Source organism: Pelophylax lessonae (genome assembly GCF_965119305.1).
Source record: "Pelophylax lessonae genome assembly, chromosome: 6".
NCBI lineage: Eukaryota > Metazoa > Chordata > Amphibia > Anura > Ranidae > Pelophylax > Pelophylax lessonae.
The window spans coordinates 189315242-189387330 of record NC_138773.1 but is presented as its reverse complement, the minus strand read 5'-3'; the positions used below and the strand labels follow the sequence as shown (position 1 = coordinate 189387330).

At 41.7% G+C, this 72089-nt stretch overlaps 1 protein-coding gene across 1 annotated transcript; it reads right to left on the bottom strand.

Annotated features, from left to right (window-relative positions):
• Nucleotides 1-41457: 41457 nt before the first annotated feature.
• Nucleotides 41458-71042, bottom strand: LOC309558693 (CASP8 and FADD-like apoptosis regulator; the record flags this gene model as incomplete). The annotated part of the gene is made up of 11 exons (XM_082261751.1): nt 41458-41766; nt 46567-47080; nt 52176-52260; nt 58590-58640; nt 59986-60023; nt 61377-61407; nt 61748-61857; nt 64740-64875; nt 66851-66953; nt 68365-68723; nt 70953-71042. The coding sequence occupies 11 exons, from the start codon at nt 71040-71042 to the stop codon at nt 41643-41645; spliced, it is 1641 nt and encodes a 546-aa protein (XP_082117877.1). The 3' UTR covers nt 41458-41642.
• Nucleotides 71043-72089: the final 1047 nt, after the last annotated feature.

Here is a 72089-nt window from a genome sequence, read left to right as displayed (position 1 = left end):
GGCAGCAAAGGCACCCCCCCCCCCTCCTGTTGCTGTAATAACTAAGTAAAAATCAGGCAATCCCCTGGCTTGCATAATACTAAATGTCCTCTAAGTGTACTTTATTTAAAAAAAGACGCTCTATACCTGATTTAATAGCGCCGCTCGGCGGTCACGTGACTGGCCAGCTCTTTCCTCTCCTCCTCCTGAATGACATCAGTGGGGGAGTCTCGGCCCCTCCCACTGTAGCTGTCAGATCGGGAGAGAGGAGAGCCGGACAGTCACGTGAGCACCGAGCGGCGCTATTAAATCAGAGATATAGAACAGCTTTTTTTTATAAAGCACACATACAGGACACTTAGTATTATGAAAGCCACGGGATTACCTGATTTTTACTAAGTGGATTTACATTAAACCACTTTATTAAAAAAAATTCTCTGCAAGGCAATGCATTGCATACTAGCACATTATGAAATATTTACCTTAGAATTAAGCCTTCAGCCATGCGCTGTCACCGCTGATGGGGCTTCCATCTTTATCTGATCTTCATTCCGGCTTCGCTGGTCCTGTGAATGGCCGAGCCACGATGACGTAATTCTTGCGCAATTGCGTAATTCTTGTGCATGCACACTGTACTTACAGTTTATGGCACGAGCCCTGAAGTGGTGGCACAAGTATGTCATCCCTTCAGAGTCCATGCCCCGGTGACCTCACTGGCTGCATGCAGTGTGAATATCTGGAATACACCGCAAGTTTAGGATATATTCACTGTACCTACAGTAGGTAGGTAAGTCTTTTTATGGGCTTACCTGTAGGTACAAGTTCAAAAGCTGAGTTTACTAGCACTTTAAGATCATGGCTGTTAGCTTGCTTACAGCCTCTTACTGCCCCACTGTATTAGTTACAACAGTGTCAGTATAAACCACAAGTGACAGATCAGCTATGTTATCTATCAGAACATAAATAAATGTTTGTATGCATTGTCACTTCATATAATCCTTTTACTGTAGCTGAACACACACCTACAGTGGGTACGGAAAGTATTCAGACCCCCTTAAATTTTTCACTCTTTGTTATATTGCAGCCATTTGCTAAAATCATTTAGGTTCATTCTTCTTCCTCATGAATGTACACATAGCACCCCATACTGACAGAAAAACACAGAATTGTTGACATTGTTGCAGATTTATTGAAAAACTGAAATATCACATGGTCCTAAGTATTCAGACACTTTGCTCAGTATTTAGTAGAAGCCCCCTTTTGATCTAATACAGCCAGGAGTCTTTTTGGGAAAGATGCAACAAGTCTTTCACACCTGGATTTGGGGATCCTCTGCCATTCCTCCTTGCAGATCCTCTCCAGTTCTGTCAGGTTGGATGGTAAACGTTGGTGGACAGCCATTTTTAGGTCTCTCCAGAGATGCTCAATTGGGTTTAAGTCAGGGCTCTGGCTGGGCCATTCAAGAACAGTCACGGAGTTGTTGTGAAGCCACTCCTTCGTTATTTTAGCTGTGTGCTCAGGGTCATTGTCTTGTTGGAAGGTAAACCTTCGGCCCAGTCTGAGGTCCAGAGCACTCTGGAGAAGGTTTTTGTCCAGGATATCCCTGTACTTGGCCACATTCATCTTTCCCTCGATTGCAACCAGTCGTCCTGTCCCTGCAGCTGAAAAACACCCCCACAGCATGATGCTGCCACCACCATGCTTCACTGTTGGGACTGTATTGGAAAGGTGATGAGCAGTGCTTGTTTTTCTCCACACATACCGCTTAGAATTAAGGCCAAAAAGTTCTATTTTGGTCTCATCAGACCAGAGAATCTTATTTCTCACCATCTTGGAGTCCTTCAGGTGTTTTTTAGCAAACTCCATGCGGGCTTTCATGTGTCTTACACTGAGGAGAGGCTTCCGTCGGGCCACTCTGCCATAAAGCCCCGACTGGTGGAGGGCTGCAGTGATGGTTGACTTTCTACAACTTTCTCCCATCTCCTGACTGCATCTCTGGAGCTCAGCCACAGTGATCTTTGGGTTCTTCTTTACCTCTCTCACCAAGGCTCTTCTCCCCCGATAGCTCAGTTTGGCCGGACGGCCAGCTCTAGGAAGGGTTCTGGTCGTCCCAAACGTCTTCCATTTGAGGATTATGGAGGCCACTGTGCTCTTAGGAACCTTAAGTGCAGCAGAAATCTTTTTGTAACCTTGGCCAGATCTGTGCCTTGCCACAATTCTGTCTCTGAGCTCTTCAGGCAGTTTCTTTGACCTCATGATTCTCATTTGCTCTGACATGCATTGTGATCTGGAAGGTCTTATATAGACAGGCGTGTGGCTTTCCTAATCAAATCCAATCAGTATAATCAAACACAGCTGGACTCAAATGAAGGTGTAGAACCATCTCAAGGATGATCAGAAGAAATGGAGCACCTGAGTTAAATATATGAGTGTCACAGCAAAGGGTCTGAATACTTAGGACCATGTGATATTTCAGTTTTTCTTTTTTAATAAATCTGCAACAATGTCAACAATTCTGTGTTTTTCTGTCAGTATGGGGTGCTATGTGTACATTCAAGAGGAAGAAGATTGAACCTAAATGATTTTAGCAAATGGCTGCAATATAACAAAGAGTAAAAAATTTAAGGGGGTCTGAATACTTTTCGTACCCACTGTATATGTTCATGAGCTTCTAAGTGCTTTCCGTCTGGCTGCATTTACACAAAATATATATATTCCTCAATAATCACAAGGAATATTACCCACTTTATGTGCACCAAATGCCTTTGCAAATCCAGGTATTACCAGAGATGTATAGTAACTAAGTAGAACTACTTCAGTACTGTACTTAAGTACCGAAAGGCGGTATCTGTACTTTCCTAGAGTAGAATTTTTTTCTTCTACTTCCACTTTTACTTCACTACATTTTTTCGATGATTTCAATACTTCTCCTCCGATATTTTTTTTTTTGTGCTGTATAGTTACTCGTTACAATTATAAAAATTACCACTGCCAGAACAGTAGATGGCAGGTTTCATGAAGCTCAAAAAAATGTGTATAATGTCATGTGGACTTTTGACTTTTGACTTCTTTCTTTAATAACTTTAACTTTAATACCTTTAACTTTAACTTTAATAAACTTTTGACTTCTTTCTTTAATAACTACATAACACAGTACTTGTACTTGTACTTTTACTTTCATTACTTGAGTAGCAATTTTTTTTTAAAAACTACTGGTACTTTTACTTTCAGTACTTGAGTAGCAAAAGTTTTAAAAAAACTACTTGCAATACTTAAGTACAAAAAATGTTGAATACTTTAGTACTTCTACTCAAGTCACTTTTTGATCGAGCACTTCCACTTCTACTCAAGTCACTTTTTGATCGAGCACTTGTACTTTTACTCAAGTATGGGTTTCAAGTACTTTATACAACTCTGGGTATTACCATATAAAAGTAGCAGTGACATTATTACTGTGCTTTTATATCCTGTGCAGAGAACAGAGCTGTGGGAGTGGCCAACGGGTCCAGCCACTTACATTCTGCCTGCAGAAAGCTACAGCAGATATATGCCAAGTCACTATTCACAGGTAGAGAGAGTAGTAGCGACTAGGGTTGAGCGAACACCTAGATGTCCGTGTTCGACGGGTTCGGCCGAACTTTAAAAAAAAGTCCAGGTCCGTGTCCCGGACTTTTACCGAACTTTTCCCGGACACCGAACCCCATTGAAGTCAATGGGGACCCGAACTTTAAGGCACTAAAATGGCTCTAAAACACCAAAGGAAAGGGCTAGAGTGCTGCAAATGGCAGCAAAACGTAATTAAGAGCATGGCAAGTGCTCTGCAAACAAATGTGGATAGGGAAATAACTTAAAACAACAAAAAAAAACAGAAAAATAAAACAATGTTCTTCTTCATCTCTGAAGGACGAGGCCCATATGGAGTAGGAGGGAGGTTGAGGTGGTGGTGGATGTGGCGGTGACTAGACATATGCCGGTTTTCGGTAATTCGATATATCGCGGTATTGCATAGCCACGGTATTGTTATTGTGGCATTTTTAAAATACCGAGTTTCTCTGTCAAGTCTGCCTGACTTGTGAATTGATACATTTCAGTGAGCTGGATGACTCATTCACTCACTCAGCTAACACCTTTCAGCATTAAGTCTCCTAACTATAAACAAAAATGATTACATTTGTATCTTTTCCTTCCCTCTGCCAGGGAGAAAGGAAGTTTAACCTCTTAAAGACTGGATCTTTTTCTGACACTTGCTGCTTGCAAGTTAAAATCAGTTTTTTTTTTGCTAGAAAAGTACTTAGAACCCCCAAACATTTTATATATTTTTTTAGCAGAGACCCTACAGAATAAAATGGCGATTGTTGTAATATTTTATGTCACACTGTATTTGCGCAGCAGTCTTTCAAACGCAATGATTAGACTTTAATGAATAAAAAAAAAAAAAAAAACGTAACAGTAAAGTTATCCCAATTTTTTTTTTTTTTGTTACACAGAGAATCGTGAGAGAATCGTGATCTTTATTCCAAGCTAAAAAATCGTGATTCTCATTTTGGCCAGAATCGTGCAGCTCTAATAAATATATATATACACACACACACGCCTAGCAGCCCACATTACATTATTATATAGCCATCAAGCAGTGTCTGGCCTACCTGGTGATGACTGGTCCTGGCGCTCTGATCCGATGGCCTGGTCTTTAAAGGGGCAAATCCTTGCGATCCAGAAGTGGTTAAACCTGCAGGAGGACCGGTGTTTTTATCTATTAATGACTTTACTATTGCTTTAGGCCTGGTTCACATGTATGCGGGTTGGTGGTTCACATGTATGCGGGTTGGCGGTTCACATGTATGCGGGTTGGCGGCCCACATTTGCACAGGCATAGCAGCCCATTGATTTGAACGGGCTGCTATGCCCTCATTTTCCGCAGAAAAAAGGTGCATGCAGCATTTTTTTTAAATTCAGTGGCCTTGAAATCCATCCTGCTTTTGCACCATGCGACTAACCTGCAGTTCCTGCTCTGGCAAGCTTTCTGCATTTTTTGTATACGTGGGCACGGCATTTAAAAATAAACAGTTTGCGTGTGCAGCAACGGCAGGTAAGTCGCATGGTGCAAAAGAAGGATGGATTTCATGGCCACTGCATTTTTTTAAATTCTGCATGCACCTTTTTTCAGCTGAAAACGCAGGCATAGCAGCTCAAGCCCATTCACATCAATGGGCTGCTATGCCTGTGCAAATGTGGGCCCCCAACCCGCATACATGTGAACCAGGCCTAAAGCAATAGTAAAGTCATTAATAGATAAAAACACCGGTCCTCCTGCAGGTTTAACCAATTAATGACTTTACTATTGCTTTAGGCCTGGTTCACATGTATGCGGGTTGGGGGCCCACATTTGCACAGGCATAGCAGCCCATTGATGTGAATGGGCTTGAGCTGCTATGCCTGCGTTTTCAGCTGAAAAAAGGTGCATGCAGAATTTAAAAAAATGCAGTGGCCATGAAATCCATCCTTCTTTTGCACCATGCGACTTACCTGCCGTTGCTGCACACGCAAACTGTTTATTTTTAAATGCCGTGCCCACGTATACAAAAAATGCAGAAAGCTTGCCAGAGCAGGAACTGCAGGTTAGTCGCATGGTGCAAAAGCAGGATGGATTTCAAGGCCACTGAATTTTAAAAAAATGCTGCATGCACCTTTTTTCTGCGGAAAATGAGGGCATAGCAGCCCATTCAAATCAATGGGCTGCTATGCCTGTGCAAATGTGAACCACCAACCCGCATACATGTGAACCAGGCCTAAAGCAATAGTAAAGTAATTTATAAACAACACCTCCTTCAGGTTTAACCACTTCTTGACCACAAGGATTTGCCCTCTTAATGACCAGGCCATCGGATCGGAGCCGAGCGCCAGAACCAGTTATCACCAGTTAGGCCAGACACTGCTTGATGACCTATTTTAGGCCTGGTTCACAGAGTCTGTACTGACTGACTATATAATAATGTGCATAAGTGAACCAAAGCCCCTAAATTCAGCAATGAAATTGAAGTGAGGTGGAAATTTAATAATTTAAATTTAATAATAGAATACCGTGATAATACCGTATACCGTGGCAAAACCTTAATCAATTAATCGCAGCATGAAAATCTGATACCGTCACAAGCCTAGCGGTGACATAGGCGTGCGCACAGGGTGTGCTGGGTGTGCCTGGGCACACCCTAATCACCTAGGGCACATAGCATTGCCAGTGAGGAGATGGGAAAGATCTCCCTGGGACCTGCTCTGCTCTATTTCTCCTTGCCTACAGGTACATGGCCCCGATACATTACTCTCCCTGCTGGCAAACACATGCATGTGTATTTCAACTTTGGGGTGCACACCTTAATGCAATAGGCTGCGCACACCTATGGGCGGTGTAGGTGGAAGCGGCGGTGGAGGAGGACCAGGGCCGGATTAACAGCATCATGGGCTTGGTGCTGAGGATTTTGAAGGGCCTTAAGGGCCGTGCCTTGCCATGCACCCAGAGGAGGAAGGGTGCAGCCATGCATGCCTAATTCAACATGGGATGCTGTCTCTGAAGCCCATAAACACATCCATGCATCGCCAACTGTCCCTCCTTGTCCGGCCTTCACGCTGTGTGGGGAGGTTCTGAGGGTGCTGCCTGGGGAAGCGAGCATAGAAGCCAGACTTCTGTGTTTACAAGTGACAGAAGAGCGGTAACAGTGAATATGGCCAACCCGGGGCCTATATAAAAGGTAGGGGCCTGGAGCTGCAGCTCCAATAGCCCCTACATTAATCTGGCCCTGAGGAGGAGGACGAGGTAGCCAACACTGCTTCTTTTCAAAAATTTTAAATGAGGGTACACCCCAAAAGAGTGAGAAAGAGCAAAAATGGAACAATGGGTGGGTAAGGTCGGTATCCATTGCTATTCTGCATAAGGTACGGAAAAGTCCCGTGGGATCCATGCCTGGTTCATTTTAATGAACGTGAGCTTGTCCACATTGTCTCTGGACAGGCGGCTGCGCTTGTCTGTTATAACGCCCCCAGCCGTGCTAAATACCCGTTCAGATAATACACTGGCTGCAGGGCACGCCAGCACCTCCAAGGCGTAAAGGGCAAGCTCAAGCCATGTGCCCAATTTGGAGACCCAGAAGTTGAAGGGGGCAGACCCGTCATTCACTACATGTAGGCGTGTGCACACATACTGCTCCACCATGTTGGTAAAATGCTGCCTCCTGCTAAGACGTTCCATCTGAGCTGCTGGTGCTGCTGTTTGTTGTGGCGTGCTGACAAAGCTTTTCCACATTTCGGCCATGCTAACCCTGCCTTCTGAGGTGCTGGCGGTGCCCTGGTTGCGTTGGCGACCTCCTCCTCCTCCTCCTCTGCCTTGTGCTTCCACTGTGGCCCCGCTGTCAGATGGGAATGCCAGCAGCATGGCGTCTACCAGCGTGCGCTTGTACTCGCGCATCTTGCGATCGCGCTCCAGTGAGTGAATTAAGGACGGTACGTTGTCCTTGTAACGGGGATCCAGCAGCGTGGCCACCCAGTAATCAGCACAAGTTAGAATGTGGGCAACTCGGCGGTCGTTGTGGAGACACTGCAGCATGTAATCGCTCATGTGTGCCAGGCTGCCCAGAGGCAACGAAAGGCTGTCCTCTGTGGGAGGTGTATCGTCCGTGTCCTCTGTATCCCCCCAGCCACGCACCAGTGATGGCCATGAGCTGGCCTGGGTGCCACCCTGCTGTGAACATGGTTCCATCTCCTCCTCCAGCTCCTCCTCCTCCTCATCCTCCTCATCCTCCAGAACTGTGCCCCTGCTGGACAATTGCGTCCCTGGCGTTTGCGTGTGCAGGAACCCACCCTCGGAGCCCCTTGCGAATGACTGCCCTGAAAGCCTTGGAAATGTTACCTCTTCATCCTCCTCCTCCTCCTCATCCTGTGCCACATCCTCTTCCATCATCGCCCGAATTGTTTTTTCAAGGAGGCATGGAAGTGGGATAGTTAAGCTGAGAACGGCGTCATTGCCACTGGCCATGTTGGTGGAGTACTCAAAACAGCGCAACAAGGCACACAGGTCTCGCATGGAGGCCCAGTTAAATTAAATAGCGGAATAGAAAATATGATCCAAAAAAAGTGTATGTATATCACACGTACACAACCACACTGGGCCCCAATTACTATTGTTTGTACCCCTAAAAGGCTAGATGAGGAGTAGGGGGAGTATGGAACAGGCAGCACCCTCAAACCTTCAGAAGTATGAGATGAACCCCAACAACTTGGAAAGGTGGATCTCTCTCACACGTACCGACACAGACTATCCCGCAATTCAATTGATCCTCAAAGGTTTTTATTGAATAGCGGAGTAGGAAATATGATCAAAAAAAGTGTATGTATCTCGCACGTACACAACCACACTAGGCCCCAATTACTATTGTTTGTACCCCTAAAAGGCTAGATGAGGAGTAGGGGGGGTATGGAACAGGCAGCACCCTCAAACCTTCAGAAGTATGAGATGAACCCCAACAACTTGGAAAGGTGGATCTCTCTCACACGTACCGACACAGACTATCCCCCAATTTAACTGATCCCCAAAGGTTTTTGATTAAATAGCGGAATAGAAAATATGATCCCAAAAAAGTGTATGTATATCACACGTACACAACCACACTGGGCCCCAATTACTATTGTTTGTACCCCTAAAAGGCTAGATGAGGAGTAGGGGGAGTATGGAACAGGCAGCACCCTCAAACCTTCAGAAGTATGAGATGAACCCCAACAACTTGGAAAGGTGGATCTCTCTCACACGTACCAACACAGACTATCCCCCAATTTAACTGATCCCCAAAGGTTTTTGATTAAATAGCGGAATAGAAAATATGATCCAAAAAAAGTGTATGTATATCACACGTACACAACCACACTAGGCCCCAATTACTATTGTTTGTACCCCTAAAAGGCTAGATGAGGAGTAGGGGGAGTATGGAACAGGCAGCACCCTCAAACCTTCAGAAGTATGAGATGAACCCCAACAACTTGGAAAGGTGGATCTCTCTCACACGTACCGACACAGACTATCCCGCAATTCAATTGATCCTCAAAGGTTTTTATTGAATAGCGGAGTAGGAAATATGATCAAAAAAAGTGTATGTATCTCGCACGTACACAACCACACTAGGCCCCAATTACTATTGTTTGTACCCCTAAAAGGCTAGATGAGGAGTAGGGGGGGTATGGAACAGGCAGCACCCTCAAACCTTCAGAAGTATGAGATGAACCCCAACAACTTGGAAAGGTGGATCTCTCTCACACGTACCGACACAGACTATCCCCCAATTTAACTGATCCCCAAAGGTTTTTGATTAAATAGCGGAATAGAAAATATGATCCCAAAAAAGTGTATGTATATCACACGTACACAACCACACTGGGCCCCAATTACTATTGTTTGTACCCCTAAAAGGCTAGATGAGGAGTAGGGGGAGTATGGAACAGGCAGCACCCTCAAACCTTCAGAAGTATGAGATGAACCCCAACAACTTGGAAAGGTGGATCTCTCTCACACGTACCAACACAGACTATCCCCCAATTTAACTGATCCCCAAAGGTTTTTGATTAAATAGCGGAATAGAAAATATGATCCAAAAAAAGTGTATGTATATCACACGTACACAACCACACTAGGCCCCAATTACTATTGTTTGTACCCCTAAAAGGCTAGATGAGGAGTAGGGGGAGTATGGAACAGGCAGCACCCTCAAACCTTCAGAAGTATGAGATGAACCCCAACAACTTGGAAAGGTGGATCTCTCTCACACGTACCGACACAGACTATCCCCCAATTTAACTGATCCCCAAAGGTTTTTGATTAAATAGCGGAATAGAAAATATGATCCCAAAAAAGTGTATGTATATCACACGTACACAACCACACTAGGCCCCAATTACTATTGTTTGTACCCCTAAAAGGCTAGGAGTAGGGGGAGTATGGAACAGGCAGCACCCTCAAACCTTCAGAAGTATGAGATGAACCCCAACAACTTGGAAAGGTGGATCTCTCTCACACGTACCAACACAGACTATCCCCCAATTTAACTGATCCCCAAAGGTTTTTGATTAAATAGCGGAATAGAAAATATGATCCAAAAAAAGTGTATGTATATCACACGTACACAACCACACTAGGCCCCAATTACTATTGTTTGTACCCCTAAAAGGCTAGGAGTAGGGGGAGTATGGAACAGGCAGCACCCTCAAACCTTCAGAAGTATGAGATGAACCCCAACAACTTGGAAAGGTGGATCTCTCTCACACGTACCAACACAGACTATCCCCCAATTTAACTGATCCCCAAAGGTTTTTGATTAAATAGCGGAATAGAAAATATGATCCCAAAAAAGTGTATGTATATCACACGTACACAACCACACTAGGCCCCAATTACTATTGTTTGTACCCCTAAAAGGCTAGGAGTAGGGGGAGTATGGAACAGGCAGCACCCTCAAACCTTCAGAAGTATGAGATGAACCCCAACAACTTGGAAAGGTGGATCTCTCTCACACGTACCAACACAGACTATCCCCCAATTTAACTGATCCCCAGAGGTTTTTGATTAAATAGCGGAATAGAAAATATGATCCCAAAAAAGTGTATGTATATCACACGTACACAACCACACTAGGCCCCAATTACTATTGTTTGTACCCCTAAAAGGCTAGGAGTAGGGGGAGTATGGAACAGGCAGCACCCTCAAACCTTCAGAAGTATGAGATGAACCTCAACAACTTGGAAAGGTGGATCTCTCTCACACGTACCAACACAGACTATCCCCCAATTTAACTGATCCCCAAAGGTTTTTGATTAAATAGCGGAATAGAAAATATGATCCCAAAAAAGTGTATGTATATCACACGTACACAACCACACTAGGCCCCAATTACTATTGTTTGTACCCCTAAAAGGCTAGGAGTAGGGGGAGTATGGAACAGGCAGCACCCTCAAACCTTCAGAAGTATGAGATGAACCCCAACAACTTGGAAAGGTGGATCTCTCTCACACGTACCAACACAGACTATCCCCCAATTTAACTGATCCCCAAAGGTTTTTGATTAAATAGCGGAATAGAAAATATGATCCCAAAAAAGTGTATGTATATCACACGTACACAACCACACTAGGCCCCAATTACTATTGTTTGTACCCCTAAAAGGCTAGATGAGGAGTAGGGGGAGTATGGAACAGGCAGCACCCTCAAACCTTCAGTATGAGATTGTGTTCACTGTACCCCACAAAGATTGAGTTCACTGCACCCCACAATGATTGTGTTCACTGCACCCCACAAAGATTGTGTTCACTGCACCTCACAAAGATTGTGTTCACTGTACCCCCCAAAGATTGTGTTCACTGCACCCCACAAAGATTCTGTTCACTGTACCCCACAAAGATTGTGTTCACTGCACCCCAAAAAGATTGTGTTCACTGCACCCCAAAAAGGATGTTGTTCACTGCACCCCAAAAAGGATGTTGTTCACTCCACCCCAAAAAGATTGTGTTCACTGCACCCCACAAAGATTGTGTTCACTGCACCCCAAAAAGATTGTGTTCACTGCACCCCAAAAATGATTTTGTTCACTGCACCCCAAAAAGGATTTTGTTCACTGCACCCCAAAAAGGATGTTGTTCACTCCACCCCAAAAAGATTGTGTTCACTGCACCCCAAAAAGATTGTGTTCACTGCACCCCACAAAGGATTTTGTTCACTGCACCCCAAAAAGATTGTGTTCACTGCACCCCAAAAAGGATGTTGTTCACTGCACCCCAAAAAGGATTTTGTTCACTGCACCCCAAAAAGATTGTGTTCACTGCACCCCACAAAGGATTTTGTTCACTGCACCCCACAAAGATTGTGTTCACTGCACACCAAAAAGGATTGTGTTCACTGCACCCCAAAAAGATTTTGTTCACTGCACCCCAAAAAGATTGTGTTCACTGCAGCCCAAAAAGATTGTGTTCACTGCAGCCCAAAAAGATTGTGTTCACTGCAGCCCAAAAAGATTGTGTTCACTGCAGCCCAAAAAGATTGTGTTCACTGCAGCCCAAAAAGATTGTGTTCACTGCAGCTCACACACAGAAAAATGGATGTGGATCACTGACACCTGCCTATCTCCAATCCCACACCACACAGCAATATCGATTGTAGTTTGTAGAACACAGTTTCCCTAAAATTCAGCAGACTCTGTCCCTAACAGGATTGAGAAGAGATCGTAGATCAGGATTGAGTGCAGACCCCACCCCCCACACAGCAATATCGATTGTAGTTTGTAGAAGACACTGACCCTATATAATTCAGCAGACTCTATCCCTAAAATGCCTACAACTCGCCCTGCCTAAACACTCCGACCTGTCCCTCAATTCTATCCGGACACAAATGGTTTTTTCCTGCCTATCTTTCCCTAATCAGCAGCCAGCACGTTGATGTGTGCTCTGTCCCTGAATCTAAGCAGCATAATGACGCCGCTGCGGCTGCCTCGAACTTATAAAGACTTGGTCACATGCTTCAGACGGCCAATCACAGCTACTGAGACATTTGCAGGCATGGCTGGGATGGCTTAAGGCACACCAGTTAAACGATTGTTGATTGGCTGTTGAAACCCCGCCATGAAAAGAGCGCCAAAGCATGCAAAACCCGGAAATAAAACGACCGAACACGGATTTTTACCCGAACATACAGTAAAGTGTCCGTGTCCGTGTTCGGGTACAAAAAATCCAATTATTCGGTACGAACACGAATAATACAGTCCGTGTTCGCTCAACACTAGTAGCGACCTCTCTTTATTTCTGAAAGCTCCTGTACAGAGGCAATTTTTAATACTGTATAACTGCATAGATCTGAAATCAAATATACACAGACCACCAAGATTTACTAGGAATACACATCTAATGTATTTACAGAATATTTACTTCTTCCAGAGTTTAAGTGAAACTAAAGGCAAACATTTTTAAGTAGAATAAAAACAATGCAGGAAATGCATTAAGGTAAAAAAAAAAAAAAAAAAAATGTTTGATTTTAGAAAGTCTATATTCTGTAAGCACATACATTAAAGTTACTATTACAGTATTTACCTACCTAATATTCTATGTGACTTTTGTGCACATAATTGTCTTCTGCTCTACTGTGTTACATGTGTAGTTTGTAGATTAGCCACTAGAGGGAGCGCTGTACTACGGTCACTTCCTAAAAGAAAATTAAAAGATATTCGCTACACAGCAATAACATGAATACCTCCCAACTTTTTGAGATGGGAATGAGGGACACCTTTTAGCAAAAAAATTAGTTAAACCCACAAATGTTTTTTTTCCCACTACTATTCCTTTATACTGGCTTTTGAAATTTACAAATGCAGCAATTTAGACATTGGATGAAAGGTTTAGCACTGTGAAACACTTCTATAAAGATAAATAAGATAAATAATGCATTTTATATACTAGTATATAGATCAGAACAAATTGGGGGACAAATGAGGAGGAAAGAGGGAACAAAGTCCCTCTTTGTTCCAAATCAGGGACAGTTGAGAGCTATGCAATAAGGTTGTTTTCATTGAATCTGATTTAAAGTGCTACTAAACCCAGGACCCTGCATTCACTATATCTGGTCTCCCACAGTACACAGAACATGGAAATGCAATTGTTTTAGTAAATATAAATGGATAAATACCTTTTCACATCAGCAGTATATAGCAGCTTTGTGACTTGTATCAGTTCCCAGTAAAGCTTGTAGAAGAAGTTTTTATTTTCTCCTGATCCCCTGTCTGGACATGTCTGGACAGTGCTGATTGGCCCTGTGGTGATCACATGCACTCTCCCAAGAAAACAAAAACACACCAAACTGAGCATGTGCAGCCTGTCCCCTGGCTCTGTAAATATCAGGATATCTTTGGAGACCATGAAAGAAGAGGAGGATCAGAGAGACAAGCCTCCGTTATACACAATGCAAAGGATTAACCCCTTAGGTTCCACAGTGAGTATAACAAGCATGCTTTACTGCATATACAGATTGATTTTACTGTTGTGGGTTTAGTAACACTTTAATGAAAGACCCTTTACCTGGATGGCAAATGTCAATTGCCCAAATCATGAACTGAAAGCACAAAAGCACAACCATTGTGTACAATTAAAATAAAATCAGTAAGCAGAACCCGCTGGTGTAATGACAATATGTTTTGCCCCATATCCATAGAAAATGACAAACTACATAGATAAATTCTCCAAGGTTGAAGGTTGTACCATTTGCCTTATCAAGGTTTGAATTGGAGAGCACTACACTACTAGTGCTCATGTTGTCTCAGACATTTTCTTAATATACATGTAGGAGATACATCAGTTATTTTTTAATGGTATTGAAAAGGTGTTTATGCCATGAATGGGGATAAGACCTGAGATGTTGGCTTTATGAATTTTGACATTGTAGATAAGGGCCCCCTTGCCTTTGGACTCAGTCAAAGATTAGATTTTTGGAGTGAATGGGTAGGGGTACAATGTACCCCTTGCTCATTTACATAGTGGGTGGCCGGGATCAGGGGGCCCCTTTTTAAAGAGGGCTTCCAAATTTTGATAAGTCCCCGCCCGCAGACCTCCACAACCACTGCCCAGGGTTGTCAGGAAGAGGCCCTTGTCCCCATCAACATGGGGACGAGGTGCTTTGGGGTGGGGGGCCCCAAACCACCCAACCCCCTATGTTGAGGGTGGGCGGCCTGGTACTGTCCAGGAGGGGGGTGCTCGCTTGTCGCCCCCCCATTTCCTGACTTTACGAGCTGCATGCTCAGATTCTAAAGGTAAAAGTAAACCTATGCGCTACCAAAAGGAGAAAAGGAAACGGATAACCAGGAGGAGGTGAGAAAAACCGGAATAGAGACCTACAGCCAATAATGTAGTGTCACCACATACAATAAAGACAATGATAAAAGAAGTAAAATCAGCGCAGGTACTCTACAGTTGGTGAACCATCACGTCCAAAGGAAGTCTATTGATTGCTGCCTCCTGACGCTGTGTGAAGCTGGGGAGAGGAGGACAGTCAGATGTGTGCCTCCCGACGCTGTGTGAGCATGGGAGAAGACCTCCTGGAGCAATGTGCGCTGAGGAGGGTAAGAAGTGTGAAGACCTCCTGGAGCGATGTGCGCTGGGGAGGGTAAAAAGTGTGAAGACTTCTCAAGGTGAGAAAATTAACTATTTCTATGTGGAAGAAATAAAGGAATGTTTGCTATGTGAAGAGACAAGCAAAGGGACATGTTCAATGTGAAGAGGAAAAGGGACATGTTCAATGGACATTTGTTGTGTGAAGAAAAAACATGGACTATGGAGTGTCTGCTGTAGGATCAGCAAAGTTTGCCCAATAGTAGGTTGGAGACAGACTTCATTAGATAGGTTCCTGTGTGTGAGAAGGTAGCCGCCCACAGTGGCAAGGATTTATTTTGTATTTTATTTTATTTTGGATGTTTTTTCTGCATGCACTTGTTTGAAGAAAGTTGCATGAATAAACCAAACTCTTGTTTGCAACCACTTCTCGGCTATCTCCCTGTATAACCAATTCCCCCCTAGGGGTCATCCACGCCCGCCACCGAGCTAATTCCCCACAATATACACAGTTTTTTCTTCACTATCTATCTACTTTCTCTTTTCATTTTTCTGACACTATTTATTTCCAGTCATCACTTGTGTCACTGAACTTTTTTTCACCGTCTATGAAGAGGTATGGTGGTTTACTCTTCATGGGGCACTGTATTTAATTTTTTTGACCAAAAACATTTTTTGGTTAATTCGTATTTCTCACTACACATTTATTATAGACACTGCTCTTGTGTCTTTCCAGTCATTTTTGAGCACCTCTGAAAGATATTCTTATCAATTTTTTTGAAGAATTCACCATTTCCTTTTTTTTTTCTACAATCATCATTGTGATTCTTCTTTTCTACCCCACTACCTAGTTTGGGTTCACTGATTTCAGATCATCACGCTTATTACTGAACTTCATTTTTTCCTTCACATTTTTTATTTATTTATAAACTCGGCACATTTTATTACTGCACAGACTGATCATCATATATTGTGATATCTAGTTTTTATGCATTATTAAGTGAGTTGCTTATAGTGATGGTTCACCAACAGTAGAGTACCTGCGCTGATTTTACTTCTTTTATCAATGCTCAGATTATAGCATTGATTTTGGCAGGAACCCACGCTGTTTTTTTTATTTTTAGTTTAGGGGTTCCCCTCAAAATCCATACCAGACAGAAGGGTCTGGTATGGGCTTGGGGGGAACCCACGGCATGTTTTTATTTTGGTGTGAGGTTTCCTTTCAAGATCCATACCAGACTCAAAGGGACTGGTATGGATCTTGGGGGGACCCCAAGTCATTTTTTTTTTTTAATTTTGGCGTGGGTTTCCCCTTCAAGATCCTCAGAGCACAAGTCGCACCACAAGTCGGATTATCATGATCGGACTTGGATTCGACTTCCATTTCAATTAATGGGCTCTCATAGGGAACTATTGATTTTGACATGTCAAAAAAAAAAAAAACGCTTGCACCCTGCATCCAGCGTTAAGCCGCATTTAGCAGCCTTTAGCAGCGAGAGATGTTTTTAAAGCTGTACTGCCGGTCCTCAGAATGCGCTGGCTCTTGGTTTTTTTTGGCAGCTTGAAAACACCCATGCTACTTAAAGCTCCTAAAAGCCGGGGTGTGCGTAAGCCCATAGAATAACATTGAAAGGTGTTTTTAAGCTGCAAAAAAAAATTCTGACGCTGGTAAATGCAGCTGTAAAAATGCCCTGTGTGCATGTGGCCTTAGTGTTACATGTGTGTTTGACATTCTGCTTTATTTATTATGTTGTAACAACTGTAACGTGGTTTAGGCCCCTTTCACACGTTCAGACTGCTTTGGTCCGACTGTCCGTTTTTCAGTTGGATCTGTTCGGGCCACCCATTCTCTTCTATGGGGAGGCAGATGTCAGTAGACATGTGTCCGCTGACGCCCGTCTGTCATCCAATCCGACAAGATTCCCTGAAAACAGACGGATGGCGAACAGACATGCTGTCCATTTTCATGCGATCTCCCATAGAGGAGAGCGGGACTCTGACAGGTCCACCTCAGCACAGTGAGCAGAGACGGACCTGTCATCCGCTTGCTCAGCAGGCATCAGCAAATCGATCCCCGCTGAGCTAGCGGAGCCCGCCAAGCGGATCTGCCCCGTGGGAAAGGAGCCTAATTGTTGGGTATTGACGGGCTGTCAATACAGTGTAATATGTTTGTAACATTTTAATCTTGGAATGGTTTTTATATACTTGTTCGTAATAACTTAAGTTGTCATTCCACTAAGGCTCCATGTACACGGGACGTTGTAACCGGACCCCCTCCCTATGTGAATGGATACATAGGTTGGATAGTATGATACCTAAAGGATTGAACGTGGAACTAGACATCAATTGTTTTATCAATGATTTTTAATATTTAATATTCAATACACACATATTTATATTTTTATATATTTTTAATACTTTTAACATGTAATTATTTAAACTTGGAACTAACTTATTTATTGCTATATAAATTGTACCCTAAACTCCTATTGTATGTTAGAATATAGCAGCTTTGTAGTTTTTTGCATATTGTAAATTTTTTTGCATATGGAATTGGAACATGATTTTAACGTGTATGGTATACGCATAAGCCTTTCCCATAGATGTAGCATTTATGGAAGACCACTAGGGGTCAGTGTATTTCCATTACATTTAATAGCAGCCGCATTAGTTATATATAGCGGCTGAAATTAGCATTGCCTAAATACAGATTTGTATGTGTTTTTATAATGGAGTAATTGCCTCAATAGCTATCCATCATTTATTTAAAATTTTCGGCATATTGGAATCAAATTAGCCAGCGATCGTAGCCGATCGGAACAAGGATAGAAAGAAGGAGTGGCTTAAGTGTATAAAAAAGTCCCCAGTACGCTCAGTACGTTAGCTACAGATGACGCTGTGATTGACAGCGAAACGCGTCTAGCAATTGGCTGAGTGGACTGCCACCTCACATCCGACCGGTGGAGCGCACGAACCACCGTGCCATGTCTTACATGCCTGTTTGTTTATTATGTTTGTGAGTATATTTCTGGATTGTTCTACACACCAGCACACACCAGCACCTTATTACAAATTATTTGGATTTGGACTTTATCATTTTATGGTTTATTATTAATGTTGATTGATTTATCACTACACATTGAATGGACTATTATTTTTAAGTTATTTTTGAAGTGATTTATTTTGATGTTTATTTATTAATTGTATCCACTGTGAATTTTTAGCACATATTTTTAAATTTCCACTAGGGATTAGCAAGCGCTAGAGGTATCACTATTGTGAATACTTTTTCTTCCAAAACTGGTTAAATGTACTTCACTATGGATGGTTCTTTTTTCTCCATGAGGAAACTCTGAGACACTCTACCATCAGAGGCGTACCTAGGGTCTCCAGCGCCCTTGGCGAGGAGCTGTATCGGCACCCCCCTTCCCCCGAAAGAGAGAGAGAGAGGGGGGGTTTGACAGAGAGAGTGGGGGGGTGAGAGAGAAGCAGAGAGAGAGAGAGGGGAGGTGAGCGAGAGAGGGGGGGTGACAGCGAGAGAGGGGGTGGCAGAGAGAGAGAGGGGGTGACAGAGAGAGAGAGGGGGGGTGACAGAAAGAGAGAGAGGGGGTGGCAGAGAGAGAGGGAGGTGACAGAGAGAGAGGGGGACGACAGAGAGAGGGGGGGGGGCGACAGAGAGAGAGGGGGTGTCAGAGAGAGAGAGGGGGTGACAGAGAGAGGGGGGGTGACAGAGAGAGAGGGGGTGACATAGAGAGAGTGGGAGGACATAGAGAGAGTGGTAGGACAGAGAGAGAGAGGGGGTGACAGAGAGAGAGGGGGGTGACAGAGAGAGAGGGGGGTGACAGAGAGAGGGGGTGACAGAGCGAGAGAGGGGATGACAGGAGAGAGAGAGAGAGAGGGGTGAGAGAGGGGGGTGACAGAGAGAGAGAGAGGGGGTGAGAGAGAGAGAGGGGGTGAGAGAGAGAGAGAGGGGGGGTGACAGAGAGAGAGAAAGGGGGGTGACAGAGAGAGAGGGGGGTCCCCCAGTCAGCTTTGCCTGGGAGTGGAGAGGAGGTTGAAGGAGTCTCACCGTGCTGAGCAGCGGTATGGGCTCCTTTGACAGCCCCAGTGCAGTCCCCATCCCCAGCCTGCCGCCGAGCTGGAGTCGATTGATGATGTCACAGTCATATGACTGCTGACCGGCCGCATGTGTTGGCGGACAGAGCTCCGGAGAGCCCGCACTGCCACCTGGAGTGGACACAAGGCTCCAGAATTGGAGCTTCACACTGCCTGGGGGCCCCGGGGGTGCAGGCTGAGCGGAGGGCACAAAAATCACTGCTAAACACTGCCAATTTTTTTGCGCCCCCCCTCAGCCTGCGCCCCTGGCGGGCGCCAATCTGGCCAACCCCTTGGTACGCCCCTGTCTACCATCAAGGATCGTTCCAGTGATATTAACAGATTATAAGACCATGAGGATTATATTATTACATGCTTCTTTACAAGCGCATTGTGGTAAGTAGAAAACCACAGGGGGGTCATCCCCATTTTGCACAAAGAAAGCACAGAAGCACTTTAATTTGCACCCAAATGGACTTTTATGGACTCTAAGTTTATTTATTTTTGTATGAATTTGAAGTTCTATACATCATATTTATATGATTTTGTGATATTTTGCACGGTATATTTAGCACTTTGATACATTGTTGCCAGTAGATTATATTTTATGAATTGTTTAAGCAGCGCTGCAGCACTGAGTTTACATGGGGTACACTGTACCCCTACCCATTCACCCCATAAAAGGCAGTGTATGTAAATAACGACAGGAGACGTTTTGGAAAGTTTATTAAAAATCTTCATCCGGTCTTCTCCCCCTCCGCTCTTCTGCTCTTCTCCCCCTCCGCTCTTCTGGTCTTCTGCTCTTTTGCTGTCTGCTCTTCTGCTCTTTTGCCCTCTGCTCTTCTTCTTCCTCCGGTCCTCCTCAGACGATATATCCGGTGATTATGCCGGTCTCCGGTCTCTGCAGCTTGTTATATAGCCATTGTGGGCGTGGCCCACCGGTGACATCATCAGGAGACCCCCGCCCCCTCATGTCACAGATGACGTCACAGATGACAGATGCTGAAGTGGTGAAATTGTGCACGCTTGTGCCACAGTGACAAACTACGTAAAGTTTAAGCACTTACGGGTTACCACTTTAAATTTAAAGTGGAGGTCTGGTGCTAGAATGACTGCCCATGATCTGATGTTCACGGTGATATCGCTGTTTGCGTTCTTACGGGACCAAAGCACGCGTTCACCCTTGCGCACACGCACTGGAGGACGGGGGCACTTTAAATTTTTTTTTATTTTTTTTTTTTTTTTTACAATTTTTTCTTATTTTGACACCATTGCTTTAATTTTTTTGATCACCTTTATTGCTGTCATAAGAAATGTTAACATCCTTGTGACAGCAATAGGCATATGACATGTCCTCTCTATGGGAAAATCTGGGGTCTATAAGGCCCCAAATCCCTCCTCTGCACTTAAAAGCATTCAAAACACCAAGACTGATGTTTCTGAATGCTTTAGATTTTCAAAATATCAGATGGTCTCCGAGTAAACCAGAAGTGATGCCATGTCATCGCTTCTGGGTTACTATTATGAACAGCCAATCAAAGGCCATTCCAGCTTTGCTTGGCTGTCTGGTCAGCCAGAAGATGCGCCGGCTGGTTGCTCAGGTCTCCTGATGGGGAGGCCCATCCCACTGCTTGTAATAGCAATTGAGTGGCTTGTGAGACGCTCCGATTTCTATTACAAGACAGACGACCGCCGACTCTAACATGCAGGCATCATCCTGGTATGACCACCAAAAGTCCAATGACGTACGGATAAGTCGCTGGACAGGAAGTGGTTAAAGAGGATCTTTACCCTATGTAGCACTGCCCCCTAGAGGACTGCTGAGAATTGCACTTTCTGGATTTCCCTGGGTTACCCATAGCAACAGTCTGTGGAAACGTATAACTTTAGATGCTTGGCTCAGACAATGAACAGTCCATGGGATTTGGTTTTTGTGTTTTATTTAGAACTGGGATAGGAGAAGGGATGAGTGGGATACTCCATCTATGAACTATGCACAAATCTGAGGACAACTAGCTGTAGTGTGCGGCAAGGCTGCTGCTTCACCTTGCTACTGAAGTGAAGATAAAGAAGGTGATCCTGATTTAGTTTCTCTTCAGGGTCCTAACTTGGGACCCGCTTTCTCACTTGCTCTGCGTGCTAGCTCCTGTCCACTGACTTGTCACTGGAGTGGTCCCCTTCCTGGGCAGACCCCTGGTGAGCTTCAAGGGCACGGTTTTTCCCAAGATTGCTCTGCCTTCAACTCCACTTGTCAGCATCCACCGGACCTCCTGGCTCAGCACCACACTTCTGGCTCACTAGGCCGGCCGCCTGTGACCACCTTCCATACAGACAGGAGGAGAGACTCCTCCACCCTCCTCCTGGGACCTGGCTTCCCGCCCAAAGACACCCTGTCACATGTGGCTTTTATAACATATCCCAAGATGCACCACGGTTTATGCCAACCCACTGGGATAGCTACAAAAGCCTGTGTGTCACTGGCTGGGTTTCCTCCACTGTCCAACAGGCTCCCCTATTGGATACAGTGGGGACAATCCCTCAGCCTAGATGAATCACACATGGACACATGCAACAGGCCTAACTACTGATCAGGCTCCCCTGATAAGCAGATGGAGCAGACTATGGTGTACCTGCTGCTCTCCTGTTAAGCAGGCAGAGCAAACTTATCCTCCCTAACTAGCACCTATTTAGGAGGATGCTACACCTAGAAAAAAAAAAAAACCTCATACTCAGCAGCTACAGATACTGTAATTATAGGACACTTACTTGCCCAGGGGTCCAGCGCTGTCCTCACCCCGGTCGTCGCTAGTCTTCGGGTCCCCCAGCATGTTTAGTGTGAAGCCAGCTGAGACTCCTTGCAGCTTCACAGCTGGCCATCCACTGTGCATGTGAGAGCCATGCTGCACTTTGTTTTTGGGCTTTCGGCCTTCTGGGATCTTTGACTTGACCCAGAAGGCTGCGGGCAATGGGGGGGTTTCAAACTTCCACTTGGAGTGTTTAAACCATCTGGGCAGGCAGAAGTGGGAATGAGTACATGTCAAATCCAGGTACCCACTCTCCCCCCCCCCCCCCAAAACAAAAAAATAAATAAATAAAGTGCCGAACAATAACCTAGTGATCTTGCTAGTGCATAGTAGTTCCTTGTTCAGAGTGGCACTCATCACGGCAGTTAGCAGGAAGTGGGAGGGAACATTTTTAAGGCTATTCAGTGTTGGGCAGGAATTCTACTTTAACCACTTTACCACTGGAGGATTTTGCTGTCTTCCGTCCAGGCCACTTTTTGCGATTCGGCGCTGTGCGAATTTAACTGACAATTGCGCGGTCGTGCGACACCGTACCCAAACGAAATTTACGTCCTTTTTTTCCCACAAATAGAGCTTTCTTTTGGTGGTATTTGATCACCTGTGCGATTTTTACTTTTTTCGCTATAAACAAAAAAAGAGCGTTTATTTTGAAAAAATAACAATATTTTTCACATTTTTTTTATATGAAATTCCCCCCCAAAAAAAATGTAAAAATCAAATTTTTTTTAAATTTTTGTCCAATTTGTTTTCTGCTACATATGTTTAATAAAAAAAAGTCGCAATAAGCGTATTTTGATTGGTTTGCGCAAAAGTTATTGCGTTTACTAACTAAGGGAAAGATTTCTGTCATTTTTGGTGTTTTTTTTTTAACGCGTAATGGCGGTGATCTGCGATTTTTTTTGCGGGACTGCGACATTGCGGCGGACAGATCGGACCCTTGACTGACATTTTTGTCACTTTTGGGGGTACCAGTGACATTTCTACAGTAATCAGTGCTATATATATGCACTGTTACTGTAAAAATGACACTGGCAGGGAAGGGGTTAATTTTATTGGAGAGGGAGGGGTTAATGTATGCCTGGTGCTTACTGACGTGTGGGGGGGGGGAGGTGACTGTGTGACAGAAGGACAGATCGGATGTCCAGCTATGCTGAACACTCCGATCTGTCAGTCCCTGTCACTATGGAGATCCGCCCGCTGTGTTTACACACAGCGGGCAGATCTCCAGACTCGATCCCCGACGATCGGGGCAGAGCAGCGGCAATCGCCGCTGCTCCTCCGCTGGCCCGACTCCCGCTGTGAATGAACACAGCGGGAGCGAGCCTCCGGCGGCGCGTGAGCGCCGCCCACAAGGGGCGGAGTCCAGCGACGTAGGTCTACGTTGCTGGACGGGATCGCGGCACTTTGCCGCAGTAGCCTTCATGTGAGCGGAGGTAAAGTGGTTAAGGTAGGGTATAGTAGAGTAGATGTGAGTAGAGAGTTCGCTATTTCTTCTTTACATTTTTATCCCTCTATTTACCTTTCTGTAATTGGCATTATGTTAATCTTTAATCCAGTAAAAAAAATTATGTTTACACCTTATATTTGGGTTAATGCTCGCTTTCTTAAAGGGTTAATTCACCTTTAATGACATTTGCCAGAAAAATGCTTTACAGCTCCCTCAGCACATAAGTATTCAGTCATCTGTTTTGTAAATTTATTTTTCAAGCTACAGTGAAACCTTGGATTGAGAATAACTTGGTCTGAGAGTGTTTTGCAAGACGAGAATTTTTTTTTTATAAATTTTGACTTGATAAACAGAATGTCTTGATATACAAAAGTGAGTACACCCCTCACATTCTTGTTAATATTTTATTATATCTTTTCATGTGACAACACTGAAGAAATGACACTTTGCTACAATGTAAAGTAGTGAGTGTACAGCGTGTATAACAGTGTAAATTTGCTGCTCCCTCAAAATAACTCAACACACAGTCATTAATGTCTAAACCGCTGGCAACAAAAGTGAGTACACCCCTAAGTTAAAATGTTAAAATTGGGCCCAAAGTGTCAATATTTTTCGTGGCCACCATTATTTTCCAGCACTGCCTAAACCCTCTTGGGCATAGAATTCACCAGACCTTTACAGGTTGCCACTGGAGTCTTCTTCCACTCCTCCATGATGACATCACGGAGCTGGTAGATGTTAGAGATCTTGCGCTCCTCCACCTTCCATTTGAGGAAGTCCCACAGATGCTCAATAGGGTTTAGGTCTGGAGACATGCTTGGCCAGTCCATCACCTTTACCCTCAGCTTGTTTAGCAAAGCAGTGGTTGTCTTGGAGGTGTGTTTGGGGTAGTTATCATGTTGGAATACTACCCTGCGGCCCAGTCTCCGAAGGGAGGGGATCATGCTCTGCTTCAGTATGTCACAGTACATGTTGGCATTCATATTTTCCTCAATGAACTGTTCCCCAGTGCCGGCAGCATTCATGCAGCCCCAGACCATGACACTCCCACCATCATACTTGACTGTAGGCAAGACACACTTGTCTTTGTACTCCTCACCTGGTTGCCGCCACACTTGCTTGACACCATCTGAACCAAATAAGTTTATCTTGGTCTCATCAGACCACAGGACATAGTTCCAGTAATCCATGTCCTTTTTAGTCTGCTTGTCTTCAGCAAACTACAGGCTTTCTCATGCATGATCTTTATAAGAGGCTTCCTTCTAGGATGACAGCCATGCAGACCAATTTCATGCAGTGTGCGGCGTATGGTCTGAGCACTGACAGGCTGACCCCCCCCCCCCCTCCTCCACCCCTTTAACCTCTGCAGCAATGCTGGCAGCACTCATACATCTATTTCCCAATGACAACCGCTGGATATGACGCTGAGTACGTGCACTCAACTTCTTTGATCGACCATGGCGAGGCCTGTTCTGAGTGGAACCTGTCCTGTCAAACCGCTGTATGGTCTTGGCCACCGTGCATTTCAGATTTAGGGTCTTGGCAATCTTCTTAAAGCCTAGACCATCTTTATGTAGAGCAACAATTCTTGTTGTGCTGGTTTTAATCATCAACCATGTGAGTTGCTAAATGTTGAACCTTCATTAAATGTAGCCATATTGCTACACTTAGAAGCGCCTCTCTTCTCTTTTATACTCTGTAGCTTTTTGCTTCTAGTCCCCTTGTGAAGGCTGCCATTTGTAGATGGACATTTTTTGGTTACACAACCTATCACATTGCTATAATATTTTTATATGGACTATAAACTGAAGGACTTATGAATAAATGGTTGTGGAACAATCATCTGAGTTTCCATTATTTTTTATGGGGAAATTCACTTTAATATAACAGTGCTTTGGATCCCTTCAGGAGAGTCAAGCGACTAGCCGACACGTCCACCGGCTGGTCGAAGACCCAAACAAAGCCGCATTCGGCTCTGATCGGGTCTCCGATGAAAAAAACCCGGAAACGATGTCATGACATCACTTCCGGGTACTGAAGCCTTAAAGGCGCCAGATTTAAAAAAAAAAAAAATGACAGCATTTAAAACAGCCAAACTTGGTGCTTTGAATGCTTTTAAGTGCAGTCGAGGGATTTGGGGGTCTTTTAGACCCCCAGATCCCTACATAAAGAGCACCTGTCACCACCTATTACTGTCACAAGGGATGTTTACATTCCTTGTGACAGCAATATAAGTGATCAAAGTTTTTTTTTTTTTAAATAAATAGTGTAAAAAGAAAAGAAAATAATTAATAAAAAAAAATTGAAAGCGCCCTGTCCCTTCGTGTTCGCGCACAGAAGCAAACGCATAGGCAAGTCGCGCCCGCATATGAAAATGATCTTCAAACCACACATGTGAGGTATCGCCGTGATCGTTACAGTGAGAGCAATAATTCAAGCACAATACCTGCTCTGTAACTCTAAACAGGTAACCCTTACAATTTTTAAAGCGTCTTCTATGGAGATTTTTAAGTACTGAAGTTTGTCGCCATTCCACGAGTGTGCGCAATTTTAAAGCGTGACATGTTAGGTATCTATTTACTCAATGTAACATCATTTTTTACATTATACAAAAAAATTGGGCTAACGTTACTGTTTTTTTTTTTAATTCATGAAAGTGTATTTCTTCTCAAAAAATTGCATTTGAAAGACCACTGCGCAAATACCGTGTGACATAAAATATAACAATCGCCATTTTATTCTCTAGGGTCTCTGCTAAAAAAATATATTGAATTTTTGGGGGTTCCATGTAATTTTCTAGCAAAAAAATACTGATTTTAACTTGTAAGCAACAAATGTCAGGAAAAAGGCTTAGGCTCCAAGGGGTTAACCTGAACTTCATGTAAAGAAGGAGAAATATGTTTTTTGACTGTTGTTATAATAATAAGGTAAACACATTGCTAATAGCACTAGCTATATGGTTGTAGTGTTTTACACTTAAAAGGGCCATTTTAGCTGTTTTTTGAATTGTCAGTAAAAAATGTGGCTCTGTCAGTAAATTTCATGATTTTTGTCAGTAAAAAAATTGGTGTTTGTAAATTTGGGGCATCCTAACAGTAAATTTCACTTTGGGGAATTTGCAACACTTTTGTTTTATTTGTTTACTTCCGGTTCTGGGGCTTCTCTGGATCTCCAGTAACTGATTCCTAAATAAAGAAGAGCAGCTCTATGCCCCTGATGATGTCATTTCTGACTAAACGCATAGAGCGGAGCCAGGGGGCATGACGTCACCACACATGTGGGTTTACCACTGCTAGGAATTCTGGGAGTTATAGGTGGGTGAATTGTGCGGTATACAGCTTTCTTTGGAAGTGTTTTTAACTGTGTTAATAAAACTTTTATCTTGGATTTTACACTATTGCAAACAGGGTTCTCTTCCTTTGCTTTCCTACATACACATAACTGCTGGAGAATGGTGGGCATTTCACAGTGACAATATGGCTTGTTAAGCTGGATACACACTATCCAACTTTTGTGGTTAGATTTCCTTCAGATTTACCTTTTCTATGTAGTGCAAGGGCCTGCAAGATTGCATACAAATTGAAAGTGTTTAGGTAGGACCTCCATATTATATGGTTTTGGTAAGTCTGAAGGAAAAAGTCTTCAGAAAATCTTATAGTGTGTATGGCCCATTATAAACAAAGTAATATCCGACTTCTCAGGCTGAGAGTAACACATTTTCTGGTTAGCCTTCCCTATATATCCCAAGGTGGATAACACATGAAGATTTAATTTGAGTTCTCTGCACATTACATGTATTTTTGGGACTTTTTGACTTGTATAGACTTACCTTTTGGGAATCTTTATTATTGCACTCAATCTTCAGTATGTGCATTTTGATGTTTTTGCAATTTATGTTATATTGTTTGTATAAATTTATGAGGGTAAGTGTTGTCCCCTCTGGGGGAGTATCGCAGCATTTGCAATACCTATGTTTTAATTATAGTGTATTATTATTATCTCTTTCATACATCAGGTGCATAAGGATTGTTTTGGACCTTTATTTTATATCTTACATAAGGAAGAATTTCTGCATTTAGGGAAAAAGTCATACATGCATGCAAGCAGCTATTCACGTCTGTGGTCAGCTGTACGTGCCACCTGTGGCTCCCCAGGCATGTAAAAACACCACAATCTTACACCAAAGCAGAATAAGGGCTCAAACTATCCATATGCATGAAACCTAAAAGAAGAATGTTTCTCATGACACAATCAATTTGTATCTTTGCAGCCTTTACAATTCGGTCAAATTACATCTCAGAGCTGCAAAGGAAGTTGGTGCTGAAAAACTTCCCATTACTAGAAGCAATGATAACCGGTATGATTAAGGAGGAGGTAGCTATATAAAGCCCAGCATCTGTCACTATCTTTGGGTCATGTTCTGGTCAATATTTCAGTCAAGAAGTGAACTATATTAACAAAAGAATTGGGACGCCTACCTTTACACGCACATGAACTTTAATGGCATCCAATATTGAGCTGGCCCACCCTTTGCAGCTATAACAGCTTCAACTCTTCTAGGAAGCCTGTCCACAGGGTTTAGGAGTGTGTCTAGGGGAATGTTTGCTCTTTACGGACCTTGCTTTGTGCACTGGTCCAAATCATTTGGTGGAAGGGGGATTATGGTGTGGGGTGGTTTTTTTCAGGGGTTGGGCTTGGCTGTCCACAAGGTTTAAGAATGTGTCTATGGGAATGTTTGACCATTCTTCCAGAAGCGCATTTGTGAGGTCAGGTACTGATGTTGGAGAAGGCCTGGGTGGCAGTCTCCGCTTTAATTTAGCCCAGAGGTGTTCTATCGGATTGAGGTCAGGACTCTGCGCAAGTCAGTCAAGTTCCTCGACCCCAAACTCCCTGATCCATTTCTTTATGGATCTTACTTTTGCACTGGTCCAAATCATTTGGTGGACAGGGGATTATGGTGTGGGGGTTCTTTTTCAGGGGTTGGGCTTGGCCCCTTAGTTCCAGTGAAGGGAAATCTTAAGGCGTCAACATGCCAAGCCATTTTGGACCATTTCATGCTTCTTACGTTGTGGAACAGTTTCAGAATGGCCCCTTCCTGTTCCAACACGACTACGTACCAGTGCACAAAGCAAGGTCCATAAAGACATGGATAAGAGAGTTTGGGGTGGAGGATCATTACTGGCCTGTACAGAGTCCCGACCTCAACCCGATAGAACACCTGTGGGATGAATTCGAGCGGAGACTGTGAGCCAGCCCTTTTTGTCCAACATCAGTGCCTAAACTTACAAATGCGCTTCTGCAAGAATGGTCAAACATTTCCATAAACACGTTCCTAAATCCTGTTATAGCTGCAAAGGGTAGGTCATCTCAATATTGAGCCCTACAGACTAAAGGCTCATACAGACGATAAGGAAATCTAAAAAAAAAAAGTTGTCCGACGAATGATCTGCCGATTTTCGGCTCATTAGTATGGTGCATTTGAAAACCGATTACGAATTGTCGGATGACAAAAACTGGATGTGAAGGCTATAAACTTTGTATTGTACGTGAACACAACATCCAGTTTTCTTTTAATTAGTAAAGCTTTTATCCAAAAAAATGGTAAGAGCAAGACTACGCATGCTCGGAATCGAAAGAATACATATAAAACAATTCAACACATTGCATCAGTTCTGCAGTTGAATTCTATCGTATAAGAATTTTCGTATGAAAGTAACCTCTTCACTTTCGATATGAGACTAACATACAACAAAAAACATCCAATAATCTAAAAGTTTATATAAGGCTTTAGAGTGGGATGCCATTAAACTTCATGTGCGTGTAAAGGCAGGCGTCCCCAATACCTTTTATAGTATAGTGCAGCGGTGGCAAACCTTGGCACCCCAGATGTTTTGGAACTACATTTCCCATGATGCTCATGCACTCTGCAGTGTAGTTGAGCATCATGGGAAATTTAGTTCCAAAACATCTGGGGTGTCATGGTTCACCATCACTGGTATAGTGTATCTCCGCTAATAGAAAAAAAAATGATAAAAAAATTGCGTGTTGCAACAATCATAATATGCAGGTATTGTGTGCAAATATGTTTATCCAAAACCAAAAAGACTAAAAAGAACAAGAAATGGTAAGAAGGGATACACATAGTACTAAAAAACAGGATGGATACCCCCAGTCCCTCAAAACAAAAGTTCCCACTGTGTAATTAAAATAATGATTGATAATGTTGGTAACCCCCTTTAAATGTCACACATGGATCCATATAGAGTCAAAGAAACACAAAAGCTAATGGCTAAACCACAGTTATAGAATGGAGTATCAACAAAGCATATCATCATGGAACATCCTGAAAGATGTAGTAAATATAAATCATGTAAGCAGCTATGGATGAGTAGAACCAGCAGCTGAACATTTCTAGGTAAAGGCAAACCAAACTGATAGAGTGAATCCAAACGGATACAATGTTTCTTGAAGGCTGAATCCAGTGCAAATACAGCCTGCAAGACTCACAGGTAACAAATGTCTGCAATGTGCACAGAAGTCCTGTATCTATTTACCTATCAACAATTAGGGCCCATTCACACTAGGAACTGCAAGTGAATCGCACCGGACACTGAGCGGTTCCTGTGCGATTCACATTTAGTTTTGTGCTGATTTCAGCAAATTCTTTTTTTTTTTTAGGGCATACATGACTTTTTGAAATGCGCTGCAACTGGATTGCTTGGTACTTTTGTACCATTCAATCTGGTGCAGCCAAACACACTGCGTTTGTGACCTCCATTTTTGGTGGCGTTAACCTATTGACATCCGCTGCAGATCCCAAGGGAGTGCAATTAGGATGCAGTGTGGGAAAACGCACAAGAACGCGGGTTTCCCACACCACATTACAATGTGAACGGCCTTAAAAGTAGCTCACGGTGTTTCAAATCATTACTTGGGAAGTCTCAGATAAAACATTGTAATTATTTTATTTACACAGTGGGAATTCTTGGTTGGGGTGTACCCATCCTGTTTTTATGAATTTGTGCTTTAATAAAATTTTTGAATCTTCACTCATGTTATTAGCAGAGGCTGGGGGGGGGGGGGGAGCATTCCCCGCTGTTGACAATCCTAGTCCTGTCCTAGTTTTCCCAGACATGATGCCTGTCTAAGTGTTTTCCTTAGCAGTGGTAGCTGTTTTACTTTCTTTTTTTTTTTACCTTTGTTGCTCAGGCCAGTAACACATTAAGGGGACAATACTTATTTGTTTTATAGAGGAGCAGCATTGTCACCCTAACACAGGAAGACAGGAAGTGTGTTGGGACTACAGAACAGCTCCCCCTCTCCTCATGTCCATTACATAGGGGGAGGTGTTCTGTAGTTTGCAGAGAAACCTTAGACAAAGCAAATTATTATTAGAGTAGCAGAGGCACAGCAGGTTACAAGATTTCTGGAAGAATCAACATTTTTATTTTTCATTTATTAAACAGATTAAGCAAAACACTTACAACAGTAGATTTAGCAGAAACAAAATAAGAGACAAGGGACAAATAATATAGTTACATAGTTACATACATTTACATAGTAGTTGAGGTTGAATAAAGACAACAGTCCAGCCAGTTCAACCTGTGTAGGTGTGTGTGGACGTATTCATTTCCCATAACCCTGAATGTTGTGCCTCCCAGCAAAGTTGGGCACTCAAATTGTCTTAAGAATGCTCTTAGTATGAAGCAGGATTGTGTTGTCACAAGTCTTCCGGCAATCAGCTCTCCTGAGAGACAGTGATGAGCTCACACGTGCCTCTGGAAAATGGACAGAAGGGCATTTTTTTCTAAAATGCTTAATTTTTGTAATTTTTTTTTTTTTTTGGGGGGTTGGCAGGTTACCATTAAAGCTGATCAAGTAACTCTGACAAGGTAATGTCATTGATATACAAAAAGTAAGCTGACAATTAAGCCTACCATAATCCACCTACAAATTAAATATCGGTTTTGAGTGCACTGACCCTTCAATAACGCCACCAAAATGATAGAAAAACGATCCTGCTTTCACATAAGAATGTTTTATTTCACAAATGATAACACTAATATAAGAAAACAATAGTACATACTTTTTATATTTAGTATAATATAGTACTGTATATGAATATAAACAAAGCTCTTCATTTATGTTACTAGCAACTCATCCATTAGGGCCCCTCTCACAAGATCAGACTGATAGGGTCCGCCTTTCTGTTTTCAGGAGGACCCAATCGGGCCACCCATTGACCTGTATGAGGAGGTGGATGTCAGCGGACAAGTGTCCACTGACACCCGCCTGGCATCCGATCCGACAAGATCCGCTGAAAACAGCGAGTCGGAACAGATGGGATCAGACAGGCTGTCCTTTTTATCTGATCTCCCCATAGAGGAGAGTGAGAATCTTACAGGTCCGTGTCTGCACAGTGAGTGGAGATGGACCTGTCATCTGCCTGCTCAGAGGAGATCAACGGAGTGATCCACCCTTACACAATGGAGAGGATTAACCACTTAGATTCCACAATGAGTATAACAAGCATGCTTTACTGCATATACAGACTGATTTTACTGTTGTGCATAGGCGTGCGGAGGGGGTGTGCCTGGGCACACCCTAATCACCCTGTGCGTTAGGGCCGACTGCGCTGTAGGCGGATCGTTTCTAGCATCTCCGTCCCCTTCCTGCCCTCAATCACTTTTTCAGTCATAAATGTAAGACATTAGGGGTCTATTTAGAACCCTGATATTTCGCCAAAGTCCCCCAAAAGGGCAGTTAAAAAAGTAAAAAAAAAAAATAATTTTTTTAAAAAAGGAAAAAAATACATTTCAAACAATGATAATAATTTAAAAAAAAGACTCATTCGCATGTCCTTTGCACTCGCCATTGCCTAGCTGCCTCGGTTGAGCTGTGCTTTCAACAATGTATTTAAATCTGCTGTTTTAAAAGGAATACCATGAAAGTCCTTGTTCAGGCACTTCCTGTCATGAGATAAAGCAGAAGTATAGCCTAATACCTTAAACTCTCCCCTGCAATTATTAATGTGAGCGGAGTTCAGCCTTAGGTGTCAAAATGAAAAAATCCCAGTTTTTCTACCTTATTTTGCAGTATTCAGTGCGGTCACATGACTTCAATTCCACTTCCTCCTGCATCCAAGAGAAGCAAGTGGGTGTGGTTACCGAAAGCCAGTGACATCACTTCCAGGGAGGGACATTGTTCGTGTGTAGACAGTGGGCGTATACAAAATGGGAGGAGCTGATCATAGGTTCCCACCCAGTGTTCTCTCATCAGTAAGGATGCATTGTACATCCTAATATATGAGAAAATGAAGACATAATTCACACAGGACACAGGGGAAGAGGGGGGAGTAGCACATATACAGTATAGCTGTGCTGGGTGAGGGGGAGCACATATACAGTATAGCTGTGCTGGGTGAGGGGGAGCACATATACAGTATAGCTGTGCTGGGTGAGGGGGAGCACATATACAGTATAGCTGTGCTGGGTGAGGGGGAGCACATATACAGTATAGCTGTGCTGGGTGAGCACATATACAGTATAGCTGTGCTGGGCTTTGAATGAAGACTACCATAGGAGAAGAGAGCTGGGGGGGGGGGGGGGCGAACTGTCAGTGTAGCTGGAAGTGCTCTTGGGTCTCAGCTCACAGTCTACAATAATCATAGTACAGGCAACCACACTAAGTCTATGTTTCCAATGGTGCAATTTGTCATGCGACTTTGGACACAGTCGCATGACAAGTCACAGCCCATTGATTTCCATGGCACCCGTTCCCATCTATACGACTTTAAAAAAGGTACCTACACTACTTTGATACAAAATTGATCCAAAGAGTGTAATGTTGGACTAAAGTCACATCAAAGTCGCACTCTAAATTGCAAAAGTGGAAACGTAGACTAAAGCTCCATTTCCACTAGTGTGACTTGTCATGCGACTTTGTCATGCGACTTTGGACACAAAGTTGCATGACAAGTCACAGCCTATTGATTTTAATGGCACCCAATTCCATCTACGCGAAATCAGCGACTTTGAAAAAGGTACCTACACTACTTTGATGCAAGTTTTGATGCGACTTTGATCCAGAGAGTGTAAAGTTGGATCAAAGCTGCATAAAAGTGTGAGAGAAAAGGGGCTATTCTGGTGCTAGACAACCCCACTCAGTACGACACCATCAACAAGAATGTAAAATACATTAATTGTATTTATATCAAAAGGTATAAATACAATCCAACATATGATACGCTCATATGTCATACACAATTATACAATGAGACATACATAATCAAATAACAAAAGAGGCCATTTGATTATGTATGTCTCATTGTATAATTGTGTATGACATATGAGCGTATCATATGTTGGATTGTATTTATACCTTTTGATATAAATAAAATTAATATTTTTTTACATTCTTGTTGATGATGTCATACTAAGTGGGGTTGTCTAGCACCGGAATAGCCCCTTTTCTCTTACACTTTTATACATATTCCTATTGGGGTGATGGTGCAGGACCTGATTGGTGGACTAATATAATTCTTTGAATCAAAGCTGCACTGAAAGGTGCACTCCAAAGTGGCACTCTAGCCTAGTGGCTATGTTTCCACTAGTGTGATTCTTAAGTTCTGCGATTTAGAGTGTTACTATGATCCAACTTCACACTCTCTCAATCAAAGTCGCATCAAAGTAGTGCAGCCACCTTTTCAAAGTTGTATAGATGGGAACAGGTGCCATTTAAATCAAAAGGCTGTGACTTGTCATGCGACTGTATGTCCAAAGTCGCATGGCAAGTCGCACTATTGGAAACCGGGCCTAAGACTCATTACTCACGTTTCTCTCTCTCTCTCACTCGTAAACTCTTTAGAAGCTGCTGGCCTAAAGGAGGCTATGAAGACAGGAGATCATGGTGAAGGATAGGAGGGATGAGGGTGGGGCTGGGCAGACTGACAAACTTTTCAGAAAGTGAAAGACAGATCAGCAAATTCAGATAAAGGGAGATAGCGTTGTCAGGAACAGGAAGAAGCTGTTTGTCTAGTTTAGATAAGACTTTCTAAGCTACACAAGCAGCTAACCAGAAAATGAATAATATCAAAGCTAAAGAAATTTAACATACTATTAATAAGAAAAATTTCATTTTTTACCTGAGTTTTCCTTTCACAACTGTCTCCCACTTGTGCCCCTGCGTTGTCACCTGTTACATGTGTCTTAGGTGGAGACTATAAGTGGGGGTGAAAACATACATGGTACAGGCATGGTCTTTATTATTAGGATGCAATGCCTGAGCAGTGATATGAAGCCACTGCTAGAGCGAATGCATGTAAAGAGGAAAAGACTGAAAGAGGCTCAAATAGATCAGCAGAGCTAAGGCTGAGGCTGCAAAATAAAAGGTAACGGTAATAACACTTGATTTCAGTTGTTTATTAATCTCATCCCATATTTTATAGACTACCTTTGTTAATTCATGTGCTCCTTGAGATTCCCTATATTTTGGTGGTATCCATGTTTTGTGGAAGTGAGTATTATTTTGTGCACATTCTATCTCCACCCATCTTTTCTCCATTTCTACTTTTGTCCAATCAATCATTCGTGTAATAATTACCGCCTTGTAATACCTTTCTATATCCGGAGTTGCTAATCCTCCTTGTGTTTTACCTCTTGTGAGAGTGTTATATTGCACTCTGGGTTTTTTCCGTTGCCATATATATTTTGTTAATAAAGTTTTTATTACCCTAATAAAAGTTGCGGGAATGCTTATTGGTAATAGAGAGAAAATATATAAGATCTTTGGTAACAAACATCTTAACAACGTTTATTCTTCCTACCCATGAAATTTGATTATTTGATTTCCTTCTTATGTCTATTTTTATTTCGTTCAATAAATGGTATACAATTAGCTTGATATAGTCTTCCAATTTGTGGTGTTATATATATCCCTAAATATTTTAATTTTTCTTTTGCCCAGGTGTATGGGAAGTATGTTTTGCTCTTCCTGAGTATTTAAAGCGGAGTTCCGGGCACAAAAAAGATTTTTTTTTTTGTGCCCCTCCGCTAGGTATGCCGCACCTGAAAAGGAATTGGATAGTTACTTTTTTTTTTTTTGTTTACTCACCTTTTTATTGACGATCGTAAATACTCACCTATGACAGCTTCCTCCTCCAGCGCCGCGGCTCACCCCGTCACTTCCTGCCTCGCGATGATTCCTGGGAGCTAAACGTCATAGCTCCCAGGAATCAATGCGCCGCACCGGCCCCACTCGTCATTTCCGGGCGACGCCGCATTCCCCTGCTAAACAGCTTCTGGGCATGCCCAGAAGCTGTTTAGGAATGCGGCGCCGCGCCGGAAGTGACGAGAGGGGCCGGTGCAGTGCATTCTGGGACACGAAGACGCGGAAGAAGACAGAGAAGAGGACCGCGCCGGCTTCAGCTGCCCACAACCGAGATGGAAACGCTGTGGAAGAAAATTTCTAAGTAAGTATTTCTTCTAAAAGGTAAGTGCGAACCGGGACAGATCAGAGGCTATCCATTGTGGAATGTACTAGCCCTGACTGTCCCGGGGGTATGTTCAACAAAAAAACGTTTCTCTGCCCGGAACTCCGCTTTAACCTAATATTAGGAATTTCTGATTTTATTGGGTTTATTTTGAAATTTGATAGCTTTCCATACTCTTTCAACTCCTTTTGGATGTTTGGAAGTGTAATCCTTGGATTCGTAATGAAAAATAATAAATCATCCGCATATGCTGCGTTTTATGTTCATCTTGATTTACCTTCACTCCTTTTTATATCTTTATTTTGTCTGATTTTTGCTAATAAAGATTCTAAGGTTAATATGAACAGTAGGGGCACCCCTGTCTCGTCCCATTGCCCATCTCAAACCTTTCTGACAAGCCACCGTTTATTTTAATTTTTGCTGTTGGTTTTTTATATAGTGCCTCTATCCTTTGCCTCATTCTTAGTCCGATCCCTAGATTTTTTATGGTCTCCTTCATGAAGTCCCAGTGCACCCTATCGAAGGCCTTCTCTGCATCTATCGACAATAGGATGGAGGGGACTTCATGATTTTTAGTTTTTTGTAAAAGTAGCAGAGTTCGGGTAACATTATCTTTCCCTTCTCTGCCAGGCACAAATCCGGTTTGATCCGGATGGATCCATAATTTTAGTAGGCCTTTTAACCTTATTGCTAAAATTTTTGCAAATATCTTTGTACCTGCATTTAACAAAGCAATTGGCTTATAGCTGGAGCATAGGGTTTGATATTTCCCTTCTTTCGGTATTACCGTGATATGGGCCATCAGGGATTCTTCCCTTAGATCTTCCTTCCCAACTTTATTCATATATATTTGCATTTTTGGTATTAATATTTCTTTGAATCTTTTATAATACTTTATTGTATATCCATCTGGACCTGGACTTTTTCCATTTTGGATAGTTTTTAATACTTCTCTTATCTCATTTTCAGTGATTGGGGCTTCTAGAAGTTCTAATTTATCTTCTGAGATTTTAGGCAAGTTTGCTTCCTTAATGTATTTTTGAATGTTTATTATTCTTTCCTGTCTTGTTTTTGGGGTTTCTTCCTTTCGCACATTATATAAGGTGTTATAAAAAGCATGGAAAGCTTTAGCTATTTCTGTAGTTGAATTAGTTAATTCATTTCTACTATTTTTATTTTTTTCTATGTAATTTTTTGATTTTTTTCTTCATTAATAGTCTAGCTAGGGATCTTCCTGGTTTATTCCCAAATTTATATCTATATCTAGCTATTTTATTAAAATGACATTGAGGTTTCTTCCTCTAGCAGATCTTTTAGTTCATCTCTTTTTAGTATTAGATCTTTTCCTCTTTCTTTTGCAAGTTCTTTTTTATGCTTTTGTTCTAGTTCATGTATTTCTGTCATTAGTTTGTTAATTTGATTGGTCCTTTCCTTCTTATTTTTTGAGGCTATGGATATCAATATTCCTCTGATATAAGCTTTATGTGCCTCCCAAATTGTAGCAGATGATGTTTCCGGTAGATCATTTTCTTGGAAATATAATTCTAATTCCTTTTCTATTCTATTTCATATTTCTTCATCTTGGATTAAATCTTCATTTAACCTCCATATTCCCATATTTTTATGATAAGTTGGTATTTTAATTGTTAAGGTCAGAGGGGCATGATCAGATAGTGTGATCGTTCCTATCTCTGTACCTTCTATATACTCTAATAGACGATGATCTATAAAGAAATAGTCCAGTCTTGAGTACATCGAGTGGACTGAGGAGTAGTAAGTGTAATCTCTTTTTTTTTTGGATGTTGAATCCTCCATGCGCCTACTAATTGAATCTGATGTAATTTTTTCTTAATTTTTCTGAGTTTTTGATCTCCCAACGTCCTTATTATACTATCAAGACTTGGATCCATACAGAAATTTATATCACCCGCCATTACCAGATAGCCTTTTTTAAAAATTTCTAAGTCATACAGAATTCTCCCTAGATGTTCACTCGGGTTTTTATTTGGATTACAGATATTGACTAACGTTAAATCCATCCCCTTTATTTGTCCTTTAAGGAAGATATATCGGCCTGACGGGTCAGCTTTAGTTTCTTCCAGGGAGAATTCTGTATTTCTCGCCAATCCTATTGCTACCCCCTCACACAATCTACTGGTGTGTCCCCGTAATACCATTTAGGGAAATATTTAGAATATAATTTTACATTTGAGAGGAGAGAGATATGGGTCTCCTGCAGGAAGACTATATTTGCTGCTTCTCTTTTTAATTCTTCCAAGATCTTATGTCTTTTTATAGGGGAATTTAGTCCTCTTACGTTGTAAGTTACTATTTTTAATTGCTCATCTCTCATTTTCAACCTTTTTTGTCGATCCTGCTCTAATCCACCAGCGGTGGAGCTGGATCGACTGAGATTCCTCTAAAAACATTCTCCCAGGATTGGAGAACCGGTCTTTTAAAATTCCTGTTACCTTTTGACAGTGGAGAGTTTTCCTGTCCCGACCCTTCCCCCTACCCCTCCCCCATCCCACCCCCTGACCGTCCCCCCTTCTTTCCCCTCCTTTAAGCTAAAAACGACAATAAATTAAAATACTAAAAAAAAAAAAAAAATTGTTAAACATCTATGATCAAATGTCAGAAAACTGGCAGAAATATAGATTTGTTTCATTCATCAGGAATAAAAGAGTGATATATAAAATTTACAATTAAATTAATATACAACTGCTTTAAAAAAAATTACTAAAAACAATTCAATTTTTCAACATAATACCAGTAATGTTAACATTAGCACACAAAAAGCTAAAAAAAATTACATATACATAGTATAAAAAGTATATATAGTTATCTATCCGTAGTAAACAAAATAGGGATGCCTTAAAGCCTATGAAGAATGACAGCACTATTTTAAAAATGATACAAAAGGAAATTTTCTACATTTTAATGTACATAGAGTTAAAAACTGGATATATAAAACTATACCATGGTATTTTATCACCCACATATATTTTGACAAATACTATAGCATTTTAATATGGTTAAAATAGTGTTTTAGACGTTGGACCCTATCTATAATCAAGAGCGAATGCCACTCTTTACAGAACACCACAGTGATTCTTCAACGTTACATCTGCGTTTTGCGATTAATTCATCAAATGCCACCTGCAGTGTCCTACACAATGTTCTCTGCATAATGTAAGTATCAGAGGAGAGCTCTGTCACATGACCTATACAAGCATCAGGTTTTCTCCTCCTCCAGCACTTTTTTTCCACATTTTTTATATATCGGATTTGTGGGCTGCCACCTTTCACCTTGCTACACTAGCCGCTGTTCTATAAGAGTCTTATGGGAAATGCAACCCTGACGGTGAATGTATTTATCCCTCTATGCTTCTATACAGTGGTGTATAATAATGTAACACAACAATAATGTACTATATGCTATAATGCTTTTATTGTACTTGTTTTTTTATTATAAATAATTTAAATAAATAAATTAAAACATTTTTAAATATCTACGGTAGTTATTAGGTATTTATTCTACAAAGAGTTTAGAAAATATGACAAGATGAAAATCAGCAGGTCCAATTAAAAGAATTGTTTTTACGAAGCTATTATAAAAGAATAAATCAGTAAAAAATAGTTAGTTACAAAACTAAAACTTTGTACCATCATTAAAACGTTAAATGTATTTATCACTTGTACAGACAAAGTAAATGCTGAAAAGGACTTGAATAATAATAAGAAATTAATATTAAGCTTTTAAAGATCAATGATAAATGGTAAAGTAAATGGTAACAGCCTTGTTCCAGAATATGTGTGCTGTGAGGCAAGTATGGTAAGGTTGAAATGAATATGCCAGCCGAGGACGTCTGTAAAATATAGTTGGAAATAAAGTGTGAGGTCAATATGCCTTTCAAATATTAGAATATTTGCTCACTTTATACAAGTAGATCCAAATCCAGATAGCATTGCAGAGGCCAAAATCCTGCACTTTTAGATCTCAAATGAGCCTCAATGCATGCACCTTCACACCTCAGATCAGCCCCAATTCCTTCACCTTCACATCTCAAATGAGCCCACATTTCTGAACCTTCACACCTCAGATCAGTCCCAATTTCTGCACTTTCAGGTCTCAAATGACCCCACATTTCTGCACCTTCAGATCAGGAACAATTTCTGCACCCTCAGATCTCATATGAGTACCAATGCATGCACCTTCACGCCTCAGATCAGCCCTAATTTCTGTACCATCACACCTCAGATCAGTCCCAATTTCTTTACCATCACACCTCAGATCAGTCCCAATTTCTTTACCATCACACCTCAGATCAGTCCCAATTTCTGTACCTTCACACCTCAGATAAAGCCCAATTTCTGCACCTTCACACTTCAGGTCAGACCCAATTTCTGCACCTTACCATCTCACTTTAGATCAGACCCGATTTCTGTACCTTCATACTCAAGATAAAGACCAATTTCTGCATTTTAACACCTCAGATCAGCCCCAATGTCTGCACTTTGAGGCTTCAAATGAGCCTAAATTTCTGCACCTTCAGACCTCAGATCAGGCCCAATTTCTGCAACTTTAGATCTTATATGGACACCAATGCAAGCACCTTCACACTTCAAATCAGACCTAATTTCTGCACCTTCACACCTAAGATCAGCCCAAATTTCTGCATTTTCAGGCCTCAAATGTGCCCACATTTTTGCAACTTCAGATCTCATATGAGCCCCAATGCATGCACCTTCATACCCCAGATAAAGCCCAATTTCTGCACCTTCACACTTCAGATCAGGCCCACTTTCTGCACCTTCACATCTAAAATCAGGCCCTGTTTCTGCACCTTCAGATCTCAAATGAGGCCCAGTCTTTGCACCTTTACAACTTAGATCAAGCCTACTTTCTGCACCTTCAGATCTCAGATTAGGTATAATGCATGCACCTTCAGATCTCAGGCCCACATTCTACATTAGACAGTGTCTAAATATGACTGTGTAGATCCTTCTCTATGTGCGGACTTTCTTGTGCATCATCTTTAGAAGAGGCTTCCTTCTGGGATGACAGTCATGCAGACCAATTTGATGCCGCATATGCTCTGAGCACTGACAGGCTGACCCCCACCCCTTCAACCTCTGCAGCAATGCTGGCAGCACTCACATGTCTATTTCCCAAAGACAACTACTGGATATGACACTGAGCACATGCACACCTCTTCTTTGGTCGACCATGGCAAGGCCTCTTCTGAGTGGAACCTGTCCTGTTAAACCACTGTATGGTCTTGGCCACTGTGCTGCAGCTCAGTTTCAGGGTCTTGGTAATCTTCTTATAGCCTAGGCCATCTTTATGTAGTTTAGACATTAATGACTGTATGTTGAGTGCCAGCATTTTGTGTGGCCACCATTATTTTCCAGCACTGCCTTAACCCTCTTGGGCCTGGAGTTTACCAGAGCTTCACAGGTTGCTACTGGAGTTCTCTTCCACTCCTCCTCCATGATGAGATCATTTAGAGACCATTCCTAATTAGTTTCACCATACGAAATCGGGACCATCCACTCAAACTTTACTGCAGAGACTCAAGTGGGTTTTACATACAGTATACTACTTATATTTGCCATCCTTTACCTACAATATTCATTATGATGAATCCATCTATTCAACTCGTCCTGTTTCATGGCATAATGGTTTTAATTTAGTACTTTTATTATTTCATGCTGAGTGAATAAAGAGTTTTTTTGTGAGAGTATGTTGGAGCAATACTGAGTATCCACTTTGCTTGCTGTATATAATGTTATTAAGTTCTGTGTGAATCTCTTGAATGTCCTGGTGTTTCCTGCAGCCAAAACAAAGAAATACTTTGTTAGCAACTATGTAAAACAGATAAAAAAAATAAGGTGTACTGTAGCTGCTGTAGATACTTTGCATTGAAAGACAAACATATTAAACATTTAAAATGCACTTTCCTCTCTCCCCAGTTCACACAAACAAAATATAGAAATATGAAGTGTATCTATGGTAAAAATGTAAAATTCTATATTCATTTTCATACAGGGCACTACCTATAGACGAGGTAGGCGCCGACCTAGAGTGTGCCGCCGACACTGGTAAAGAGTGTTTACAAGAGTGCAGACTCAGTGTATTTACATACACTGTATAGCCTCTTTGAGGTTATATTCCGAGGTGGGCTGCCAATTGTATTGTTCACCCCACTATCTTCCTTCATCCTAAGCGCGGATTTTCTCCTATTGTATTTCAGTGAGAGTGTCGCAGGCTGTCTGACACAGCGCTCTCAAGCACAGCCGTGGCAATCCCACTGAGTCTGCACTCGATGCCTTGGTGACAGCCGGAGATCAGTGTGAGAGTGAGTCATATGATAGAGCCGGGAGGAATTTTCTCACATGAGCTCCAGCATTTGATGAGCAGGGGTGGCGCCAGGTGAGTTCAGGTCGTGGAAGGGAGGGGTCAGGGAGACTACGACACCCAATGGATGGGGGAGGGACATCTGACATGGCTGTTGTTGATGTGGCTTACTCTGCAGCTGGTCTCCTGCAGGATCTGCTCCTGGGACATGCTCTGGGGCAGCAGCCGGCGGATACACTGAATACTAGTCTGAATACTAGTCGGCCAATTATGGAGCTCCCATCCCCCGATCCAGCACCGAGATCCCCTGATCTTCCACTGTCACCCCAAAACTGAGCACAGTGATCTGGAGGGGTGACAGGGAGGAGGACTGGGGAGGAGGAGAAGGAGGGACCGTCCACAGCACAAGGAAACTCTGCATATACTACCCTAGCCTATCCATATACTACCCTAGCTTATCCATATATCTTCTGACCACAGCTGGCGTGAGGAAGCAAGCTGGTGCCGCCACTGTTTATCTTCAGGTCAGATCCAGAGGCGCAGGTGGACCGCGGCTGAAGAAATAGGTGGAGATCCCACCACTTCCACCACTTCCATACATGAACAGGGTGAAGGGAGTGGGGGTCAGGGGCTGAGCCAAGAGGGGGCGGCAAAATGAGGTTTCGCCTATGTTGTTAAAAATCCCTGCACCAGCCCTGTTTCCACATTAAATTTCAATAATACCTAGCCCGCTCCTATTAATCTGAATGATCTTGAAGTTTGAAAAGTTTTTGAAGAATCCCACACCCTGTGAGTAGGCACTGCTGTGTCACACATTTCTCACTGCTCAGCGGTCTCTGCTATTGGCTGAGAGCCCTGATCGGGAGTCAGTCGGCTGCAGGTTTTCCAGCATAGATGTCGGACAGACCGACATACACATGGACTGAATGTAGGGCGTTTTTTTATTTACTGGCTGTTGTCCCCTGACATTCGGCCCATGTGTATCCAGCAACATACCCTCCCCAGTGATGGACAACGCCGCTGGCCAAGAGTGTCCACTTTACTACTTTGTTCAGAATTCAGACACACCAAGACAGGAAGTGTGTTACTGGCTGGATCACCAGGTAAATGGTGAAATAAAGAGAGGAAAAAAGCCTAAAAAAGAAAGCCAACATACAGTATCTATGGATTGTACGCTACAATATATTACATTTTTGTTTTTGTGTTTAATACTGCTTGAGGCAAAACTGTTTGGATTTCAGTGGACAAGAGGCACTGTGTTGTTGGCTCACTACAGAAAATTAGGAGCTCACTGGATTTGTAGCAGGATCAACAGGTATTCCTCTGTACTTGCAGTGTTTGCAATAAATATAAAATACAAAAGTATTCCAGGTTTTATCCCTTTACAGAGATACAGTATAATATATATATATATATATATATATATATATTATACATATATACATACACACACATATATATATACACACATACATCATTAGGGGGCAATTTCAAGAACCTGGAAGAGGCAGCTGGCCTACTGATGATGGATCTGGGACTTGAAAAGGTGGCAGCAAGGAACCTGGCGTGCTGCAGCGAATTGCAACAGGACAACACTGAGGTTTCTGGCTGTATGAGTATGTATTTTGAGGGTATATGAGGAAACAAGGAAAAAGCAGATTAAAAAAAATAACACGGGGTACAGTGCCTCTTTGAGGAACATAGAGAAGGATTTAGGGATAAATATTCCTACATATTGCTTTCTTAAGAAAAGGACACTTTCTGGTTTATACAATATTAATGCTTGAAGCAGAGGCTACTCTTACACAATTAGCAGGAAAGCTATTTTTCCTACACTGACTATAGCAGTATGTTTGTCATCAAAGTTCAGCTCAAACGTAAAATCAAAGTAGCTTGGATTTGCCATAGTGCAGAAAAGCTGAGTGACATTATGACATTCTGAATTGCAAAAAACTGGAAAAGATGAGGAGGACCTATCAATTATACTTATCTGAGTTCTTTGTATTATTTACCTTAACTCAATGGGGTTGATTTACTAAAACTGGAGAGAGTGCAAAATCTGGTGCAGCTATTTATGGTAGCCAATCAGCTTCTAACTTCAGCTTGTTCAATTAGGCTTGGTTCACACTAGCCTGCAGTGTGTGGGCTGGATGCAGTCGCAGGAATCGCACATGTTACCATACCCACAACCACCCGCAGCCAAATTGTGTTGCTCATACAAGACACACGGAGCATCCTTTTTTTAAAAAAGGTGCATGCACCTTTTTCCTGCAGGAAATGCGAGCACAGCAGCCCATTCAAAAGAATGGGCTGCTGTGCACAAGCAAACGTTGGGCCACATGGCCCAAACTAGTGTGAACTGAGCCTTAAGCTTTGACAAAAAAAAATGGAAGCTTATTTCTATGCAGAGCTGCACCAAATTTTGCACTCCCCAGTTTTAGTAAGGCTGGGTTCACACTGATGCGATGCGTCACATCGTATGTGATTAGCACAGGAATCGCACCGCATTCTCCCGCTCTACAAGACTCTGGTCCGGCCACATCTGGAGTATGCTGTCCAGTTCTGGGCACCGGTCCTCAGAAAGGATGTGCTGGTACTGGAGAAAGTCCAGAGAAGGGCAACAAAAATAATTAGGGGGATGGAGGACATCAGCTATGAAGAAAGACTACAAGCCCTGAACTTATTCTCTCTGGAGAAGAGACGATTGAGGGGGGATATGATATCAATGTACAAATACTGTACTGGCGACCCGAGCATAAGGAACAAACTATTCAGAGAAAGGAGATACAATAAGACACGTGGCCACTCACTAAAACTAGAGGAAAGGCGGTTTAACCTTAAAGTGCGTAAGGGGTTCTTCACTGTAAGAGCGGTAAGGATGTGGAATTCTCTTCCACAAGCAGTCGTATCAGCAGGGAGCATTGATAGTTTCAAAAAACTGTTAGATGGACACCTTAAAGACCACAACATACAGGGGTATACAATGTACGGCTAAAAGCAAACACACACACACATCATAGGTTGAACTGGATGGACTGATGTCTTTTTTCAACCTCACTAACTATGTAACTATGTAATTCCTGTGTAAATCACATGTGATTCTGTGTGGTGAAATTTGAGCCCATCATTTTGTATGGCTCAAATTGCACCGCAGCGGCACAAAAAAAGGCGCAGGCATCTTTTTTTTGCCGCACCTGAATCTGATTCCATGGGTGCTTGTACCCATGTGATGCGATTCAAGCAAACACACTGAATTCTGCAACCTGCTTTTTGGGTGTTGTTAACTTTCAATTGACACTGCAGCAGGCTGCATGAACACAGTGTGATTGCTACGCGGTGGGATGCATTGCATCAGTGTGAACCGAGCCTAAATAGACTTCAACGTCCAATGTCTGGGCATTGTTGTTCTATCATGGTGCCTGATTCTGGACCACAGAACAAAAGAAATATACTAACGCACTGAATGTTCAGACTATTTCATTATGTTAAGGACTTGTGGCAGCAGCTTTTGGTTGCGTCGGATGGATTTTACATTCCTATACAAGTTTGTGGCTAAAGCAGTTCAAATGCAGGTTATAAGTAGGTCAACTGCAGGTCAAATGTATCCTAAATGTTCTCAGAAGCATCTAAACTGATGTCATCCACACAAGCCCTTAGTCTGTCAACAAAGGCCCTAGTGGTGTTATAACCAGGGCTGTCCTAATGCATGGGCACTGCCCAGGGGCCTCAGGTGCATGGGGGCCCCATGATAGTCTTGCAATACATCATACTTGCCAACTGTCTTGGATTTGCCAGGCCAGTCATGCTTTTTACTAAGCTGTCCCAAGATGGCCATGTCCTGAGCAGCGTCCTGTAACCTGTACTGTGCCCTCCTGATCCCAAGATTGTGAGTATTGTGCCCTCCTGACCCCCCCCCCCCACTCCCCCATACTGTGCCCTTCTGCCTCCACCCCTGAATGGTGCCCTTTGTGTTGATTCGTCCTAGATTTATGGAATGCTTTTTATATTGTTTAAAATTAATTTTATTTCAAGTACTAATAAAAATATGTTTAATTTTATCAACTATTTGTACTTTAATTCTTGAGAGTAGGTGTGAAAACTGGGGCAAGCTGGTAGGAGCCCATTGCATTACTTTGCCCAGGGGCCCATGATGCTATTAAGATGGCCCTGGTTATGCTTCAAATCAGCAGGAGATACATATTTTATCCAAACTTTCATTAACCATGAAATATTTTGAACAGTAAATATTGGGCCTGACAGTGGTATGCATTACCTTCTTTGCTTGTTATTTAATAGGTCAGTAAGTGTCCTAAGGTACAGAGAAGAGCAACCTGAAAGTCTCAGGAGCTGTCGCTCAGCTGCTTTACAATGACTCCAAAATATGTCTGCTTCATTTGGTATGTTGACAATGCTTCGTCTTCTCTCTTGACCTGCTTCACTGTTGGAGGGACCATCAGCTTCCAAGGAGCCTCCATCGTGCTGCACTTCATGATCCGTGATATAATTTTGTATAAAGAAGAGTTTTGGTTTTCCTAACAAATTTGGACATGACCTCCCAGTGAAAAAATTCCTAATTTTATCCAAAGAAAGTCCTGGTGAGCATTCATCTATGAAAAAGAGAGAGTCTGCATTCCCCCGGCTGATTAGGATACATACGAAAATATCATATTGTTTGAGCTGTTCCATGTTAGCAACGTCTTGCAGCGTTGTTTTTACTTCTTGAATGCTTGTGTACATTTTAACATTGACATGAAAATTTAGATTCTGAAATACATCTTTAAGCATTGCTGTAGAAAAAAAAATAAACACGTGGTTAACACCATCAAATGTGACTAGAAAATAAATTAAATAATGTCTTTGTCACCACTTTTTATCTCTAGCCAGAACTACAATAATTATTATTCTCCTGCAGCAGTACAGTTCCGATTACTATTCAGTTATTCAATGCAAATAATAACAATCATAAGGAATGTTTGACTAAAGCTGAACTCTTGGGCATAAAAAACCCTCTACCCCCCTGCATTGGTTCCCACTAGAAGTATAGTTAACCTCCCTAGCGGTATGATTCCTTCGGATTTTAGGCGCTGAAAGCAGGACCATTATTTTGCATGTAATTCTTAAGAATGAGCAGCCCAAACCAACTATTTACATATGAATTTTTTATTACTGTGCGTTCTTCTTTATAACATCTCGGGTACGATAAAGTTTGAAACACAAAATCATAAATTATAATATAATAAAAAACTATAAATAGGTTAAAGTATGTATATATACACACTATACATATATATTTATTGTGTGTGTGTGTATGTATATATATATATTTGTTTATTTGTGTGTGTGTGTGTGTGTGTGTATATATATATATATATATATATATATATATATATATATATATATATATATATATATATATATATATATATATATACATATACATACATACATACATACATACATACATACACACACACACATACACATACATTATATATATATATATATATATATATATATATATACACACACACATTTATATATATATATATATATATATATATATATATATATATATATATACATACATAAAAAGTACAGTAAAACTGCAGGAAAGGGCACTGGGGGGCAAACTAATGTGAATTTATTTTATTTTGAATAGTATCAGTGTGTTTGGTGTGTTTTACATTTGAATTTGCCGCCGGTTCCACCCCACCTGCGAACGTCACGTCCCAGGAGACGGAAGCCGGGGCTCACAGAGGATCCGGAGGAAGATCCGCCGACACACACGGCCGGGATACATCGCTGGATCCCGGTGACAAGGTAAGTAACCCCCCTACCAGATCTTCCTAGCGGTACCCCGAGTGTGGCTCAGGGTTAAAGCTTTTGGCACTGAAATTTAACCCCGAGCCACACTCGGGAATACCGCTAGGAAGGTTAAAGAAGAACTAAAGACAATGGTGGCCATCACGTCAAGTCTTTTTTCTTTGTTTATGTCACAGGTGGTTTGTTTGCTGATGTCAAATTGAAAAAATTATCCTCTCCAGCCAGTTCTCCCTGTTTTTTCAGTTTCTCCAGCTCTCCCTACTTCCACCAGCTGTGTGTAAGTCACTGACAGTCTGTCACACAGTGGAGGAGATGTAGGGCCCTTTCACACTGATACGTTTTATCTGCGTTTTTTTCCTTGCAAGAAGAAGAACGCAAGAAAAATGTTTACCTTTAAATCCTTTGGGACTTTTCACACCACTGTGTTACTGGTGCAGTGCGTTTTTGAAAAGTCCTGCATACTGCATATTTGGTGCAGTTTTGAAACCAAATGAATGGAAATTGCGGCAGAATCACAATAAAAATGCACCGCGATTTTGCATTTTTGGTGCATTTTTGAGTCACATGTCCATTTTTCACAGGTGCAGGCCACCCAAAAACACACCAGAAACGCACAGCAAACGCATCTAAAGCACAGCAAAATCATGGTAAAAGCGCAAATGCTTTTTGTTAACGCAATTTTGCTACAAATTAGTGTGATAGCACCCAAACTAAAACTAAAATCTGGTGCAGCTTTGCATGGTAACCAATCAGCTTCCAGGTTTTATTGTCAAAGCTTAATTGAACCAACTGATATTAGAAGCTGATTGGCTGCCATGCACAGCTTCACCAGATTGCACTCTCCAGATTTAGCAAATCAACCTGTGTATGACAGAGATGCATGGAACGGTTATACCCTTTGCACTTGGCGTGCTTCTGCACCACAAGTCACAACCCACAAGTAACGTCTGACATTGCTTCTGGGTAGTGCAGATAAAGTGCAGGAGTAAACAGGGTATGCTGGTTCCCTACGTCTGTACATGGCTGCAAGGAAAAGTGTATGTATTAGGCCAGCGTTTCTCAGCCTTTTTCAGTCATGGCACCCTTTAAAAGTATGCAAAACCATGAGGCACCCCAGTCCCAAGCTGTATTTATTGAGCTGAAGGACATTGACATCTGCACTGAATGACAATGTCACCTTTTCCTTGGCACCACACAGGGAAGTTCTGACTTCACATAGCCCTTTACAACAGAGTCCCCCATCACATCAAAATCAGCCTCTTCAAATCACAGTTATCCCATTATATTATAGTCATCCCCTTCACATCAGAGTTCCTCCATCACACCAGAGTCCCCATCACATCAGTGTGAGCTCCCTTCACATCAGAATCCCTCCATTACATCAGAATACCCTCTTCACATTAGAGACGCCTCATCACATCAGAGTCCCCTCATCACACCACAATCCCCATTACATAGAGTCTCCCCATCACATCAGAGTATGTTGGTCCACCTGCCTGCACAGTGGAAATTAAAATTGCAATGCAGCAAATAGGGGCAGGGTACTTGCTAACCCAGCCTTCCATGTCTCCATGCTTTATTTTGTTGAGAAATCATTTTGAAAAACACCATCCTAGCATTTCTAGATGAAACCAACTTGAGTAAGGACAGATGGTTCAAGTCGGGTTTACTTCCTGTAATTCATCTGCCTTTAGCTCAAGCATGCAGGCAAAGAGCATGCTTAGCTTAGAAAGCCCTCCTCCCCAACTGCATATGAAAGCCATAAAATGCCCATGAAGACTCATAATTTTGCCCTAGACCAGAAACCAGGAAGCAACTGAAGAAATAGAAAAAAAAAAAAAAAGGAAAAAGTAAATAAAATTGACCTTTCTATCTATTTACTAAGGCTAGCAGCAGAAGGATTAAAAATATTGTTGAATCAGAGAGCAAAGTTCCGCTTTAAACATTTCTTTTGTAGCTTTACCAATTCGCAAAATTTTTTTTATGTTTTAACTGCATATATCACCAATAAAACACAAGGCCAACGGGCTGAATCCAGCCCTCCAGGTCATTTCACATGGCCCCTGTACCTCTCCTACAGCTGTCACCCCCCTAGTCTCCACCCTCACCTTGTCTTAGCAGTCATCAGCAGAGAGGAAGAGAGAACCCCTCATCCAGATCCTGTGCATCTCTGTGCAGTCTCAGCATCCCTCCTCTCCTCCTCCCCTGGTCTCAGCATTCAGCAGAGTCTGGCAGCAGACTATAGTCCTCTTCTAGTGCTCCTCCAGACCCTGCATTTTCTGATTCCCAGCTCAGAGCCCAGTTTCTTCCTGGTGGCAGCACAAGGTAAAGGGGAGCACTCTCATTTAAGGGAGGGTGGGGAACTCTTGACTTCTGATGGTGGGGAGGGTCCTGACATCTGGTGTGGGGGGGGGGGGGCTTGCTCTGGACATCTAGTTTTACAGATATAAGTAATATTTTGAGGGCCACCATAATGCTGATGCGGCCCACAATAAAATTGAATTTGACACCCCTGGCCTATATGAAGAAAATAATTTATAATTTGAAATAATGAATAACAATTTATTTGTGCCTACTATGTCTACATAGAGTTCAGCAGTTATAAAATATGTGTTTTTATTACATGAAAGATGTGAAAACATTATGGAAATAAAATTGCCACACTGTTTAACCGCTTTCCATACATCACCCTGCATCGGCGGCTTCTGTGCAGATCACAGAGTGCACACCCGGGAGCCCGGCATTCCATGTGTCACCCGGACACAGCGGATCACATTATCGCTGTATCTGGGTGATCACATGGGGTTTTACCATGTGATTGCTGTGTCCAAACAATGTAAAATTGAAAGTAAGCATCGGTCCGCTCTGCTCTCACTGTGAGAGCAGAGCGGACCGATGCTGCAGCCTGTGAGTGTACAACAGCCTGTCAGGCTGCATGTACATTTACACACTGCAGTGCCAGCCTGCCCCAGTGTCCCTGATCACTGCCCCAGTGTAGTCATAGTAAACAATGCAACCAGCACCTGTCATCTGTCCCAGTGCTCACAATAACACCGGCATTCACCATAGAAACCTCCTGATCACTGCCATTTGCCATACCAGCTCCCTGATCACCACCCTACCAGTGCCCTGATCATTGCCATTCACCATATCAGCATTATAATCACCGTCATACCCCATACAAGCATTCTGATCACCTCATAAGCCATACCAGCATCCCGTTCACTGTTGTAAACCATACCAGCGTTCTGTTCATCCCATATGGGCCCTGATCATTGCCATGCCCCATATCAGCTTCCTGATCACCGCTATACCCCATACCAGCATCCTGATCAACCCATATGCTATACCAGCACTCTGATTACACCCATACCAGCGTCCTGATCACCACCATACCTCATACCAACGTCCTGATCACTGCCATACTCCATACCAGAATCCTATTCACTGCCATATCAGCATCCTGATCACTGCCATAGCTCATAACAACGTCCTGATCACTGCCATACCCCATACCAGCACCCTTATTACTGCCATACCTCATAACAACATCCTGATCACTGCCATACCCCATACCAGCGTCCTGATCACTGACATACATCAAACCAGTGTCCAGCATTTAAAGGTCTAAACTGATCAATTTTCAGATATATATCCTATAGTTTGTAGATTCTATAACTTTCACACAGACTAAATAATATACACTGTTTTGGGGGGTATTTGTACCCCAAAAATGTAGCAGAATTCATTTTGGCCAAAATTTATAAAGAATGATTAGTTATTTGAAACATTTTAAAACAAAAACTAAGCAAAAAAATATATATATATTTTCATTTATATAACAAAAAATAAAAAATCCAGTGATGATTAAATACCACCAGAAGAATGCTCTATCTATCTAAAAAAAAAATATGATAAAAATTTCATATGGGTACAGTGTTGCATGACTGAGCAATTGTCACTCAAAGTGTGACAGTGCTGAAAGCTGGCCTGGGCTGGAAGGGGTTAAATGTGTCCGGACTTGAAGCGGTTAAATATAATAATATTAAAATCAGTTACCTGAATCATTTCCAACACAGTCAATGACCAGGCAGTAGCCCAATGGTATAGGTCTTACAGGATACCTGTCATCATTCGCCTCTACCTGTGGAGAACAATATTCGTGCCATATTAATGTACAATTTTTAATTATCAGCCACTTGAGCTGACAAACACTAGTCATACAACTAGAATCTCTATTATTACGTCACAGATGAACATAACTGCTGAACAGGTAAAAGTCTATAATAACATGCATATTGAGTTTGATTACATCAACCTACTATGTCTTAAAAATAATTAAAACTTTATCTGATATTTTAGAGGAACAAAAACAGCAAAACATACTTTATACACTGCTAGACTCTTAAAGCAACTCTCTCATGCTGGCTGTTTATTCTTTTCATTCTTTCCAAGGGTCAATGGATCCAGACAGACAGTTGACAGAAGAAGCACCTTGTTGCCAAAGCATAGATCAGCACAGACTCAAACCGTTTTGAAAGCTCTGGGGCTTGTGAAGACAGATTCTTAGATGCTATAAAAAGCTCAAGAATCCCAATATCTTTGGGATAATAGGCTCAGGTGGGGAGGAGGGACTCATTCCCTGAGGGCAAAATAGGAGGGAAAAGTAGGCAAAAATAACCATCCAACAGGATGGAAGGAGTGAAAGAAATCTTATAGGGGGACTGCCCTGTAACAAACAGAAATAGGGTCAGCTCAGAAGAAAATACATGGCAGGCAGCCATAGATGACAGTCCTGCCCTCACCCATAGGGTGTATCATAATTACTTGACATGCCCTCAAGACAAGACATAGGGTTTGAGAATGACATTTACACAGAAGACAATAGGAGAGCCACAGGGAAGCTTCTGGGATACTTTGTCACTATCTAGCATAAGTAAATGAAGGGAAGAAAACAGGGAGAACCAAGGAAGAACTACGGTTGCCAATTGCAATGGAGAGAAGAAGTTTTCTTTCTTACTCAAGCCTTATTAAGGGAGTAAACCTTATGAGCAAGTTTGGGTAAAAGCACCCAAAGAAGGCCCCACAGGGCACAGAAAGGCACAACAAGCAACAAAGAAGAGCAACTTCTTATAAAAGAGAGTGCACAAGGAGTGTAAAAGCTAAGATCTTGAGTAAAGGATATAAAAGACCTGCAGAATAACAAGGGCTAGATGTTTGGCAATTCCAAACAGAAGAGGTTGCATTTTAAAAAATGGAAATCATTTCTACGATGGGGTTCCCTATAATCACACTAGGTGAGAACTACCTCACCCGATAGATTCCCAAGTATGGGGGGAGGAGAGTGATCTGCATGCCCCCAGGGAAAAGGGGCACCCAACCTAGAGGTTGGAATGTGCCTAAATGGTGAATACTTGGGGAATATGATGCACAGAGATCTCTTGGTGAGTCTTATAACTGAAGATTCTTGGCAGGAGAGTCCGGCAAGTGCTGGGGCATCTGCAGACCATATGTGCAAGGGAAACTAAGGCATAAGGGAAGTACTGAGGACAGGGGCAATGCACTCTCTACCAGTAATAAGCTGGCAAATAGAGTCAACCAGTACAAAAGGCCAGGTATTTCAGGAGACAAGAGCATAATGACTTCTGAGCTAAAAAAAAAGGCAACTAGGTAATCATTGACCTTGATATGGGAACCAAGTATATCAAAACTCAGAGCAGAATCTGATAGCTGTAGGCCAGAGAGATCTGTAGAAAAATGAGTCTAAGTAGTGGAGCCAACCTCCCTATTTAGTAAGGAGTAGAGTTCCAGTGACTTTGAGTTAAAAAACTGGCCACTAACTGTTCCGAATCAGTGTCCCAACATAACCTGAGAACATTCTCTTTGAGAGGCAACCAAAGAGTGTCAATGAAAGCATGTTCATGAGCATTGGGCCAGATACCCTGAGTAGTACAAGGTCAGGAGGGAAACCCAAGAAAAATGTGAGATCAACTGAAGGGAGAAGTGCGAGGATTAGTGTTTGGGCATATGGTTCAAACATTTGACTTTGGAGAAAAAAATAAAATAAAAGATCTTAAAGATACCTTGGGAAATTAATGTTCATGGTGTGATTAAGGGTCTAATGATATAGCACCACAGAGTGTGGTCATTTGTCTTTCTTATTTAGAGCATTGTAAGGGCTACATATACGTTTGAATAGATGGGGGTATTACATCAAGGGTAACTGGTGAAGGGACGCGCTGGACACCTTTGCTGCCGTTGTGCAATATGCTGGGTGTTCAGTGAGCACTTGTGCCTTTACGGAGGGATGGGCTCACCTGTCCTCTGCCTATCCATTATAATGCATGTCTTTTTACTATTGAGGCTCTAAAAATTAGGACTGCAGATAATACTGGGGTAACGTGAAGTGGCTCTGCAGCTTACACATGTATTGAGTTGAGCTGGGATTTTTCTTTGGTTTGTTTGACTTGTATCGCCCTTCCATGTGCTCCTTTCTGTAAAAGCCAGTTATAGGTGGGGGAAGTAGCATATTGTTTGTACTTTTACATCGAGGGTAATCGATCTGGAAACTGTAAGTGAGCCATAAGGCACTAAGTACCTAATTTGTGTAGTGATTTAACATTAAAGCGCAGCACTGCTATTCTTCATCACTGCCCAGCAACTGCTGCCAAGTTGTTATTCCATGTAGAAAAGTAGAGTAGGTTAACAGATAAAATGCTAACTCTCTATTCTCAGGGGAAAATATTCAGAAATGTCTTTACTTGCCCAGAAGGCAAAAAGATTCCTATGTGGGAATCTTACTGTATGTGTGGATTCCTATGTCGGGCACTGCATGGACTACAGCCCAATTTTTCAAGGTGGCAGGGCAGCAGACATTGGCGTTACCTAAGTGAAATCCCCAGTATAAGCATAACATAACCTCTAGAAGAATCAGATTTTACATATGAGAATGGGCTTTGAAATATGAGGATAAATCACACCAGTGGGGTGTGTGAAGGTTCAATTTTTTAGACCTTGTCACAATCAATGCTATGGCCTAAAGAAAATAAGCAACAGGTCAACACAATGCAAATTTTTATATATCAATAGTTAACTTCAGGGTAAGTGAGGTTATCACCATTCTGTGTTAATGCACATCTTGAGACAAATCACAGAAAAAGGCAGGTCTAAAGGCATCCAGTCATTCCATTTGTCTCCACCATAAAACTCGATTCCAGGTCAGACCTACAGTAGTTGAACTGCATAACCGAAAGTAGGTACAAAATGTCGGGGGAGGGGGGCAAAATGCCAAATGCAGTATGCCCATGAAAGTTGTAACAAGCTCTCCAACATCGTAGCATAGAGAAGCCCTGATTATACACACCAGAGTAAACTAGAACTCAATAAACTTCTATAAGCATTTTAAACAAACAGAGATAGGTGCCCCCCCCCCCCCCACACACACACACACGGAGGCAGGGGTAGACACTCAACCCAGTAGGATCAGTGAACATTCTCCCTGCCGGTCCCAAGTCATAATAGTCAGAGCACTGACATGGAGAGCACTTACAAAAGTAATTCCCAAGATAGTGGAGCAACAACAAAGAAAGTGGCCAGGGAAGGACAAACTGAACAAATCAGGTAAACCAGGTTCAAATTAAAAAAACAAAAACAAAAAAACAAGGGGGGGTCTTCACAATGACCACAGGATAATTTTTAGTTGTGGAAGATATTACTGAAAAGTTAGGTTGTGAGAGAGAATGTATGGGAGACTCCTGCATAGAACTTGACATGTCTCTCTTGCTGGTAAGCCAAGGGTTAGAGTCTTATAAATCCTCTCAGGGACGACTCTTAACAAGTAGCTGCCTTATAGCAGGAAGATAACAGTGTTCCAGTGGGAAGATGTGGCAACACACACTGTGATGGTCACTAGAGGTATGCAGGAGATAACTTAGGGAACCAGTAGACCCGTTAGAGAAAGTTCGGGAGTGTATGCAACCTGGGGAGTTGATAGGTGTCATTAGATTTCCCTGTCCATCAGAGGTTCTGGAGGATTGGTTGTGGTGGTGTCAAGGTCTTACCTTGCCCTCCTGTTGGCAGTCATCTCAGACATGTGCAGACTGCTGCCTCTTATAAACTCTGATTGCATCATCACTTGCCTGCTGCCTGGGTATCGCACAGTGATGCTGCACACCTGACTATATCTATCACCTTATGAGTTGCAGTCCTTGCCCTTGGGTTTGTATGGACACCTAAGCTAACTCTGAAACAGACAGGGAAGTTCTCCCTGGGAGTCTTTGTGTGGGGATGATTGATGAGGAGCCCCCCTTGTAATGCACCCAATAAGAGCAGTGACTGGCTGATACATCGCCCATAGTGTTCTACATCGAGGCAGATAGAGTGAGCCAGCGCCATCTCATCAGGTCTTAGAGATGCTCTCCATGTTAGGTAATGGTGGATACCAGCTGTCCCTGACAAGCTGCTGGAGTCTGGTAACTTTCTCCTCTTAGGCATCCGAAAAGTCCTGTTTCTAGCTGGTTGTGGTTACTTGCGGAGTGGAGCTACAAGGCTTAGCATCCTCTCGGCTCCATCTTCCGGGCATGCTCCTGGCTGTTTTTAATAGGATCTTTTTTTTTTTAATGTCAACTAAAATGATATAGGTCTCTTTCATCTAACTTTGGTCTGGCTCTTCCTTCTGTATTTCTAAAAGGAAATAAAAAGTCAGCTCTTGTTATGCTGGCCATACACGTACAGATTTTTGTTTGGAAATTTTCATTTTAGAAAATTCGTTTGATTTTCTTATCGTTAGTAGGGTCAAATCGATGTCCGTTTTTGACTGCAGTGATGGAAAAATTTGAAGGGGCAGGAAGGAAAACTTTAATTGATCAACACATTTTCGGGCAGTGTATGTGGCTATTGTTAAGAAATTACATTTATTTTAAAACTAAATGGTAAAAGCAAAAGAGAATTTTCGAACGACATTTGTCCATTCATCGAATATTCAAAGAATTTTCTTGCGAACATTCGTGCGAACATTATCGTCCAAAAATCTATACATGTATGGCCAGCATTATAAGTGTCAGCCAAAAAAAGAAAGGAAAATGAGTGAAAAGTAAAAAGAAATAAATAAAAAGAATCTTTCTTCAATAGGAGAAGGGATCCATCACCTAAGTACAGTAGCAAAACACTGAAGTCTTACAGAGTGGGTGGGGTTATATAGGTACTCTGTGACTTTTCCCAGCAAATCTTTTGCCAGTATCCAATCACCTGAAAGTAGCGACATATAACCCATAGTCCAAGACTCAATTCTTGTGTCCTGTACTATACAATTAAGATACTTTTGTAATGACACAAAAAATCTTTGACAATGTTGTGTGGATTGTGTATAATTAACACCCAAACACGACAACTCATGATGGGACCATGCCCCCACTTTCTATGTGCCTTTCTATAATGGCACTTTTCCACTGCAAGTACTGGCTCGGCTCCACTCGGCCCTGCTTGGCTCGGTTTGGTTTTCCACTGCATCTAAGTCCTCTGTGCATAACACTTTTGTCCTACTGGAAAATAGCTTGCCTAATTTATGCCGCTGGTCTACTGTTTTCCTTCACAAGGCATTTGACATAAAGTGAACTGGAGTGCACTTCACAATGTGCCACGTAAGCAGCTTTCAAAATGACTTTAACCTAGAAAAGTTTACGGAATTTTAGTGATTGCTTGTTAGAAGTGTCAGTCAAAAAAAGGAATGAAAATGGGTGAAAAGTAAAAGAAAATGAAAATAATCTTTCTTGAACAGGAGAAGGGGCCAATCACCTAAGGACAGTAGCAAGACACTGGAGTCTTACAGAGTGGGTGGGGTTATATAGGTAAAGAAAGCTTTTGCCAGTGTCCAGTCACCTGAAAGTAGCAACATATAACCCATGGTCTAAGATTTAATTCTTGTGTCCTGTACTGTACAATTAAGATAATTTTGTGATGGCTTAAAACATTCTTGCAATTAAACCTACTTAAAGTAGAACTATAGGCAAAACTTTTTTCCCCATTTTGGATAGAGCAAGGGAGGGTTATATAACCCCTGTATAATTTTTTTTCTGCCATCTGTGTCCCATTGCAGAGATTTCCCTTAACTTCCTATCCCAAAGCTAAACAGAAAGTGGGAGGAAATCCCACTACAAATGAAGGGAATTCGTTGATGACACCCATGTCACCAGAACTAGTGTCTCCAATGGAAGATTTCCACACTACTACTTTTCTAGGGACAACCCAAAATTTGGGATTTTATTTTACTTTCTTTTTCAATGCTAACGATAAACAGGACAGATAGAGAAGATGAATCTCCCTAATGGGGCACAGGCAGCAATAAAAACTAACAAGCCATCTAACCCCTTCCACCCTATCCAAAACTAAAAGAAAAAATGTTGCCTTTAGTTATACTTTAAACCTGCTATTCCAGGTACAGTACAACTATAGAGGATTTAGTAAATCTGCTTTTACCTGAAGTCGGGGAGCCCTTGAAGCAGCAGGAATAGGTCTCCATTGGACTGGCTGTATAGAAAGAAATGAAAACCTGGTCAAATGCAGCCTCAGAGGATCATCCACAATCCACAAAGTAAAATTACATCTGAAGACTTGAGTTTAATTCTTCAAATGCTGGAAAAACATAGCCCATCCACACAAGCCCCTAAAAACATGTCCACATAAAAAACAGGTGCAAAGTACACTTATCACTGGGGACTCATGTCAAATATGTTTTAGCACTCCCTAAAGAATGTATAAAGTATGTGTATGGGCCTGCTTTGCTTGTATGAACTGGAACCAAAATCTAACCAACAACGCTATGCTCTCGTACTGAGCTATTACTCAGTACTCATTTGTTATATTATATGGCTCTGTTTTACATCAGCTCTGAGAAACGAAACTTAAGAGTATGTGCGTGAAATGAAAACAGAGAATGGGAAAGTCCCTCTTTCATAATGCCTGAATAGGATACTGGTTTGGAATGAAAGAGCAGTATATAATTGTGAGCAAGAAACTGTAAAGCCTATACATATATATATATATATATATATATATATATATATATATATATATATATGATCTATATTTTTTAGAACACTGAACAAAAATAGCATCCTGCGCTAAAACCTTGTGTGTGTACTAAATATAGCCAACAAGATTCCCTTTCTTTATAAAAATTCTACATTTCAAAATGACTTGTCCTCACAATCTAAAAATGAAAGCAAAAGTGGTCTAAAAAATATATCTAAAAATGTATTTTATAAAGACAAAGTAAAAGTGAGCAAATAAGCTAGAACACTCTTTATGACAATTTCTCAGTATTCTAGTCACATGGATGAGCAAGTGATTATGTTAATATGATAAAATACTTAGTAACCAACTATGTAGTTCAGATAGTAATACCAGCAAAAAAAATTAAACTCAACTGTTTCTTATGATGGAATTTTAGAATATAAAAGTCTTATTCTTTGTATACCCTATCTTTTAATTTTTGAATTGCCACAATAGTTATCAAACAAAAGACAATGGAAATTTTAGCAGCTTAGCACCTTTGTGTACTCTTAGTGACAGTCTTAGTGGTTAATATTGCATGCCCACATTACAATTTTGTATATGTAACTTACTGGTATCATTGACACAACCACACAAGCTGTAGTTCACTAAAACACTATTACCAGAAACAGCTTTGACCTCTTTTATATCTAGGACAAAAAAAGGGTCCTCGGTAGAAATACTGTTAACTTACTAAAAACCTAATGAAATGCTTGTGTCAAATTTGAACATGTGTGGCATCCTGTTAACAAAAGGTATCGCTTAGATTTACAGAATCATTTAGAAAATATGTGAAAATTAGTAGCCAATGATGTAATACCTGTATGATTGGATTGGTTTCCTGTACTGGGATTGACTCTAGAAAAGATAAAACAGTTATAATTTTAGCAATGCACTGAACATAGGTGTTTTGGTTAATACAGTCTCTTGAACCACTGAGATACAATGAGCATAAGTACCCCCCCCCCCCTCCAATAGTGTAACCACCTGAAATGGATTTGGAAAATGTATATAAAGTTCAACCACCCACACACTTGGGCTCTTTATAGTGTTACCATCTAAATTTAAAATGGACTGGAGTTGGCGTTTTATATAACTGGAAAGTACTTGAAGTTGAGGTGGATCATAAAAAATATGTAAGTATTACCTCCCTTTTGCTGTAAAAGTACTATATAAGCCCTGCTACAACCAACTTTTACAAGTGACATCATTATCCCACCTCTAAAGTGGTCCTAAAAACGCCAGGATCCTGAAGACAAAACAGTTAAAGGATAACATTTGGAGAAACACCAATTAGGGTTGGGTTATCCATTCACCCTAAACCTAGACTATTCCCCACAGCACCTTAAAATTCCATTATTAACCAGATAAGCTCTTGTACCTGTAAATTTAAATTAATTTGTAAGGTTGCTTTAACTGACATTATATGCAAATCAAAGACCACCCCCTTGATTTACACACAAAGTAAACAGAGTACAGTAAATAAAATGTAACAATGTTATTAAATTGCATTTCTAAAAATAATTTTCCGAACACTGTTATTCTCTACAGCAGCCGCTGTGATGCAGAGTAAGTCCTGGCTGTCATTTTGACAGCTAGGATTGACCAGCAATAGTGGCTTTAGATTAGCGACAGGGGAAAGTAGCACAGTGTACAGCTCAGGGCAAAGTGATTTTTGCTGATATTTTCTAGGGTATATGCGGTATGCCCTAGGTCTTCAATTGGTTAATAAAATAATAACAACAAGGCACCGCAGCAAATTTGTCTAGAGGTGATCATCTACTAAAATATAGTAAAAAGGTACAGGCATTATTGAGAAGAAACCAAGAGGCCAATGGTAAGAAAGGAAGCTACAAAGATTCACAGCGGACATGGGAGAAGCCGTCAGTGGGACTGGGACAACCATTATCTAGATTTTTCAGAAGATTGGATCATTGCTGGAAAAAATTCAAAATTCCTTTTGGAGTTTACCAAGGAGCAGCAGTAAACATATGGAAAAGACTGTCAGATATGATAAGACCAGTTTTGAACTTTTAATGATAGTGCTAAATGCTATGTGTGGCAGAAAGCCAACACTATGCTTTACACTGATACACAAGAATCCCTTCTTTATTATCATTTTTATTATTATTATCATTATACAGGATTTATAGTGAGAGTACTATAGTAAATTGAAACAAGCTCCAAATCAAAAAATGTTGTAATCCTTACCTTTATGTCCATTGCGCACACTTATAGGTTTCTGAAATACAAATTCCTTAAGGTTAAATAATTGTATTTATGTTTGCACTGAGGGTTTTCATAATTTAACACAGTAAGCTCAATTCATAGAGCATCACACAAACAGAGGGGAAATCAACAAAGGTGGCATCATCTTCATAGAATTGGAGGGTTAAGTTTTACTTAATGGAATCCTAACTATCCCCATGCACTAAAGCCATAAACATAAAACAACTTAATGAGCATAGTTTGCAATATATGCATTCCTAATTGATATCATACATATAAATGATTACAAAGTAGAAGCATTGATCTGAAAATGCATATTGTGTACTGGCTCTTGTATCAGCTGAATGACTTACAAATGGGAAAGGTACTTGGTTCCTAGGTATTGGCGGAGGTACTGCAATTTTAGGTATTGGCGGAGGTACTGCAATTTTACTAACGTATTGACTGCCATTTTCAATATGACCTAAAAGAAAGACATTTATTTAACTTCTAGTAAAATATCTTAAAGTATATGTCTGAGCACAATAAAAAAAAAAAAAAAAAAATGTATGCATTACATTGCTGCAATACATGCACATTTCTCCATGGTTTGTTATTTAATAAATGCTACACATACAAATAAACAGCTCTTGATGCTGGACTACAAAACACCTCCCTTCTATCACATAAGGAAGGAACTGGAATCACTGACCAAGAACAGGCAAGCAGCAAGTCAAGTCATAAGAAAATCAGAAGTGGAGATCTGTATAATTGTTTCAGATCTCTGCCTACAAAAGTACTGAATTTACTGATTCACATAACAGCCAGGCATCTATTATTTTAAGGTGTGGCCAGCTTCGTCAGACTCCACAAGCCTATAGTACAGATTTCATCAATAAGCACAAAAAAACAAAGTGCATAATGCAAAAATCTATAAAATCGAATTACATTATACCTTTCCATTTTATCCCTATCAAACAGTCTAACAGGTTATAATGTATCACTGCACTGTCAATACTTACTGTGTTGCAACTTTAAATAACCTTGATTTGAGGCTGTTGTTTACCTGCCTATAAGCCCTGCTGGGGAGGTTTTACACTCCCTTCCTGTCCTGCTCACACTGCTGTTCTTGTTACAGGAAGTGAGAACAAATCTTCAACAATTACTTATTTCTGCCCCTGTGCGAGAGATTTTTCCCTATTTCCTGCCCCAGTGACAATGATGTCACTGGGCAGGAAGTGAAGAGAAATTACAAGCAAATTCAGCAATAAAAACATGACAGGGATTTTCATACTTCCCACCCTAATCAAAAAAAGGCAACTCTGGATCCAATGGAGGCCTAGGGGTCCTAAAGCTTTTAAGATACTGCCAGGCCACAAAACTTGCTCAACCTATGAAATATCCGAGACTCAGGGTCACCATAGAGGTCATTGGTTGTCTCCCATTATCCATACACAGTTTGTTGTGTCTACATCCATGAGATAGGAACTACCCTTCAATCCTATCACCCAACATTCCCCTAAAGTATGGGGTGACTTCAAATACACTTGTGGTCTGATATCCCCACATTTACTCCTATCAATTATCCACAACCTTTAATTTACCCCAGGACACAACTCACCAGGCACTTTTAGATGCTGGATCAACTCAAAATAACCTTATTTTATCCTCTGCCTAATCAAAAAGGCGCAAAGTCCATCCCCAAGCTCCAACAAAATACCACTTACCCGAGTTGTTCAGTTACTTGCAGGTCAAACATTATGTTCTAACCACTGTCTACTTACACAATGAGAGATTATCTTTTGCTTTGTTTTAAGAGAAGTGTAAGGGTAACTGTCAGGGCACCAATAGTGGGAGGACACTAGGACCCAGCACCCGTCAGAGCAGCAGAAGGGATCTAGGACCCAGCATCTCCACCAGTACCTCACCGGGGCCTTTGGAGCCAGTCCTTGTCTAAAGTGTGGTTTGATCTTCAGCTGCTGCCAGCGTTACCGTGATTCCTGGTTACCGACTCGGCTTGTTCCAAATCTGTCTCTGGCTCACTCCCTGGCTTTGACCTCGGCTTGTTTAATGGATCTCCTCTGTTGGCTACCTGTCCTGACTTCGGCTTCCACTTGACCTTGTCTCCTCTGCTACCCACCTGGCACCGAACCTTGGCTTGAATCTTCTACCCTCTCTCTCAGCGACCATAGTTATCTGCTACATCTCACAGGTGCCATCTGCCTGCAGTAGCCCTGCAGCACAACGGCGGTGTTCCTGAGTCCTTTTTTGCAAGCAACTCTGCAGGCAACCTGTGCTACTTTGGGCCTGATTCCGCCTGTCTCACCTCCAGGGGAGTCTGGAACTTAGCTGCAAGGGAAGCCCTCTCTCCATTGGCCTTCAGCACTTGATACCTGATAGTCACCCACAATCCCAAGGGCTGATTTCTCTTCTATATGGCATTCCGATAAAATATACTCCAACGCTCCTCAATTATGGGGATGGGAAGAGGACCTTGGCACAGAGCTGGAACATGAGTGGGCCCATATCTGGGACACCACCAAACCATGTTCACACAATGTTTTAGTAATAGAAACTAATTTTAAAGTGCTGCTTCTGTGATGTATTGTACCTAGGCAGGTAGCACATGTGACCCCTGGCAAAAGCTGTTCATACATAGGCACATTTCTGCATACCTTGTGGACATGACCTGTTGCCCGAAGACTGGTTGCAAGCATGTAGAATCCTGCACAATTGATTCTAGCTTCCTATTAACCCATACAAAGCACTCTTAAACCAGAAACCCCCGACATTTCCAAGCAACAATTTGTGTCATGGCTTTCAAAGAGTCATGAGTATAGACAATAGCAAAAGCATGACTTTCAGATATTTGTACTTGATGGAAATCTACAGTGGACATTACCTAATAAGAAATTAATGATAAGTCTTAAGCCTCTATGCCCAAGTTTGAAAAGGTCTGGGAATAGTGGGCTACTCATTTTTTACCAGCCAATTTTGACTACCACCTTCTTGAACTATAATGTATACTACCCTCAGTCATCATGGTACATAATGGTTGAGAATCATCCCTGGCTAAACCTTCCTCCCTCTCCTTTGCCTTCTAGTCCTTGTCCTACCCCCTCCATACATTCACTCAGTTTCCCTTCACAATTCTTCTCCCTTAGCTCCTCAGTTGCATCTCATGACATTATCATCATTGTTCATCTAATGTACTAACTGCTGCCCTTCTGACTGTAATGTTTGTATGAAAACTTGACATATCTGATTATGATATCTGATTATGCAAACTATATAATCTTTTCTTCTTGAACACTTTCTAATAATGATTGAACAGGAAAAAAGTGCAACTTTTAAGCAGTCTCTTACCATTTTGTTTAAACTTGAGGACTTTGTTTTTCAGGTCTACCCTGTGAATTTTTTGGAAATTCCGCTCTAACAAGTCCAGGTTCTCTGGTGATATTAGGCCATTTCTTTCCAGATCAATTACAAGACCCAGAAAAGTCTGTGGGAATAACAACATATTCTACTTAGCAAAAAAATATTTATTTTACTTGTTATACAAATGGCAGGGCTTAATAAGTGGCCAAGGCTATGTGATGTGCAGACAGACATTCACTTTCACGAAGGACAGAAAGGTATAAACAAAGGGAAGAAACAGGGAACTAACTAAGCTTTATGTGCCATTATAGTGGTGCAGGAATCTGGTGCAAGTTCTGGACACCATATTACCTAAGTCAATAGACCTTTTTTAGGTCTATCTGTAAAACATGTGCCCTAATGGAAGAAGTGCCAGGCCCAAGGATAAAAGAGTCCAAATTAATTTATTAGTTTATACTATATATATATATAATGTATAATATATAATGCAAATGTAGCTGATAAAAGCGTGAGTCTAACAATCATAGGAAATCATGGATATACATACACTTTTTACAGTAAATGTGCATATGTAACTATACACATATATACAGTACATATGCACATGCTTAGAAATTAAAACATAGAAATATCTGATGGTAGTGTGTGATAGTTTAATTTTTAGATTATCAGAAGCTACATGACCAATACATACTATTATACCACTGTACATATAACAAAAATAAATACACGCAATAAAACAATTAACAATAAAATTACATTTGTCATTATTGAACAGAATTCTAAAAAATAGGCCTCACAGATTTAAAAAAGCGAATTCCAAAAAGGAATCACACCCCTTCACTTTCTATCCGATATTTATTTATTTATTTTCATTTTTATGCATGTTTATAGGTGTGTAGTTATGTATGCACAAATATGTACACATTTATATATGTATGTTATCCAAGATTTTTATGATTGTTAGACTTATGATTATTTCAGTCACAATTACATTATATAGCGTTTTGTTGACCTTCGAAACGTATTGGTTGTTTTTTAGTATAAACGAATAAATTAATTTGGACTCTTTTATCCTTTGGTCTGCAGCTTCCTCCATTAGTGCATGTTTATTCTGGTAACCTGCTGTGGTACCCACTGGAGGGTAGCCTTGTCTGTTGTGAGCAGCCTAACCTGAACCAGTGAGCTCTCAGAATGTTTTTGCCCTCCCACTAATTTGTATGAACTTACATCAAAGCCCCAGCACCTCTTGAATGCTTTTATTTCTTCATTGGTTATATCTGTGTCATGCCAGTTTCTATTTTAGAGTGGAAAAGAAATCGCAGTAGGTTCTGTGCCTAATCAACTAAGAGATTGCAGATGTTTTCAGTCAGACCTGAAATATGGCATGTTAGTTATCTGCAGTCAGCTGACATCCCTCTTTCTGCTCATGCAGCGATTACACTACATGAGCAGAGCCTGCAGACTTCTGCTCTCAGCTGAGCAGGGAGAGGCAGGCAGAGACATTCAGAGCATGCAGCTGAACTGTTCTCTGTCCTATGCTTGTTGCAGACACCGCCTAAAACATGGAGAATATGGCTACTAAAAACAAAGGTGCTTCCCCCACTTGTGTTAATTCGGCTCAGCATCTGCTCTGTTTTTTTAGGTTTAGAAGAATGACACAGGCAAAAAGCCTGCACCACTCTTACTGTAGTTAATTACCTCCACAGTTGTCCAAATTATACAGCAATGGCCAGCATAAAAAGGACTCTGGTCAGGTGCTGCACTCTATATTAGTTTCAGCGCAGCACAACAAAGAGGGCATCTCTGGGGGCTTGTGTGTATTAGTCTTTTTAGCCAACAAATGTGTTTCTTATAGGCATCAAGGAGTGCTCGGCTGCCAATAAGATTACACACTGACCCTCATGCTCATGCCAAGATGTGTGCTGTTTTTTGTTGGCTGAAGAAAGCTTTAAAATCTTGCCTGTGACAACACAGGTTATGTGATATACTTACTGTATATTTATATCAGTTTAAAAACATTTATAAAACCTTCAAGCCAACTGGATGTCCCAGTGAACATAATGGCTACAGAATAGCACTGTGGTTGTTATACGTGCCTTTTTGATGCTTCCAATATTCCTTAGTTGATCTTTTAACAAAAACAAAAATGATTTCAACTCGTCTTCCTCCAAATGTCCATTGATGTCTACCAATAAACAACTGTAAAATAAGAACAAATACTTGTAAATCATGCATATTTCTTAATTCTTGGTTTGGCTTGGTCAACTTTGAAAGTAAATAGACATTAAGCTAGACGTGAGCTGCAGATCATGTGACAGGACCGTAGCAGCCTGAAGACAGGTAAATATACATGCGATTTTAACAGATTAGGCAGTGTAGATAGCAGAGAAAATTTTTAAACACAGTTGGTGTTAGGCAGGAATTTTACTTTAAGGCAGGGGTGTCCAAACTACGGCCCTCCAGCTGTTGCAGAACTACACATCCCATGAGGCATTGTAAATCTCTGACATTCATAGACATGACTAGGCATGATGGGAATTGTAGTTCCTGAACAACTGGAGGGTCATAGTTTGGACACCCCTGCTTTAAGGTATATGTGAACCCATTCAGTTTAAAATAGAAATGCAATGCTTGTTTATAAATATAAAAACATTTTAAACACTTTTTTTAAAGTGATCACATAACCTCTGTTCTCAGCTGCATAAGAGGCTTAAAGCAGAGTTCTGCCCCCCCCCCCCCCCCAAAAAAAAAATTAAAAGTCAGCAACTACACATACTGTAGCTGCTGACTTCTAATATTGGGACACTTACCTGTCCTGGAAAGCAGCGATGTCGGCACCCCAACCGATAATTCCATCAGCTATCGGGGTGCTGCCACCCCTATTGTCGGTAAGGGAGCCTGGCAGTGAAGCCTTGCGGCTTCACAGCTGGTTCCCTACTGCACATGCGGGGAAGTGCGCTGCCCTCTTTTATTGGTCCAGCAGCAGGGGAAAAAGGAGGGGGCTGAACTGCTGATGTTTCTCGCTGCAGCCAGGTCAGACGGAAGTGGGGACAGGGTACCTGTCAAAAACAGGTACCCGCTCTCCGCCGAAAGGTGCCAAATGTGGCACCAGATGGGGGTGGGGGAATCAGATAAGCGTAAGTTCCACTTTTGAGTCGAACTCCGCTTTAAAGAGGTGGGGATGGAGACTCTGGGGGGGGGGGGGGGGGTAGGGTGTGAGCCAGAGGCAGAGAGAGACCAATACACTGATCTTCTCAGTAAAGAGCTGTGCAGGGGTCATGTCAGCTCAACTCTTGTCCATTGGAGGATAGGCAGGCTGTGCTCCCAGCACAGCCAGAAAAAACTGACTGTCCTGAAATGGATGTGCTCTCATGCCTAGCGTGGTCAATTTGGAATAGGAAAGCGGGGGGGCTGGCAGGATCACCAGGTATTTCACACACAGCAAGCAATACAAAGAGAACAGGATACTTTTTAACATAAGTACATGGTATAACATACACATATCAAGAATATGAAACGTTGGGGTAACAAACACTTATGAAAAATACAATGCTGAAAATAATTTTGCTGATATATACCATACCAATATAGGGCAACAGAAAACATTTACCTGTATTCTGAAACTATTCTTTTTTGTTTCATTATTATTTGTTCAGCTTCATTTTTTGTCATCTTTAGGTATTTTTTTAAAAGATCAAATCTTTTCACCAGCCTTAACACTTCAACTAATCCATGTTCGGATTTTTCGTTTACTTCACTTAACAGCTCTTGAAAATTTGTCTGAGATGTGACGTCTCGACAAGCAAACAATATCATTTCTCGCTCCTCCGCTTCCAACTCTTCCTCGACCTGTAGAAGTGTTGCACTAGAAATCCAATGCCTGCTCATCACAGTAACCTGCTGTCCAGGATAGTCAGCATATAGAAGATAATGTGTCCTTTGATGGCAAAATCTTTCATTTGAGGGAATCTATAGAAAAAGCAGAGGTGAAAAAAAGTAAATGGAGAGACATAGCAGAAGTTTTTATGACATCACATCCTGTATACACAAACCCATGAAAGGACAGGGTTTTTTTTTACTTTAATTTCTTGGAAACAGGAACCTGAGGTATCCTCTGTATAAAACCTATGATTCACTTAGAACATATAGCACAGCACACTGACAGATCTCCAAATCGGTTTAACTTCTTCTGGACCAGAAGGTTTTACCCCCCCCCCCCCCCCCAATGACCAGGTCATTTTTTTGCGAAACGGCACTGCATTACTTTAACTGATCATGTGACACTGTACCCAAAAAAAATGTATATCCTTTTTTTCCCACAAATAGAGCTTTCTTTTGGTGGTATTTGATCACCTCTGCGATTTTAATTTTTTGCACTATAAACAAAAAAAGAGCAACAATTCTGAAAAAAAAAAAAAAAAAAAAAAACAATATTTTTCACTTTCTTCTATATAACATTCCCAAAAAAAAAAAAAAAAAAAAAAATAATAATACAATTCTTTCATCGTTTTAGGCCATTTTGTATTCTGCCACATATTTTTGGTAAAAAAAATCCCAATGAATATATTGATTGGCTTACGCAAAAGTTATTGTGTCTACAAACCAGGGAAAAGATTTATGTCATTCTTATTTATTGATTTATTTTTTACTAGTAATGGCGGCGATCAGCGATTTTTAGCAGGACTGCAACATTGCGGCAGACAGATCGGACACCTAACTGACATTTTTGATACTTTTTGACATTACTACAGTACTAAAAATATGCACTGTTACTGTACTAATGACACTAGCAGGGAAGGGGTTAACACTAGGGGCAATCAAAGGGTAAAGTGTCCCTAGGGGGTGCTTTCTAACAGTGGGGGGGTGGGTATTTTGCATGAACTCAGAGACCTGTGTTCCTAAATAAGAGGAACACATGATCTCGGTGTTAATAACTGACAGAACAGCGGTCTGCTGTGTTTACAACGGTCGACCACCGTTCTGTCTCCACGAGGAGAGATCGCGGGTATCGGATAGCAGGAATCCAGCAAGGTGACGTACAGTTACGTTGTTTCACGGGAGAGAACAGACCTGCCGCAGTGAAACTGCGGTGGGCGGTTGTTAAGAGGTTAATAACCCTAAAAGCTCTTGTGAGGAGCAAACTTGTGTTAAAAGGTATCTTTTTGTGATCACAGCAGATATTGCAATTTCATTTATAGGGTTATCCTCTGGGGGGAATACCGCAAACAACGTCTCCCTCAGCAGGGCAGGTGCAAAGATTTTTGTCTACTAACGCGAAGGTGCCCCCGTCACTCTCCCACTACCCTCCACAATGGATAGAGTGTAATAAGGGGGGGTATGCATTTCTCACTTCCCCGCCACTGGCTACAGGCAGCTGGCAGGTGAGGCAAACTAAAACTTCCACGCTGCGCCCGGTAGGAGAGAGGGTGCAGTGTTACAGATTGGAACAACAGTATTTTATTACTTGAGTACTAGAGTCATTTTTTTATTTTTGTAGTTACATGTTTAAAAAAATAATTTTAAGCCTTAAGATTACTTAAAACTAATAAAGAATAAAATGTTGGTAGTTCCATTTTTTTATGTTACACAAACTTAGCCCAACGGTTTATGAAACGCTAAATTTCAGTAAAAGATATGCTAAAGTTAATTTTTGGGCACATCAATGCAATTTATTAGCAGATTTTTGGTAAAATATAAAAGATGAGGTTGTGTCGAGTAAATAGATATCTTACATGTCAGACATTAAAATTACGTGCACCTGTGAAACGGTGAAAAATGTCAGTACCTTCTATTTTAATAGGCAATGCTTTAAAGGCTCCAACAGGTCATCAGTTTAGAGTTACGGGGCTAAGATTATTGATCTCACTCCAACTTTAGCAGTGACATGTAACATGTGTAGAGCAATCGCCTACAACGGCGATTGCTGTGATGTGATAGCATATAGAGGACCTGTGATGTGATAGCATATAGGTAACAGGTCCTCTTTATGAGACATTCGGGGTCTATTAGACCTTGGATGTCTCCTCTGTACTCCATTGCAGTTGATGGAACACAGATTGTGTTCCATCAACTGCTTCTCTGGGCACTGGTTGGCAGCTCATGACCAGGAAGTGACATCATACACGTCACTTCCCAGTCTGTATGTATACAGGAGAGAGGCTGAGCGGATGAAGGTCTGCAGAGCTCCCGCCCACTTACCCAGCGACACCCACCATGACTGTACCGGACCCGCAGGTGGGGCAGCAGACCCCGGTGTACATGGCGGATGGATAATGCGGGGGGGCACATTACGGCGCCAGGTTGTGGAAGTGATGGGTGGCTTCACAGCAACTTGTATCACTTCCACATAAAGGCCGACAGTCGGCTTTACTGAAGTACACACACTCCCGGGCAGTATAGCGGTAAAAGTGATTGAGCCTTTATGTTTCCGTAAACCGTTATATTGAGGGCATGCTGTGAACGATTACTGTCACAGTCGAACTGTCAAGCTATCAAATGGCTAGAGTCATAACTGATCACATGTGCATGGCAACTGTAGATCAAACAGAGACTAACATGGCACCTTCCTTACTTGTAAAGGATAGAAGGGTTTAGTTCCACTTTAAAGTGATTGTAAAGTATTTTTCTTATAATTAAAACATATATGTTAAACTTACTCACTCTGTGCAATGGTTTTAAACAGAGAAGCCCCGTCCTCAATCTTCTGGGGTCCCCCGCTGGCACTCCTGGTGCCTCCTGCCTGCCAAGTACCCATCTAGCAAGCTGCTTGCTAGGGGTGCACTCGTGCAGGCTTGATTCTGAGCCGTGCTGTGTTCATCTATTGACATACACAGTGCGGCTTGGCCTCGCCCTCGCCCCCCCCCCCCCCGCTCCCACGTCACTGGATTTGATTGACAACAGCAGAAGCCAACGAGGAGGGAAAGACAGATCAGTGGCGCTGCTTTTGGCACAGCACTGCATCAGGATTGGGCTCAGGTATGTATTCTGGGGGGGCAGGGGAGAGCTGCACCTGAAAGTGTTTTTTTTTTACCCTAATGCAGAAAATGCATTATAGAGATAATTAACAGGGTAGTGCTTTCTCGCTGTAGCAAATTGGATCTGCTAAATTGTTTTTCAGGGTTTTTTTGCCTTCTGCTTTATTGTTTTTCAGGGTTTTTTGCCTTCCTCTGAATAAACTGTGGGTGTAGGATAGTGTATATGGGAGGTTTTATATTTGTCTGGGGTTTTTTTTTTTTTTTTTTTCTGTGTTGGTTGAACTGGATGGACTTTTTCAACCAGATTAACTATGTACCTATGTGAGTGTTGCCATAATTCATTTGGATAAATTATATATAT